The sequence below is a fragment of the Musa acuminata genome, chromosome BXJ3-3 (genome assembly GCF_036884655.1).
Source record: "Musa acuminata AAA Group cultivar baxijiao chromosome BXJ3-3, Cavendish_Baxijiao_AAA, whole genome shotgun sequence".
NCBI lineage: Eukaryota > Viridiplantae > Streptophyta > Magnoliopsida > Zingiberales > Musaceae > Musa > Musa acuminata.
Window position 1 is genome coordinate 2,861,288 of NC_088351.1, and position 58,290 is coordinate 2,919,577.

The window sequence follows — 58,290 nt, forward strand, 5'->3', positions numbered from 1 at the left end:
ATAATTTTCAAATGATATATTTATAAAAAAAATTTAAATTCATCAAATCAAGATATTATATATAAATCTCTTAATAGTCCTCTATCAACTAGCATCATAATTAAGATAGCTTAATTGACTTGAATCGAACTCAATTCAATTAGAACTTAATAAAACCAATATTAAATCATTATATAACTGATATGGAATCACATAAGACTAGTTGAATTTAGATTTGATTAATCTTAATTGGGCCAAATAGGCTTGAATCGGTTAAGTTGGTTTAGAATCATCCTATACCAACTCGAGTCAATCAAACCTTTTTAATTCAGTCAACTAACTAGTTCAAACTAATAAAGAGAAAGGAATTTGGACTATATTACATAGTGTTAATTTAAATTGAATCGATCCACTTGAGCCATGGATAGGTTACATGTACTGCATATGTCTATCCCAAGTAATAAGTTGAATTAAGATACAATATACTAGATAGAGGGGCGATAGTATATTTATCGTCAATCGTATAGTTGGGCGGGTATATAGCTTTGCGACCTGGGTTGAGCCTCATTCGTGAGTTATGTCGAGCCTTGTTACTGAACTAGGTCATACTTGGCTCATTGGTTCAGTTTTGTATAGTTACATGAGTTGAATCATACCTTATCATATAGAATCGATCGTGACTAACCATATGAGCTAAATTGTATTTGGTCACATGAGTTATGCTATACCTAATCACGTACTTAACAATATGGGTTAGTTTATACTTGACCAGCTGAACTATACCTAACCACATCGATTGAGTTATATATAACTATATGAGTTGGGTCATGCATAACCACATGAGTTAGATCATACCATGATGGTTATATGCTAGATTATACATAACTATATGAGCTGATTTGGTCATGTAACTTAACTAATGTCATATCTCAAATTGACCCATCTTATTAAATTAGATTTCAATATTTTTAATTTTTTTTAATAAATATTATAAAATAATAATTAATTTCGAGTCAAATTTTCATAAATTAACTAATTTCTTGAAATTATAAAAATTAATTTATTGAAAACATAAATATGTCTAACTAAATGAATTAGTATTATTATTTAATTAATTAATAATTTGATAAAATTTCTAACTTATCAATATGATCAAGAAAATTAATTTTAATATTTTTCAATCATCTTACATAAATAAAAATGGTTAATAATTTAAATAAAATAATATATCATCTATGATAATTTGATTTATATTAAGAAAAAAATCATTAAGTTAATGTATCATATTGATAATGAGATAATCGACTAGTAGCACAAAGCATAACTATTAATAAAATATGAAATTGGGTCGATTTATTTTCTCTCTAGCTTGTAAAACTTTTGTCATTCTACCGAGTAAATGAGTAATTTTGTTGTTGTTTAGGTGGTCTACTTTGGATTTATCGAGTTAATGAATCACTTGATTATTGTGTTTTACTATTTATTTGTACTCGAGTATTTTAGACAATCTAATAATTAACATCGTTTGAATTGGTTTACGACAATTAACTATATGATAAATATTTTTAAAAATAATAATTTAAAATTATCAAGTTAATGTGTTAGTTATCTCGCCAAATCGAATTATATGATAAATAGTATTAGAGATCATAGAGTATTTAACACATTAGGGGCTTATATAAAAAAGAAAAAATCACCACCAAGCTTTTATCTTATGTGTATCAAACTAAATTTTAATTTTAGATTATATTGGTTCTTGATGATGGCAACAAGTACATGAACCAAGAAAAGACAAAAGGTTTCTAATAGGACGAGAGATGGAGGATGATGTAAATATATATATATATATATATATATATATATATATATAATTTAATTATGAATCTGATTATTCACAATTAGTGTGACATCAAATCAAATCAAATCGATCGTCAATGCAAGGGTCAGTCCGAGACGACTTGGCCGTCGTTACATGTGATCATCTACCGAGCCGAGACGACTCGGTCGCATTCCGAGTCTACCACGGTCAAGTGTTGCAGTCCGAGACGGCTCGACTGACGTTACATGTGACATCCAAACAGATCCACTCGTGGATCGCCACCGTAAGGATCGAGCCGAGATGACTCGGTCGCATTCCGAGTCCACCACGGTCAAGTGTGGCAGTTCGAGACGACTCGGTCGTCGTAGCGGAGTTGCATGGAAGCAGAAACAAAACGACTCAAACCTATCAGAAACAAAAACGCTTTCCAGCTCGGCGGGTGGAGTGGCGTGCACGGCGGTGATGACAACGGCCTTTACACCACCGCGCAATAAGCAATGGTGATGGTGGTGGGGCGAATCCATTATACACGCCACAGCTCCCAAAGTGCTACTCTCATGCCTTCTTCTTCTTCTTGGTATAAAGATAGAAAGAAAAAAAAATTCTTGTGATTCAAGACATGATGGATGGCCTCATGGAGCAATCCCACATTTCATCCTCAAGCATGTTGATGTTATTTTACTGTACACGATGAAGGTTTTGTGGATTATTTGCTGTGTAAAAGTGGCCATTGAAACTGTGATCAAGGAGCCAAGGAACGCAGCTTGATACATAACCATGCATTTGTTAGCACTATCCTTTTTCTATATCATCTTTTTTATTTTTTTAAATATTATCTTTATTTTTTTAAAGATATATAAACTTACCCCTCAAAATTTTGTTGTCAAAAATTTTTGCTCATTTTTTAATCGATTTTAGTGTTTTTATTAAGGTACCAAAAAATACTATCAATATTATCGAAAAACACTTTTAAGTATCGTCATATTATATTTTTTTTATTATCATTGGTCGTTGATGGGGAAAAAGCTTATACTACTAGCTCCCCTCGTTACTTGGACCAGCAACGTCTTAGAGTCGTTACCAACTTCCTTCAATCATCGGCAATGATTTGTTCTACTTATCGTGGTTTCCCAAAGTGGGCATGCAAGACTCACTCCTTATTGATACCGTAGTTAAAGAAATCATACCTCACATTAATTGTTGGCAACATGCCCCAACTTCCTTAGTCGTCTCATAACTGATATTTCATATAGAAGTCATGTCTCTGCATTGATAACCGACAGCATCACTCGACCTCATTAGCCTTCCTTTTCGGACAACTGATGGAGGGAGGCCTTGTCTAATGCACATCTAGACCGCTTGGTGCTTAGATAGAAAAAGTCAAGCCCCAAATCAAGACAAGAAAATAGGCAAAAACCCTATATTCTCTCGTTTACACTGTTAATACCATTGCATTCCTCCATTTTCGTATTTCTCTAACTTAAATATCAGAAAGGTCGAGCTAGAATACCCTTCACGCATACCAATTGTATAGGATCATTGTCGCCGTTTGGAGACGGGGTCAATAGATGACTCAACAATTAAGAGAATCTAACTCTCTTACTCAGCTTCATCATATTATGGCCAGGCGACTCTCACCAAACCACCTTTTCTAATGGGCTCTCTACATCGTTGGCCACGTCAGTTTCTCCCGTTAATAAGGAGGAGTCATTTAGAACGACCTACACTTTCGACAGTGAACCAACTAAGTCGACTAACCCTGTGTACCAACACTCGTAAACCATTACGATATTATTTGTTTAGGTTTATAATTGATTTGATTAAAGTTAGAAGTTTATTTGGATCATTTAGAGTATTTTTGAACAGCTTTTATAATATTTTTATTGTAATGATTATAACATCGTAATAAGATATTATTATTATTATTATTTATTCTAATAATATTATTCATATATTATTGTAAATATATATTTGAATCATAGGATAATATATCACATGATTTTATTAGGCTTATTTATAGTAATTTCTTTTAATTTTTTATAATATTTTTAGGTAGATTCTACAGTATTTTTTATTATTGTGATGATCAAAACATTATATTAAATAAAAAATAATTTAAATATTTTTAAATTAGAAATACTATTTACAAAAATAAAAATAGAGATATTGATTGAGAAATATTCAAAGATACAAGTATTTTCTAAAAAAATGCCTACATTTTTATACAGTCCAACTGGCCATCGGGTTTACTCCGATGAGCAGAAATTATATTATTATAGATTTTTAACTTAATCTAAGTTTCGGACCTCGATGCCACTATATTTATGTATTTAACTGAATAATTTTTAAAATCTTTTTTCAAGATGAACACTAAACTTTACGATTTGTAGTGTTCAATCGAAATTCCCAGTCAACGCAAGTCATCAGCCCTATGTTTCACACTAATTTCCATCAAAATCGATGGACTAGTAAGTTGACATCTCTCTCTCTCCTTGCTTTCTCTTTTTGACCTTGACTTGGGAACAGAGACCGAGGCAGCTTCAGATTAGTCTAATCGATGAACGTGTTCCATCAACTCCCATAGTGGAAGTCCCTTTTGCCTACTCCGCAGGGAAGTTTGGAAGCTTCTCTCTCGTCCTGCAATTCCTGTCGTATCACCCTCACCTCACTCGTGTGTTTCCTCGTCATCTCTCCGAATGGAAGACAGCATAGCAAAACTCATCACCTGAGTTGCCACCAGCCATGGCAGGGCACCATTCTGTGCTTGATTAAGCTGTAACATAAGCTGTGGACCTGCAACACCTATTATTATTTCCAAAGCAGTACACACTTACTGGCCTTTTCTTGCTGCCAAAATTAATGGACTCATCACTGGGTGGTCTTCTGCCATTAGAACAGATCCACTCACAGACTGACAGAAGGACTTCGTTTACCCTTCCTCCTCCATCAGATCTGAACGAAACATGGCACTGCAACTTACTGACCGGTCTGTCTGCACTATCTCGATAATAAAAGATTTTGCTGTTCTGATGTTAATGCAATGTGTCTATACTTAAAGGACATTAATTGGATGATGATTTTTTTTCTTATTTATCCTTTTAATTATAAATTTAAATCTCTAGAAAAACTAAGGAGTTATTATATGTAATACGCAAACTTGTATATGAATTTTAATGGTGGTGGTGTGTGTCAAGGATTTTAATATATATTATTTTCATATAATTGGAGATAAGAAAAGGAGGAGGATGTATTGTTCGTCATGCTTTGAGATTCGTGTGAGGTTTTGATTGGTAGCTTTATGATGCGCGCAGAGACCATCGGATGCCGTTACCAGGCAGGGATGGAAGGAATGGAAAGAATGATCCACTCGCTCGCTCGTCGTATGCTTCCCAAAGATTCCACTCGCGGAGGGTTGCGATCGAAGGAAACAGGGGAGGCGAGGAGGCCCGACGACTCGGTCGCCGAGAGCACAGGGAGGCCAGGAGGGCTTCACTACGCGGCCGCCGAATGGGGGCTGACTTACTACATGCCCAGCCCGGCCGCCGCACTTCCCCACTCTTTTGATTTTTAATCCCTCGCCCGGATGAATACATTATTGCCGGGGAAGGAAAGAGGGGGACGGACAAGGACAGCAATACAAGGAGTCGTCGTCGTGCTTCCGAATCCGTCCGCGCTCTTGCAAGCTTTCCAGTTCCGAGATACCGCAGAATCCATCACCCGGCTCCCAAATCGCAAGTTCCTTCAAAATCTAATATTGTCTTCGTTTCCTCAGCCCTTTCGCATTCCATGTTTCCTCCCCTGCTCCTGAATTTTTGCGTTGTCCTTATGATCCTTCTGATTGTTTAACTTCTTTGATTTTTTTCCCCCGATTTGATCTGTTACTCCCCCGCGGCCGGCGTGGTTATCGGTGACGATTTTATCTTGCTGATCAAAATTTGATCTTTTTCAGTCTGTTCCCTCCCACCTGGGCATATGTGACGCTTTGATCCATGGCGAGTAGGAGAGGACGAATCCGGTTCAACGTGGGTGGGAAGATCTTCGAGACGACCGCCACCACCCTCGCCAACGCCGGTCGCCATTCGATGCTCGGTGCTCTCCTCGACGACTCCTGGAACCCCCGGCAGCCCGTTGAGGGGGAGGCCGCGGATGCCGAGTACTTCATCGACCGCAACCCGGCATGCTTCGCCGTGCTTCTCGACCTCCTCCGCACCGGCGAGCTCCACGTCCCGCCCAACATGCCGGAGAAGCTCCTCAACCGCGAGGCCCTCTTCTACGGCCTACTCGACCAAGTCCGCGCTGCCCGGTGGGGCCCGTTCGACGGTAACCGCCTCCAGCTGGTGGACTCCGTCTCTGGTCGCGCCCCCGGCGACGGCACGGCCATCCGCGCTGGCCCGGATGGCGGCTGCTGCGTCGCCCACGGCAGCATGGTCCACGTCTACGACTGGATGCTCGAGGAGCACCGTCCCATCAGCCTCGACTACCAGCAGGTCAACGACGTCGGCTACATCGACGCCGAGAGCATCGTGATCAGCGCCCGCGAGCGGCTGGGGAAGGGCGACGGCGGGATGGGCGTGTTCTCCTCTTCTACGGGGGAGCTGCGGCATCGGTTCAGGGTGTCCCACGACAACCAAGTCAAGAGCTTCACCGCTGGCGCTCTCAGCTTGGGTAGCTCGGACTACAAGATTTTTGCCAGTTGCAAGGGGAGGTGCAACGAGTACGGGATCGGAGTGTGGGATCAGATCACCGGGCAGCAGGTGGACTTCTTCTACGAGCCACCCGGTTGCTCTCTCGGCGACGCCGATAAACTCCAATGGCTCGACGGCGACAAGTGCTTGATGGTGGCCACATTGTTCCCAAGAACAGACAACTGTTTCATCGGCCTGTTGGACTTCAGAGACAAGAGCGTGAACTGGTCCTGGTCTGATGCAGGGACCTCTGTTTCCTTGTCGCTCGACGAGAAACGAGTCCTCCACGCAATCGCCATAGAAGATAGCCGATCTATCTGCGTGGTCAACCAGTACGACGACTTGGGGTTCATTGATCTGAGGAGCAATGCAGGGGGTGTGCGATGGAGCTCAAGAAGCAAACTCACGAACAGGAAGGCTCCTAACGAAGAGAGCTGTTACCCGAAGCTCGCGACGCACAACGGGCAGCTCTTCTCGTCAATGAACGACGGCATCTCGGTGTTCTGCGGCCCGGAGTGGGTGCTGACCTCGACACTGAGGAGGAGCTACGGTGGTTCTATCTGCGATTTCTCGATCGGAGGCGATCGATTGTTTGCACTACACAGCGAGGAGAATGTGTTCGACGTTTGGGAGACACCACCCTCTCTCACCATTTAACCGTTCTTCCAATTACTCATTAGTCAGTAAGAAAGAAGAAAAGAGTGGAGATGATGGTGCTTCCTTTCTTTTGTTTCCTCATCGATCTAAAGATATGATTTACGAATTTGTGGGTTCATAGCTTGCAGAGAATGGCTGCTTGACAGCAATCAAAATTCAGCATGATAGAAAAGATGTTTGAGTGTGTTTGTGAATGTTATAAGTCTGCGACTCATGCTTTTTCTTTAAGCCAAAGAAGATAGCTTCTGTTTGGGCTGTTCAAGAGTGAGGAAGGTCCCGTGTTCTGTTCCAATCATCCTATGCTTTAAGGTATCTTTCTACACCATTCTTTTGAGGCAAAAGAAGAGGTCTGCTGCCCTTTGTCTCTTTTCCTTTTGGTCAGCTCAGCTTTGGTTTGTCAGAGCAGCACGACCTAATCCACAAGAACCAACTCCTTGCTTTCCTTGGACAACCAACTTTAGTGACTGATTGATATCAGCCAATGCAGTGGTGCTTCAGATGGGCAGCAACAGCTGACTGCCTACTAACTCAAAACTGAAGGGTTGGTGGCTGTGCATTTTTGCTTTTTATTCTGTTCATTTTCCATCATTTGCAAATTTTAGGCAGTAGCTACATACTGCTTCTGATAAAGTTTGATTCCCCAACAACATTTGATATGCCACTACTCACCTTCACAGATGTATTCCATCTCCTATCCTATCTACTTGCAGACCAAACCCCACATAAATGCTCAGCTGTTGTGGGATTTCTTATGTTCTTGATCTTTGTAAGGTTGATGGAACTTGTGCAGACCTAGTTACTGTTCCTAGTAGAATTCATGCTTCAAATTAATATCTCATATGTGTAAGGCATCACAAAGATTGAAGTTATGCTTCAAAAGAAACATAAGGGCAACAGTCTCCTGATTGCACTCAATTACATACTACTTGATCCTGGCTCCTTGAATCAATGTTCATATGAAGGAGCTTCTTCATTGAATCTGATATCTTGGTCTTTTCACCATCATTTTCTTTGTTTCATCAAACCTATATTGACCCCTTGTCAGTCAGCAGAGAGAGTTTTCATGGAAATGGGGTGCCTGAATTGATGTCACATATACTTGACTTTTCTTTTCCTTTTTCTTTTTTTTGCATCACTTGTTGATATTTAAAGTCCATTACAGTATTAATCACTCAAGAAAGAACAACCTCTTTGTAGATTATTCTGCCCAATAATGATGGAGACAATCTACTAGTCAGTAGGCTGAAAAAAATAGCTGACCCAATAATGACTAGTCATTAAACTATATATTGTAAGATGGTTAGCTTGCAGATGTTTCAATGTTGATGCAGGCATCATCCCAGGCTTTGTTTCTATGAAAGCAAAACCAAAACAACACCAAAGCCTTTGAGGCCATCTTCTTCTCCATACCAAGAAAAGTAGGTGAAGGATGGTTCTGTTTCACTACATCTTACTTTCAGAAATCAAATCAGCCATGAGCACTACAAGCAACCCAATTTTAAAGGAACCTATGTCATTTTCCTTCAATAAACACAGTATGTGAGTCATCTGTCCTTTTCTGTCTGAAGAAATAATCTTTGTTTTTATTTTTGGGCTTAAAAGGATCTGAGGTTATCATGCCACCAAACAAATTTGTGTGGATTCTCTAAAGATCTAACCACAGATCACTTGAAATTTTGTTCCTAGACAGATTTCAAAGCTTAAATCTTCCTTATCTTGTACTTGAATACTTGATTGGATGCTGTATAAGCATCCTACATGTGCAAAGTCTTGTTTTAGAATGCAAGTTGTAGTTCTTATTGAAGTGTATTTAACTATTCATTAATTATTTATATTTGTTGAAACGAAATTAATTATTTTGGGAAGTATTTCATAAGTTAAAGGAGAACACTAACTGATATCACAATTATCCTAATGACGACATTCTGATTACCTATATCACAATATATATATACACACTAAGACACTTAATTTTTAACCGATATTAATTTAAGTAAATACTATAATTAAGATTTTTTATGACAAAGGGTAAGTGTTGGATACGAGATTTAATGTCAGAACCTTGTGGTAATCAAACAATACTTATTTTGATTCTTTTTAATAAAACTCATTTTAAATTTGTCTAACATTTAAATTCGATAGGAAGAAATATTAATTTGATGTCAGAGAAATATTGTTGGGCAATAGTTATGAAACATTTCAAATGAATATTAAATTGTTTGAATCATTATCAAGCACTAAAGAATTACATTTTCAAATAAGTCATCTTATAGGAGTCAATACTTCGTAGGCATGTATCTTTGTCAAGCTTTTATCATCGATTTTTAGATCTCACTCTAAAACATGATAAGATTAGAAAAAATGGGTTAAGTTAGATTAGGTTGATTTTGTCATTCTGAGTCAACAATCGAAATTAACAACAATATATTAATTTTAGAACGATGATTTTAAGAAAATGTGATGAGAAAATCAGAATCAAGAGAAAAAAATTAAGAAACTCCTCTTCCGACCTTCATCACTACCTTATATCAAGCTTATCTATTCAATAACATGAATTTAAGATGATCGAAGAACCATATATCATTTATGGTGAAAAGAAAACTCCTTCAGACTACTCACATTTTAGTAAGAATGTCAAGCATATCATAGTCAAATTAATTTAACAATTTTAGAGATTATAAACTAATTAGGTAAAGCATATATATCATGTCTCTACCCAAAATACAAGCATCAAAATTAATCGAAGAGGTGATACATCTTAACTAGGTACAACATATCTCTGAATATAAGATATTTACTCAAGACACTACCTAAGATATAAGTATGTTGATCAGATAAAATTTTGTTTTTGAGCATAATATGTCGATCTCATCAGTATGTTTGCATATTATGTCTATCATGATATACCTATGGTTATTAGAATGCATAATGTACCATAAATGAGTAAATCATTTTATTTTACTTACCTTACGTTAATCTAAAACAAAAAGTAAGAAAATCTCGATGCATCGGCTTTGATACCGTAAGTTTAAAATCAAAATTATTATTACTCATCAAATCATGACAATATAACATGGAACATAGTCCTTAACCTTATATCCCTAAGAGAGATAATTACTAGTATATGATAGTAGTCATCCAATATCAGAAGCATCCCATATCTCTCATTTTTGACATCATACATACCTAATATAAACTAAATATTGTATATTTTTGATATATGATACGGTGCCATATCCAATAAATATAATAAATAAATAAATAAATAAATAAAAAATATTTATTTATTTATTTATGTATGTATATGTATATTTTCCATCCACGGCAATTGTATGCAGTCTTCCTCATAATTTCGACAGCCACGGAATGCCTATGCGGTTATGAGACGTTGTCGGCCGGTTAACCAGTAATTACGAAACTGAATCACACAATTAACGATTAATTAATTACAACTTTATATTAACACGCATATTGTTCGCAAAGTCGAAGAAAATAAAATAACCCTTTGCCAGCCAGCTTTTAATGGATTACATTATCGCCTCCTTCCCCCACCCTTCTCTCTCTCTCTGAGCTCTCTCTCGCTCGCTCGCTCGGGTCGCCTGTCTCCTTTTTGTAGTTTGGACTGCGACTAATTTCGCGAGGATCATGGGGGAATTTTTTTGATCTCCAGATCTTCGATTCCTCTCTCTCGCCTCTCTTTGTTTAGCGATTCCTCGATCCGATCCATGTGCTGCGGGAGCCGATCGTCGAGCGTCGCTCCGAGAACGGATTAGGGTTTGGATCCGTCGAGTCGGTGGAGATCTTGATCTTTTAGGGCTGAGGTTGCCTCTGGCGGCGGTAAAATTGGTGCAGATCGAGGCGGATGGCTGTTGTTTTGGTGTGGCCTTCACTGAAGAGTGGTAGTACTTCTTTGGTTGGATTCTTTTGATTACTGGGAGATTCGGTGGCCCGGTGCTTGCGGCTTCCGATTCCGTGGAATGTAGGTGTCTAGGATCTGAAATGGTCGGGGGTTTTAGACGCTGATCGAGTGAATTCTATAGTTTTCTTCTGGCGGTGGGTGTAGATATCTAGCGGATTAGATTGTTTCGGTTCCGTTTAATCTGTAGGAGAGAATTGCAAGGCAGATCGCTGGTAAGGAAGGGTCTTTTTTGTGTAAGCCTAGAGATATACAGGATTTGCTATTGCTTGATTCTTGCGGTAGTAGTTTTTGTTGGATTACATTCATTGATGGGGCACGTTATTGGCGGAAAGTTTAAGCTGGGCAAAAAGATTGGATGCGGATCTTTTGGAGAGCTTTATCTTGGTCTGTGTTGTCCTTTGTGATTGATTTTGATAGTGTCCAACTTAGACCTCTATATGTCTTTGCTTCTGTTCCAATATGTTTGATGCTAAGCTTTTTTCCTCAATTGGTTATTTGATTCAGGTGTTAATATACAAAGCGGAGAGGAAGTAGCAATAAAGTTGGTACGTAGTTGTCACTGACCAAAATTAGGTCAAATATTTTTTATTCCAACCTACTTATATGGGGAGTCATGCTTCCTCTGAATGTGAATTGGTTTGTGACTGTATTTAATGAAGTGAAACTTTAAATCTTTTTTGCATGTGTAACCATTAACCTATCTAGGTGGCCGAAGATACATACAACAGGAACTAATTAAACGTACTTTATTGAGTAGTGCCATGTAACCAATGCTTGTATGGTTATCCAAACAACCTTATGCAAATGTTGAATTATTTGGTATTTTACATAGAATGTTGCATGTGATTTTGCTTTTTTATGTATGAAATGCCAGTCTTATGCCTGTATAGATCTATTCCTTTCTGAGATTTCACGTCTGTTAAATTCAAACGCTTCAGTATGTTTCTGCTTTTGATTTTTTTTTTCTGATAGTTGTTTTCTGAAGTTTATCAAACATTCTGTTGTTTTACCCGTTCCTTTTGTTTGAATATGATTCTAATGATTTTTTTTCCTTGTCTTGTGTTTTAGTGCCTTTATTAACATTCTTTTTGTAGTACTGCAACAGAAAACTCATTGAACCTTAGCAGTTAATATTTGACACTGATATTTCAGGATTTGATGGATTCCAAGCATTTTCAACTCTTTGTAGCATTCTTTTTGTAGAACTGCAACAGAAAACTCATTGAACCTTGACATTTACTACATAATTCTGATATTTCAGGAGTCTGTGAAATCCAAGCACCCCCAACTTCATTATGAGTCAAAGTTGTATATGCTTCTTCAGGGAGGAAGTAAGTTAATCTATAAATATGTTGTTTCAGTTTAGTTGGCCAATGTTGCTGATGATTTTGGATTTTCTGTTTCAATAAAGCTGGAATTCCACACCTAAAGTGGTTTTGTGTGGAAGGAGATTACAATGTCATGGTCATCGATCTTCTCGGGCCTAGCCTTGAAGACTTGTTCAACTACTGTACTCGGAGGTTCTCACTGAAAACAGTGCTAATGCTTGCTGATCAGATGGTAATAAAATTATTTTCTTGGTTCTTTTTATCTAAGCTGTAATGCTTATAGATACAAATTTTGATATATTTGAAATGAGACTGTATTGTCCTGTTTTCCAGAAGAATTGTCATAATACTTCTCCTTTGTGGTTTTTTTAGATAAACCGAGTCGAGTATATGCACTCAAGGGGTTTTCTTCACCGTGACGTAAAGCCAGATAACTTTCTTATGGGCCTTGGACGCAAGGCAAATCAGGTGGGTAGTCATATTATTTTCTGTCTTCAAAATTTTCACTACAGGCAAATGGAATTATCATTTCGTGCCAAGTGAAGTCGTATAATTATGATGAGCTTTCTGTCTGGACCTTGATTCATGCTATGATATTGTATTTTCCTTAGGGCACTGTTTTTGTTCATGCACCATTTTTGCATGCTTGATTGCAATGTTCTGCAGGCCTTGGCCCACCTTGCTAAATTGTAGGCTTTCACCATTTGACTTAACCCTATCTTTAGTGTCAAGGCCCTGACGAAGAGGATGCTTGCTATGCTTATCTAAACCAAGGATGATGTAGCCATGACGGAGCTGAAGTTGCTGTGCCTGGTGACAGATGACGATGGATTTGGCAAATCTGGCATAACTACTCTGCAGCATCGATCTTCTAATTGGATCGGCATTTTCTCTAGGATCAAAGTGGGATCTGATTGGATCAGTGTCTTTGGAATTGGATAGAAATTGCTAACAGCCCATTGAGATAATACAAGGAGATTTTAGAATGGGCTAGAAAACCATTTGTAACCAGTTAGAATTGGTGAAATCTGTCGGATGTAGACCTGTTTGAGTACAATTAATTACCAGATGAATCTTGTCTGATTCCTTGATACTTTGGGGGCATAATCTCTACCCATTAAATTCCTCTCTCTCCATTAGCTGATTGAACAAGGCTAGACATTGACATACACAGTACCTCTATCTGCATATAGGTTGGAAATGACCTTGCTGATTTACTAGTGTATCACAACAACCGAGCAGCAAGGATCACAGGATTGCTAGAAACAAGATTTCTATCATGGCCATCAAGGTAGGATTGTGTAATGGATGGTGATGGTGCAAACGTATTAGAGGAATCTCTTATTTGGAGGGAATTTGGTCTAGAGGGACATTCTGTAGAAAATAATTGAGAGCTAGAGGAGGTCAGGCGTGAGAGCTTGGTGTGGCTTCGTGGCAGGGTTCATTACCTTGACTGATGCTTGTTGCATTGCCAGGGCAGTGGATGGAGGGATCATTTCTTCTAGGCTTCTTGTTGGAATCCACCAAGCAAACTGATCAGTCATATAGAGATGGAGAAATTAGAAATGAGAAGCAGAAGGTACTTTTTGCAATTCTCATGGCCCTTCTATGATTAAAAGATGGACCTTTTGCTGATTCTGCACTTGACCTTGGACTTTAATCTATCCAGAACTTGTACTTCAATGTCCATATAATCTTAGAGGCCCATATCTCGTCTGAAGCTGGGAATATTAGTGACCTGGAGATTGGGCTGGATTTTACCTACTACAAGCCCCAGTTAACATATTTGATTCAGAATCGTTGTAATATATGGATGGTAAAGGCATCGCTATATGTGTCCCGAGATATTATAAAGGCATTGTTGTTATTTACTGTACTCACTTTTTTATATCCTTCTCCTCACTATAGGTTCTGATCTTTGTTTACGTTGATTGGATAATTAATTTGAGTAGCTACTTTTGGTATTTCTACTTCAAATCTCTTTGATTTGAGACATCGAACATACATGATCATATCTGAGGTCTGAGGCCATGGATGATAACTTTGCTGATGCCTTTTATAGACTTGACAATCAATGGTACGTTATGAATATATGCTGAAGCAACTTTATAGAATTTCTAACGAGTTACAAGGAGGCCGTAAGGCTCATGGATCACCTGATGGTAACTGCTTGCATTTGTTCATCATTCCTCTAACAAAAAAATTCCTAAACAAATTTTTGCTTAGATTGCCTTGAGTTTATTGTGCATGCTCTTTTTCTTTTCGTTTCTTGTTTCTTATCCTGACATTTAATCTTGATGTCAGGTTTACATCATTGACTATGGCCTTGCAAAGAAATATAGGGATCTTCAAACTCATACACACATACCATACAGGTACTGTATCTGCTTCTGAGATGCTAATCTTAAAATTTTCTTCTTTCTGCAAAAGTTTGAAATATTTTGTTCAGATGCGCTTGTAGTTTCATATACATAACCATTGCTCAAGGAGTATTATAGGATTGATCACTACTAGCATTATTAATAGGCTTAAAAATAGTTTGCCAACCTTTCGCCTTTGTTTAAGAGTGATGAATCCCAATAATTTTAGTTCAAACATCCACACCTGCAAAAAGAAAAGAGTTTTAAATTGTCTATCTGCTAGTTCTGTGGGTTAAAATAAAATAATGAGTAACTTTTAGTATGAACATTGTAATTTGATGACTCTAACAAGATTAAGTTATTGATCTGCCCGTTTTGGAATGTTTATGGAATTTAGTTTGAAGAAAGTAATGCTCACTTCATGGACATTAGAAAATGAATGTGCACATCACACCCTGAGGAAATTTCACTTTTATTGCCAGAGAGATAGCATGTTTATATTTAAGGCAGTGTCCATGTCTTTTAAGGTTCTTTCTGCAAGCGGGGTTGGTGGTTAATGGCTGTAACTGTTTTCAAGAATCCTGATGTTGGTTCTTGTTTTGCTGTTATGTTTCTGTATTTTCTGTTGATGAACATTTTGATAATCTCTGCATTACGTCTTTATTAGCATATCCAGTCCTTTTTGAGTCCTTGATCAGTTATGTAATATATTGTTGCTTATTTGCAGGGAGAATAAGAACCTGACTGGAACAGCACGTTATGCAAGTGTTAATACACATCTTGGTGTTGGTGAATATCTCTCACTCTAGTAATTGACAAGTTACAAAATTATATATTATTTGGCTTCATTTTTCTCTTATTATGGTTACATGTCTATTAACAGAGCAAAGCCGGAGAGATGATTTAGAATCTCTTGGTTATGTACTTATGTATTTTCTAAGAGGAAGGTCAGGATTGATTCTTTTTATCTTTTTTTATTGAACAGTCAGTTGATACGACTATAATTATTTTGCATCCTCCAACTTTTGGCCTTTCTATCTTCAGCCTTCCATGGCAAGGACTAAAAGCTGGCAATAAAAAGCAGAAGTATGATAAAATTAGTGAAAAGAAAATGCTTACTCCTGTAGAGGTAATTCAGAATCTTCTTTCAAAGAACTTGATCAATGGAATCATTTTCTATTGCAACTTACTGGCATTATGAGAAAGGTGAATGAGAACTACTGGTAAAATCTTTGTTATGAATCAGGCACTTTGCAGATCATATCCATCAGAATTTATATCTTACTTCCACTATTGTCGTTCCTTGCGGTTTGAGGACAAGCCAGATTATTCTTACTTGAAGCGGCTATTTCGTGATCTATTTATTCGAGAAGGTTGGTCCAGATATTATTTTATGATGCTTTCTCTTTTACTTGCCACTTTAGTTATTTTTCTTTCTAACAGCAGCAACTATTTTAATATTTGGTCCCCCTCAAGCTTCACATACAAATCTCTCTCATTATTGTGTAGGGTATCAGTTTGATTATGTTTTTGACTGGACTATTTTGAAGTATCCCCAGATTGGTGCTAATCCTCGAGTACGGGTATGGTCGGAATTCTAAATCACCATGACCTGTCATGTTTTTGTTAGTGTATTGCAATATTTTCTTTCTTTGCAGCAACCAAGTGGAAGAACAAGTGGAACTATTGGTCAGTCTTTGGAAAGGGCAGAAGGAACTTCAGGTTTGTTTTTTTGCCTTTTGTGAAGGCTTAGTTCTCTACAATATACTAATTGATCTGCTGATTCATGTGTTCTTTCTTTTATCAGCGGGGCAAGAGGTTCGGGATAGGTTCTCAGGTGCGGTTGAGGCATTTGCCAGAAGGAATGCCTCAAATTATGGTCATCATGGTGAACACTCCAAACACAAAATATCGGATGATGCTCATATAACACACAAGGAAGCTGTAACTCTCTCTCTCTCTGCGCTAATAAAAGCATATGCTTGCTTTTGCTCTGTGTGTGCATGCATGTGCATTATGGTTGAGTGTGGTAAATCTTCTAATTTTCTGATGATTGTAATCACCCTTGTTAGTTCATCCATTGCTTCTGCTTTTAATTCTAGACGGAACCAGATAAACTCCGTACAAAGTCTCGCAGTGGGAGCACATCCAAGAGGACTATTTTCTCAAGCAGCCGGCCGAGTTCCTCCGTCGAGCCTAATGAGACTCAACACGGCAGAACAAGCAGGATATTTTCTAGTGGCAGCCGCCCTTCCAGTGCCCAAAGGGTGCATCAGCCGGTTGCTGATTCCAGGTCTTCATCCATCTACAGATCCGCAGCTGTCCGAGGATCATCCCGGAATGAACCTCTTCTTCGAAGCTTGGAACACCTCTCTCTTGGTGCAGAAAAGAGAAAGTAAGACACGCCCAATATATTTTCCTCTTTCGAGGGCCAGTATCCTGATTAACCCCTGTATCAGTATGTCATACCTAATCATGCTACAATATGGCCTGATGGTCATAGGATGAGCTTCTAAGGCCTAACATTTCAACTTTTACATTCAATAACCGAAGTCAAAAAGCTGCCTAAGACTTGCCACATCACCAATCTCAAACCTTCAAGAACTGCCATCGCCCGGCAACGCTTTTCACGGTGGTAATAATAACGGTGTATACATCCATCTTTTTGGTGAAAACATTTCTTGGTGCTCTTCCTCTCGCCTGCCTGTCGTAGTCATTATTTTTCTGCTTTTTCTCTTGCTGTTTGTCGTGCATGTAAGTGGTGGTGGTGGGTACCTCGATTTGCTGGATACAAAGAATGAAGTTGTTATGCTCTTCAGCTCCTTTATTCGGAACTTTTTTTCTAAATATAATCTGATCAAACGGACTCGAGATCGAACTCATTGTTGCTATCATTGATTCATCACCCACCGTCCAAATCGTAACGAGCGGGAGGACCCACTTAAATGCGGTTCGGTGCACCTGATTACCACCCGCAAGGGGGGGGGGGGCGGGGGGCGAACCGGTTCAGCAGGTCCTCGAACAGACCGCTGTCGGTTGTAACGCCGTTGGTGCCGCGCGGCGGTGATGCGCCGTCCTACAATATGAAATGACGGGGGCGGCCCTCGGTCTGTGGCCCCCCTCCCCCCTTCGTGAGCCACACGACCACCCGCCCGAGATATAGAAGCCGGGAGAAAAGTGACAAAAAGAAGCCACGGAAACATCCTCTCGGCACGACTCCCTCGTCTCCACCGAACTCTCCAAATTGCGAGAAGACGAGGCGCTCCCTCCCCGCGGCGGTATCCGTGCTGTTTCTTTATGATCCCCTTCTTCTCTTCTCTTCCTCCGTCAATTAGATCTGTGCAGCGTGCTCTCAAATTCCGACTGCTTGCCCTTCGATCGCGACATGAATGTCAGAATTTTTGTGTCATCGGAAGCAACGATGGAGATTTTTCTCGGTTCTTGAGACGGCGTTCGAGTTGCTTTTCCGTTTTCTTCCTCTGGTTCCTGCTAATTGGGCTTTGGACACGAAGTGGAGCTGGGCTTCAGCTCTGCTTCTAGGGTTTCTGGTCTGGTTCTTGGAGGCTCGGTTTGATTCAATTGGTCTGGCGACATGGCGCTGTTCAAAAGGTTCTTCTACAGGAAGCCGCCCGATGGGCTTCTGGAAATCTCAGAGAGGGTCTACGGTACGTTGTGAATTCTACCTTTTCCGAGAGGACATCCTAGTTTTTTTATTTTTTTATTTTTCATGTGTGATTCGTGATGTTGGTGTTGCAAGAATTTTTTTTTCTGCTACTGTTTTCTAACCAAAGATTGGATCATTTTTGGCAAAAATATTCTTATTTGTCTCGATATCTTTGCGTTTATGTTCCGGGTGAATATTACTTGTTCTTTCGGGTTTTAACGATTTATAGATGAGCTGATTCAGCAAAGAGCTGCCATTTGGTTAGTACAGTAGCACGTTTCTCTTCTCACCGAGGAACAAAAAAAAAAAGAAAAAAAAGAAAAAAAAAAGAAAAATCAAAAGATGGTTACTCCAGGTGCACGACGAAACACTTACCTGGCCAAGTGCCTCATTTGCAATACCGGCACATGTTTTTAAGTTAGTTTTCTCAATATTTGGTGGCGTTTGAGTCAATAGTTTATACTGAATTAAACATGCATTGAGATATCTTTTTTCTATCTTCATGCAAAAAGGGAATTCAAATTTGGATGAGATGTATTTTTAATATTTTCTGATTCAAATATGAACAATGCTAATGGTCTGAAAAAGGTACCAGGAACTAGGACCAGTGGATAGTCCATCTCAAGTTTTGAGCAGTTATACCATACTTGGGGGCCAGCCTAGGGAAACTTCACTTTAGTTTAAGAAAAGGACAACTTTGTTCAATTACAAAGCCAACAAACAGATCAGAGTTAAAAATGTGAGCTAGCCTGGTGGAACTGACTAAACTAGTGCAACTGCAATTAAAATGAACATGTCAAGTATGGTCGGTCAGTCAGCAGTCTGATTGGCTTCTTGCAAAGCATGCGAAGCTTTATGATCAGGAATTCTGCCTAGTACATATTTACACAGAAATTCTATGCAACTTTTAGCATGCCATTGTGGAGAATCAGGTTTTATGATTTTCTATGCAGTTATGAAGCATAAGCCTGTGATCTTCTTTGATGATGTTCTCTAGTTGAAATATCTGTTGCTTATGTTCAGGAAAAGATCTTCTTTTGCTATCTTATGCTTCTAGTGTTACTTTTTCGCTCCTCTCAATGAGAGACTTTCTGTTTTCAGTGTTTGATCAATGCTTCTCGACTGACGCCTTGAGGGAAGATGACTATAAAGAATGTATGGGAGGCATTGTGATGCAAATGCGAAGTCATTTTCCTGATGCCTCATTCATGATCTTTAATTTCTGGGATGGAGAGACTGAAAGCCAATTAGCCAGCATTCTCTCTGAGTTTGATATGACTGTGATAGATTATCCCCGTCATTATGAAGGATGTCCTTTGCTTAAAATGGAGATGGTCCACCATATGTTGAGGTCATGCGAGAGTTGGCTTTGTTTAGGACAGCAGAACCTCGTACTGATGCACTGCGAGCGAGGTGGCTGGCCGGTTATGGCATTCATGTTAGCGGCACTTTTGATATACCTAAGACAGTATACAGGTGAGCAGAGAACGCTGGACATGATTTACAAGCAGGCCCCCCGTGAACTTTTAGAGTTCTTTTCACCCCTGAATCCTGTCCCTTCTCAATTGAGATACTTGCAGTATGTTTCAAGGAGTGTTGCCTCAGAGTGGCCTCCACTTGACAGAGCACTGACCTTGGATTGTGTCATTCTCAGAATGATACCAATATTTGATTCAGAAGGTGGATGCAGGCCAATATTTCGAATTTATGGACAAGATCCTTTTTTTGTCTCTGAGAATACTACAAAAGTTTTGTTTTCAACGCCAAAGAAAAGCAAATTGGTCCGACATTATAAACAGGTAACTACATGATTTGGATTGTCACATGTAATTTACTTCTAGAAATAGGGCAAATGGGCATGTATAATATCTGTTTCAGACTGCCACAGTATTTTTGCAGTGACCTAATCTGAGCTTCTTGGATCCATCAATCATAAAGTGAATTATCTTAGGACAAACTTTTGCATGCTAAATCCCCATTATTTCATCTGACCATATGCCAAATGGTGACCGGTAACTTTTTATCTCCACATAACTCATTATGACATTCTACAGTAGAACTCCCTTCATTATTTTGCATGTAGGTGGGATTTTGTATACTTCATAAAGGACAGAAATAGATCTGTTTCTTTGTCTCTTCTTAACCATAAATTTGCTTAAAGAGTTGTACTAATGTTCTTTAAATGAATGCAGGCAGATTGTGAATTAGTTAAAATTGACATAGGTTGCCACATTCAAGGAGATGTTGTAATTGAGTGCATTAGCTTGGATGAAGATCAAGAACGAGAAGAGATGATGTTTAGAGTTGTTTTCAATACAGCTTTCATCAGGTCAAATATTTTGATGCTGAGTCGTGATCAGATTGACATTCTGTGGGATGCTAAGGATCGATTCCCAAAGGATTTCAGAGCTGAGGTGTGTATCTTTTTTTCCCATTCGGGATTTTCTTTATTTTACATGTAATGCTCTTCTGATTCACAATCTTCTTGCTCGAAGGTTCTTCTTTCTGAGATGGATACAGCATCATCACTTATGACTTTGGAATTGGCCCATATGGAAGATAAAGATGGTCTTCCTATAGAAGCATTTGCTAAGGTGCATGAGATTTTTAGCCATTTGGATTGGCTAGAAGGGAAGGGCGATTCTACACTTTATATTCTTCAACAGATAACATCCTCTAATTCACTGGAAGATAAATTGTCTGAAGTTTCTCATCAAAAAATGCAATCCTGTAATATGTCACAGTCATCTAGCTCTCACATAGTCATGAAGAACCTGCAGGATGATCAAGGAACTGATCATGGTGCATCTGAGACTGCTGAAGTGAAGGTGATGCCATTATCTTTGTCACAACTGTCAAGTACTCCTGCTCCTAGATTACTTGAATCTTCTGAATGCATTAAGTTATCAGTGGATCCACCATCATCACTACCATCATCTTTGCCATTTTCAAGGATTGTTGGTCCTGGGTTACCTGAGCCTGATGAACACATTATACAATCAGCAGTGCTCCAACCACCGCCACCGCCACCGCCACCACCACCACCACCACCTCCACTTTTGTCATCACCTCTGCCATCAGAATCAATGCCATCTTCAAAGCTACCATCATCTTCTTCTCCTCCTCCTTCTATTGCTGTTGCTGCTACCACTAGCAGCATTTCACCACCGCCACCGCCACCGCCACTGCCACCACCACCACCAAAGTTGGCCTCACAGGGATCAATTCCAATATTGTCACCTCCACCACCGCCGCCACCTCCACAGCCATTTACAGTTCCAACATCATCAGTAATGTCAAAATCTCCTTTACTACCATCAATGCAACCTCCAGTTTCTGTGTTAGCAAGTTCTGTACCCTCTGATAAAAGTAATAAGATACCAACCGCAGCCTCTCAGTCTAGTCGCACTCAGTCTGTACCCCCACCACCTACTCCTACTATAAGCCCATTTAATAGTGTATCATCAGGTATCAAGGGAAGGAACTTGACACGTTCCAGAAGTCCCAGAAGTTTGTATACCTCCCAATCATCATCATCAAGAAGGATGTCTCTCAAGCCGCTGCACTGGTCTAAAGTAACAAGAGCGATGTCTGGAAGTTTATGGGCTGACACACAGATATCTGATGAACTCCCAAAGTAATCTATCCCTGTACTAGTGAACTTTATGTTTATTATAAATCTATCACCTTCTTTATATTTTCTATTTACCTATTGTAGGACTCCAGAGATTGACATGTCGGAACTTGAGAGTCTTTTCTCTGCACAATTGCCAAATTCAGATTCTTCCAGTGTAGCTGAAAAATCAAAACGCCGTTCCTCACTTAGTGGAAGATCTGATAAAGTTCATTTGGTATTCACCTCTATGCATATTTTGCTAGGCATTAGTAACTTTTCTCCTTGTTTGTGATATTGGTTTTTTTGACTTGTTCGTCTTAGCTTTTATTAGCTTTTGATGCTCTATTTCTCAGGGTCCATTAGTCAAAACTTGTTTGTCTCCATTTACAAAACTTGACAATTTAAATATCACAGGTTCTGTTATCGAATAAATCTTTATAAAAGTTACAACAATCAAGTGAGACGAGGTATCACTACACAATCTGACCACCATGGTTAAAAACTATTATACATGGGAGTTAAGACTCTTTAAGATTTATGATGCCTAGTTTATGGATTGAATGTTTCTTAAACTTTCAGAAAAAGGGCAGCCCAGTAAAGAGGTTCCTGCCAATGCAGGGTATGGTGAAGCTGTGAGGGGCAACATGTGTAGCTTTGCCTCTGTTATAATAGTCTTGGTGATTGAGTCACTGTATCCTTTTTATGCTTTTACATCACAAATCCAGTAAAAAAATAGACCATTGCTACATTTGATTTTCTCCAATCGTGGCATAAGTTTACATTTTTAAGTATTAGTTTACATTTAAGGTTGATGAATAAGAGGCAGAAGTTAACGATGACTTTTAATTTAAAATATCATGATGGTATTTTTTTATCTGTAATGAAATTATTCAAATTTGTAATTGTTATAGGATGTAATCTTAAAATATTTGACATTGTTCTTGTTATAATACATGATTCATAAGAAATTATAAAAACTTGTAATTGTCTTAGGATGTAATCTTAAAATATCTGACATTGTTCTTGTGATGATACATGATTCATAGTCTCGCTTCTTGCAGATTGCTCTTAGGAGAGCTAATAACTGTGAAATAATGCTCACAAAGGTTACAGTGCCAATACCTGATTTAATGGTAAGTTCATAAAATATTGTAATTTGTCCAATTTATTTTCGGGTTGTGGAATATCCTAACTAGGATTTGATCTAGTTTACTTATATAATCCTCAGACTCTACAGATCATCAAGAAAATACATTTTGTGTTAGATCATTTTTCCTAATATGTTGTCCCATAAAAACGTTTTTTCCTTCACAATTTTTGATTTCACTTCCTCATAACTGTTTCTTGGATCTGTTTCAGAGTTCAGTTCTTGCCCTTGATGAGTCTATTTTAGATGCAGATCAGGTTGATAATCTCATAAAGTTCTGTCCAACAAAAGAGGAAATAGAACTACTACAGGTAATCATATACTGTCAATACTTCTGTTATAACCACCTTTCCTATTGCTTTCTTGCCTGATGACACCTTTGTTTGATTTCTCTTTCTTTTTATGTTTAATATATCTCATATGAATTTTCAGGGTTATAAAGGTGATAAAGAAAGCCTAGGCAAATGTGAACAGGTCAGTCAATTCTTGCTTTTTATTTATGTTCTTGGTTCTGGGTAACTATGACAGTAAACCAGAGATAAGCATGTCAAGTTTTGTTTGTTTGATATCTTCATGTGTAAATATCGAAGATATAATGTATAATCAAAAGAAGAGGAAGAAGTTAAAAAATAAATTATAGTTATGGTATTGATTTCAGTAATATAGCAAACTTAGAAAAAACTAACAACTGTTGAAGTTTTGATGCTACCCTTTGTTTTCAGAATACAAGTCACTTTTTACAATTGATGACATCATCCCAATTGACAAGGTCACACACAGTAATTTTTTAAAAAAAAGTGTAAGATGATCTCTTCAAACTGATGATATAGTTTGTTTAGCACATACGGAAATTCCCCAATGTTTTTTTTTTGTAATTCTCTATGAACTACCCATTGTCTTTTATCCTCCGATTTTGTTCCATGACCAAGTAGAACTATCTTTGTAATCTCTCGTGCTATTGGTTCTCTTAGAATTTGGAAAACCAACTGTGGTTGGATTCCATATCTCAGATCCAATATGTGATTGGATTCTTGTATTCTGTTGATCATTTTCTTTTAGATTTTTAGATGGTGACCTTGATGTACTGATTTTGTTGCTCCATTTTATGTTGATTCCATAAAATTTTCGTTACCGTAGGGAGAAACAAAGAAGTTTTTCTATCAAGGTGCATCTTGGACTGCATTTTTTATAATCTGAGAATTTGAGGGAAAGATAATTGTTGTATATTTTCTTGAACTATATAAGATTTCATGATGCAAGTCCCTACAAATGATATTGGATACAAATGGTGAACATTGTATAATTTAATAATTTGTATATGGATCACCTGTTCTTATGGTCCCAATGGGTTCTTTTGTAATCTTTCTTAATAAAATATAGTTTTTCTGAGACCTGGCCGGTTTGTCCCAAACAAGGTCCACCTGTTGATGTTCGACACTTTTATAGATCAATGCTTTACTTTGCTATGCTATAATGCATGATGAACTGTGAAAAGACAACCGTATTAATATATTTTGGTTGTTTAGACTTTAGATGTATCATAATTGTTGCTCATATCTATTTGGTGGGTTTTGTTTGATCTATCAAATAACTAACTGCATGATGGATCCACTACCAGTTCTTTCTAGAGTTGATGAAAGTACCAAGAGTGGACTGCAAACTGAGAGTCTTCTCCTTCAAGCTACAATTTAGCTCTCAGGTATAATGATAAAGTATGTTCTGTTTTATGTGTGCAAATATTATGCAAAAGATATTACTTCCACTGGTGTAATGATCATTACAGGTTGCTGATTTAAGAAGCAATTTGAACACTGTAAACTCTGTATCTGAAGAGGTAAAAGTTTAGATGGAGACAATATCCATAAGTGATGTTTTATAAATTCAGATACTGAGTTCGCACTGCTTCATGATCAGATACGAAGTTCTGTGAAGCTGAAGAAAATCATGCAGACAATTCTTTCATTGGGAAATGCATTAAACCAGGGAACTGCCAGAGGTAAGTTGGACTGCTAAATATCATATTTGATATATTCATTTATCTGATGTATAAATGGACTACAAACAGAATTTACTTACTATGCTGATGAGGCATGTCTCACACTGAACACCTGCACACCCACACCCACACACATATAAAGGGAGATAAAAGATCAAACAAGGGGGCTTGCTTCCAGCTTGAGGATGCGAAACGTTTTGACACCAGAAACCCAAAACAATAAAATAAATGATTGACAAGGGATGCTTATTTGGGTCAGCTTGATAACCGAGGTGGTTAGTGGTGGGGCAATGATGCCATGTGTCAAATTCCATGTCTACCAGGAATTCAACCTTGTTAAAATATATGTAAAACCAACAATATTGCATTCTTCTTATCTTTAGATCAATTATTGCATGTGGTTCTTTAATGTAATGATATATTCTGCTGCTACTTTCTAAGGTAATAAAGGAACTGATCAGCACTAAATATCAGCTTCTCTCTAAGTTAATTAGAAGAACTGAATGTATCATTGGGCCTGTAGTCAAAGTTTAAAGCTTTTAGTATCGGCTTCTCTTTAATAACTTTTCTTTCTTTCTGTTGTTAATTTCCAACCATCAATGATTTTTGTTATGCAAGTCTCCAAGTTCATAGCTGCTGTCAGTGTGAAATATATCAAGGCCTCCAGAAAATTAAGAAACTTTACCAAGCATTTCATTGGTCTTATTAAACCTCCTTAAAGAAAACAAATATGAGAACGACCTTTGTTTAACATATCACAATTTCATCTGGTAAGATTTCTCGTGTATAAATTGGGACCCAAAAGTTATTTGTCTTGAAGATCTTTAAGAGGATTAAATTCACTTGCTTCTTTCTCATTCATTGAGAACATTATTTGTCTCAGTTATATTTTTGGTTTTGGACTTCTACGTCTGGACTATTGTAATAATTGATGTGCAAAATCGTTTCAGTTTTTTGAGTATTCATGCATGTGACTTCTTTTATTGGCTGAAATCCACTGATATCATCTATTGCACCATGTTTGGGAAAACTGACCTTGGAGAGTCTATGCTACCTTTTCAGGTTCTGCCATTGGATTTAGGTTGGACAGCCTCCTGAAACTTTCTGACATTCGTGCTCGCAACAATAAGATGACTCTTATGCATTACTTATGCAAGGTGTCTTATTCTCTTATTTCATGGCAATCTGCTTCTTTAGCCAATTCTTTTAATTAAAATAATTTTGTGATAACCTTACAAGGATTTCAAATCTTTGTATGCCTTCCTTCAAACATATGCATATATATGGTAATGGTTTATTTTAGTGTGTAATCAACTCGGGGAAGCTTTATTAGCATAAATTTCACAGTTAATTGTATTCACTAGCATACAAACAGCATGTGATTGAAATGGAATAGAGTTGGATATTGAGGAACACAACCTGATCTGGAACCACACCATGAATGAGGTGGGAGATATTATGTTAAAGAAATATATAATTTTCATTACAAAGCTGTTTCCAAACACAATCTTATCTACTTTTTATTATTAATATTTCTACATATTCCAAACCCAATATCTCTAGTCAAATCGATCATCCGATGCGACGGTGGCTCCATACTGTTGGACTTGATCAATACTTGTTGGGTTGATGAGTTTGCTGCACATGCTGTCAGAGTCTTCGGCAAACTCTAGTTATTGTATAGTGTATACAACTGAATTTGAATTCTTTGTGATACATTGGGCTGCAAGATAAAATGGTTGTTGTTGTTGCTATTTTTGCTATTCTTGTACTTCAGTCTCACGAGGAGTAATTATCTTGTTTCTCATGTGTTGATGATGCCAAACTTCATTTGGTATCAGTCTAATTGCTCCATGTTGTGTCGAGTTGTTTAGTAGCTTAGAGGTTTTGTCCTGTCATGTCATGTCATGTCATGTCTGCTGATAGTCACAAAGACATCATCTAATTTTGGTCACATGTTCCTTGATGCTTGCTTAGATCATGTCTTTAAGAAGCTCACAGGTTCCTATCAGAGCATACTATTCTTTCATACAAACTGGTTCTTGAGTCATTTTCAGAGGAGTATCACTGCTGCATATATATGCACTTCATTTATCATATTTAGTTAGGTTTCACAGCTTGTGGATGTAAACTTGGAAAAATAAAATCATAAATAGGTCAATATGTTGAAATCTTGAACTGTGAAGGTCTTTCTTAGTGTACTAGGTAGTTAATTGAACTCGTGTAAGGGGATAGGAAAAGATCCTGTAGTGGGTTGCTAGTGGCAGTGTAACTGATATAAGGTTGAAGAAGAACCGGTTAGAAGCAATTGGCAACAAGGATTTCTAATAGACCAAGGGACAGAATCTGGTTGCCCTCTTGTTAGCTCCAGAGACCATCATCAGTGACTATTAATTATGTAAAAGGTTACTTTTAACTTAAAATGCTACTTATTAAGCATTTCTACTTTGTCTAGTGCCACAACTTAATCTGAATGGATAATCTAGGGCACTTGCTTTTCAAGTTGCATTCTTATGAACTTAAATCTGAGAAGCTTTTGATAGTTGATTCTGTTCTATAACCTGCAGCAGACATTCTCTAATATTCATCTTATTTCATATCTAGGTTCTTGCAGATAAGCTTCCAGGAGTTCTTGATTTTCACAACGATCTTGTTAGATTAGAAGCTGCATCGAAGGTACTATAGCATGCATTTACTTATTACCTTCTGTTATACAATAAATTTGAACCTGGCAACAAACTGGTTGAATCTATACAGATACAGCTAAAGATTCTGGCAGAGGAAATGCAAGCTATAAGTAAAGGATTGGAGAAAGTCGAAAAAGAATTAACATCTTCTGACAGTGATGGTCCTGTATCTGAAACATTTTGTAAGGTATTCATTTGCATAATATAGTAAATTTTATTAATCTGTTAAGATTTAATATCCTGTCTCTTCATTTGCTGCTTTTCGGAATTTTGATTGTTGTTCAGCGCAAAAGATCTTGTACCGGTATAGAGAAACCAACATTTTACTCAAAAAGTTGCATGGAAATAATTCTCAGTAGATGCAATGTGTTCTTTAGATGGAAGCTTAAAGCAAAAGGCCACAATAAACAGCCTGGTAGAACTAAATTTCTGAAAGGATCAAATTTTATTTGCTTCATGTGTCTTCCATGCTAAATGCATTGATGTCATTTTAAGATATCTGACAGTTGGAATTCTACTTGGGCTAGTTTTTGCTTAACACTATGGAACCATCTAAATTTTGGATTCTTCAACTTTTCTTATATTAAACATCCTTAATGTTAATTTAGCATCACTTTCCTTTTCGGTTGAATGCCTCGGACACTAAATTTTGTTCTTTTCCTCTTTGGGAGTCACCAGCATTTGCACATCAATGGCTTCTGGTACTCAAGAACATTTTATCTTCTAGAATAAAGTGAGGCCCACTGTAAAATCAAATGGATTAAATCATTACATGATTAAGTTCATATCATCAACAGGAGTAGCTTTTGTTATGTTTAAACTTTTTACTCTTTCTTGAAAACTTTCCACTGACTAATTATAACATTACATTTTAGACTTTGAAGGAGTTTCTTGTTGTTGCTGAAGCTGATGTGAGATCCTTAACTTCACTTTATTCTGGAGTGGTATGTTCTCAAGGTGATATTATGCTTGTCTAATATGAAACATATATCTAATGTTTGATAAAGCGTTGATTGGTTTACAGGGTAGAAGTGCAGACATGTTGGCTCGATATTTTGGTGAAGATCCTGCACATTGTCCATTTGAGCAAGGTAACCTTCATTTCAGCTTCACAATGATGAATTCTTCAAAAGTTCTAGCTTATTATCTGTTTGGACTTTGTATGTTTAATTATTGCTTCTTTTTTTTTTTTCAGTTCATTTAGAATCTGTGGTTTCTAGTAAATTTGAAGACTATCTAATAAGAGTAATCTGTTTTCAATATTGCAGTTGTCTCTACACTTCTTGATTTTACTAGAATGTTTGAACGTGCGCATGAGGAGAACTGCAAACAGCTAGAGCTGGAGAGAAAGAAGGCCCAGAAAGAAGCAGAGCATGAAAAACTTAGGCATGCTATACATAAGAAAGGACCAGAACACTTAATGCAATCTCGCAATGTTAGTGGCCACACCAGGTGATAAAAATCCGGGTCCTTGCAGTCTAGTAACCAACAAAGACAGCATATCCTTCCGGGAGACGATAACTTCTGCTCCATAGGTGGCAGGCATCGTTGACCATACAAATGAAGGGATGTCTCGAGTGTGAGGTCCCATTGAGTATGAAAACTCATCACAGTAACATGTTTATTACTGTTTGGGTCAACAGTAGTCGTTAACTAGGTAATTATGACTTTACATTTTTTATATTTACTAGCATTTTTATACTACTTAACAATTGATTAAGACTTGCCTCCCACTTTTATCATGCAGCTTATTCTTTACAAGGCATGCAATAGCACAAGAGAATACCCTCAGGGGGGATCTTGTAGCATGTATACTCATGTCAAGAATCTTGTGATTTGCTGTAAAGCCGGGCAGATAATTTTGCATTCGTTTCAGGAGTTTTATTAATGTACATACAATGTGTATACAATTGTTTTTCCCCTTACCAGGGCAAGATGTTCCATAGTCTGATTGATGTAAACTATCAGGTTTTTTTTTTTTTGCCTTTTGTATTCTTATCAAACTTGTCTCCTTGTACTCAAAGCACCTCAAACTCATAATTTACTCTTTGCTTTAACTCATCTTACAAGCTAATCAAATGAGTGGATTAGATCTAACTGTGCAGCTCTTTCACTAGAATTTTGCAGATCATCGGCATTCTGTAGGAACCAAAGGTGCAAATCAACCTAGCAGGCTACAATCATGGAGGGGAACGAATCGGCTTCGACCATCAAGGTTTCAGGTAGCAACAATACCTCTCCACAGTTATTTCTCTGCTAATGGTAGTAGTGCTCATGATTTTGTACCCATATTTGTAGTCCAATCTGTTGACATGGTTCCAAAGTCTTGAGCTGAGACCCCATATGCTCTTTATATAATTTTTTGGAGAAACATTTGTGTGATTTTAATTTTCCAAAGGCTATGCTCTCTGCAGCTGATTGATTTGCCACAGATCATAAAATAAACATTCAATTCAATGAGCTGAATGTTTCTCAGTTGCAAGCTGGTGGGTACTTGCAGAAGCTGTAGTGATGGCCCATCATGCAATTTTCAATTTGCTAGAACATGTCATTTTATTTGTATGGATATCATAATACATTTTTAGCTTTCACTTGATGAAATTTTGTGGAATGAAATGTTTCTTTCAATCACCAATTGAGAATGACACATGTCACGTATCTTTCAAAGGCGAGACGATTGATTGCAAACTTAGCTATCTACTTTCTCATCTTTACATGTCAACATCGTGGCGCAATACGTAAATTGCACGGCTCCTCCTCCTCTTCTTCTTCTTCTTCTTCTTCTTCTTCTTCTTCGTGTGAGATCATAGGAGGAAGTAAGCAGTGTCAATCCGATCGGTTCCTCTGCATATTTATAATGGTACACTTACAAAGCTCGTTTCGGATCTTTATATCTAATTCCCATATGAAATTAAATTGAAGTTTCTCACTAGGAAGAGTCAAATTATAGAGAAAGAAAATAACATTATAATAAAAATTCAAATTATTAGAATTTCCATTCAAGAATGAATCCATCTCCCCTCCCATTCTCATTCACAAACACAGCCATTAAGGTTAAGGACTAATCCCCCTCAATACTAACAGGCTGCCACTAATAATCCTTCCTTGTCAAAGAACACCAAAAAGAGGCAATAAAAATACAAATAGAATACCACTAACAATCCTTCCTTGTCAAAGAACACCAAAAAGAGACAATAAAAATTAAAAATATAATAAAACTAAGACCACTAACAATCCTTCCTTGTCAAAGAACACCAAAAAGAGAATAATAAAAATAAAATATAATAAAAACTAAGACCACTAACAATCCTTCCTTGTCAAAGAACACCAAAAAGAGAATAATAAAAATAAAATAGAATAAAAACTAGGACCAGTGATCACAAGCGGAATAGAGGAAGCCTTTGATCGGCTCACCGTCCGGTGTCATGACGCGGTTCACCGCTGCCGACGGAGGTTGGGTCGTCGCCCTGCCATGTCCAAACTATGTCCTTCAGCCCCGGTCGGACGTCCTCCTCACAGAACTTGGTGTACTCCAAGGTGTCGCCGGTAGACTTGGAGAACTCCACCACCGCCACCCCCGCCGCCGCCTCGAACACCTCCGCCGTCACTGCCAGCCGCCCCTTCCTCCCCTCCGTCTTCCCCTCCATCCTCACTTTGTACGACTTGGCTCGCGCCACCCCGAACCCGAGAGCCCGCCCCACCCTCTCCAACCGCTCCACGATCTCCGCCGCCGGTGACCGCGACGTGAACACCGTCCCCGCCTTCCGCCGGTTCTCGAACAGGCTCGACAGGTCGGACCCCGAGGACATGGAGGTGATGAGCTCGAACGCGTTGTAGAACCTCGGCGTCGCTGGTTTCACCTCCTCTTCCTCTGGCTGCAGCGGCAGCGGAGGGATTTGGATGGGTGGTGGGCGGCAAGATCCCTTTTTGAACCAGGGGAGCTGCATTATGGCTGGCATGGAGATGCGCTTCTCGGGGTTGACGACGAGGAGGCGGGAGACGAGGCGGCGCGCTTCGCCAGAGAACCACGGCGGGATCTGGTACTCCGCCTTGAATACCTTGCGGTACATCCGCATCAAGCTCGCGTCTTGGAAGGGGAGGAATCCGGCGAGGAGGACGAAGAGAATGACGCCGCAGGACCAGAAGTCGGCCTTGGCGCCGTCGTAGCCGCGGCGGCTGAGGACCTCCGGCGCAACGTAGGCCGGGGTGCCGCACTGGGTGTGGAGGAGGCCGTCGTGGCGGAGCTGCTCCGGGAGCGCGGAGAGGCCGAAGTCGGAGACCTTGAGGTCGCCGTGCTCATCGAGGAGGAGGTTCTCGGGCTTGAGGTCCCGGTGGGAGACGCCGCGGCTGTGGCAGAAGTCGACGGCGGAGATGAGCTGGTGGAAGTAGCGGCGGGCCTGGTCCTCGGGCAGGCGGCCACGGACGACGCGGGCGAAGAGCTCACCGCCGCGGACATACTCCATGACGAAGAATATGCGGGACCTAGTGGCCATCACCTCGCGGAGCTCCACCACGTTGCGATGGCGGACGAGGCGCATCACGGCGATCTCCCGCTGGATCTGCTCCATCATGCCGGCCTGCCGGCGGATCTGCTCTTTGTCGATCACCTTGATGGCGACGCTTTCTCCGGACCTGAGCTCGCGGCCGTAATACACCTTGCCGAACGTTCCTTTCCCCAGGACGCGCCCCATCTCGTACTTTCCGAACACCAGTTTCCGCGCCTCTCTGCTCCCTTCTTCCGCCTCCTTCCCCATCCCCTTCTCTCTCGCTTCGCTTCGTCCTGCTGGTCCTCTGTTCTCGACTCAAAACAACGATCCTGCACTGGCCATCGAACAGAAGCCGCGCTCCTCCGATCTCGGTTAAAGGCGATGACTTGACACAACCATCTGATAAAAGGCGCGACCTTTACCATCGGTCTCCTCTGGTAAGCAGTCGAAACAAGAAACTGGTATCGCCATATCACGAAATGGTGGGATATGTCGGTCTTCTGTTGCTGCTGCTGTTCTTTCTCTGTCCGTCCTATCAGAACCGCGATTCGCTCAAGATAGATGGAATCTTTCTACCCGCTTCAGAATTCACCATCCCTTTCTGCGTTCGTCATACATGAATGGAACAGTGGGGAGAGGTCGGATCTGCGAGCTATGGGCTGAATTAGGCGACAGGATGAGGACAGAGAAAAAAGGACCGGAGAAAGCGGGAACACGTACGATGGAAAGGGGGATGGGATGGAAGCACCTGGTTTTCGGGTACAAGCGGAGACGGCTCATTGGCTGCTCCTCTCCTGCGGACGGCATCGCATCACGTCGCATCGGCATCAGAGAACAGAGAACAGAGAACAGAGAACAGAGACCGGAGAGCAGAAGCACACCGGAAATAAATAGTCGGATCAGGAAAATATCTACCGAGATGGGGGCCGCCAATGACGTGTGGTGACGGCATGGGGCCCAGGGCTGGGGTAGGAGTTGAGTAGGTGTGGAGGGGCCCCATCCATCGAGGTTGAGGTTGGCTTCAGAAAAGGAAGGCTTTTGCTTGGATTGTATTGGAATTATTGTGAAGGAGGTGTGTAAAGAGAGGTACGTTTCTCCCTCGCATCCTCTCTGCTTTCGTGCATCTCTCTGCAGTTTACAGTGCAGAGAATGTCTACTGGTTTATTATTTATTGTCTGTCTGTAGCGTGAGAAGCCATCTCATAGACAATTCTATCCTTGTGTTCTACGAGACCGAGGACATGGAATTATTTGTGTGCATATATATTGAAACGAAAGCTTAACTCGTAGAACCACAAAGTAGTCATTTTAGTAAAAGCTTGATAGACAAAATAAATTATAAATATAAACTTCATAAACTTTAAATAATTATACGATAAAGAAGGGTCTAAGATTAGTTCGTTGTTTTGTTAGACAATTATGTCACGTAAACGTCTGAAAACTTTTGATTGTGACTTTTACGAAATCTGAAATATCCTATTAATTATTGTATTCAAACGATATATATATTTTATTTTTGATTTACGACACTTCATTTCAATCGTGATATAAAATTTTTACACAATAATTTTATTTCTATTCTCTTCTTCTTATGCGCTAAGAGATGTATCTTTGTGCTCCCAACATAGTTGACCTTATCGATGCAATTAGTCATTCATACATACATACATCATTGTACATCGTACAAACCATAAAGACAATGGTGTTTCTGTCACCTCTTCCTAATTATTATTATATGCTGATGTGCTCACTTTTGGAAGAAACTGCTGTTGATGTTGATAGATTCAAAGCTTATCACTTAATCAACCAGGGAATATTAATTAAACTTGCCCCACTTGAGCATCTCTGGTTGAATACAAATAGCTAAATGAATTATAGTGGAGAATCATTGGCATTAAATACAAATCTTTTCAGGTGGATGTCTAATCACAACAGGTAGAAAGCCTGCAAGTAGATGAAATTTCCAATCAGAGCACAGTGTTAGCATATATTAGAATCAAGTGCAGTGTTGCTACTGCCTTTGTTATGAATGGATTGTATTACATTACACAATGAATGAATCCTATTAGAGGAGATTGAAGTAAGTAAATCATTGTAGAGGATTGCTGCAAACATAGCAAAATGATCTATCAACTGATCAATTAAATAATAGCCTCTTTCTTTTAGGAAATAGATAGATTATGTAAATTTGAGGTGTCATGATTAATGTGTTACCCAAACAATGAGAAAGAGGATCAAAGAGAAGAAGGATTAGGCTTGTCGAACCATCGACAATCAATTAATGAATGTATTTTTAATTGTATCCAACTTCATAAGCCGAGTTCTAGCATCTATCATTATAAACACGAAATGTCAAACTTAACTATGATCACTTTTAGTTTTTAGACATTCGGTAAATCAATCTCATTGTAACGATGATAGAGGACCGATTTATTCTACTTTCTATATTTTTTCGATTCCTCTATTACTTTTTACATCCCAATCGTATGTCCCCATCTATCGTGATGATTTACATATCTCATGCTAAAGGATGAATCCTAGACATGATTTGATTCACACAAAACGGAGAGGATATCAACTATCCTTCAATGAAAAATCGACACCTTATGTACTAAAATTATTACAAGGATAAAGTTTCCTATCCTACTAAATCTCCATCCATCTGTTTATACGACAACGATAATATTATTATTATTATTTTTAAAATCTCTCGATATTATTTTTTCTTTCGAGGAAGGAAGGACGGATGGATCGTATCACCACTGTTGAAGTAAGAAAAAATAATACAACCATTGCTAATTTGTGGAAGAGAACAAAATTATGTTTTCTACTAACAATCTTTTTGTCCTCATCAAAGTATTAACTTCCGGACTCCTCTAGATTGATTTCGTCATGAATGAAGACGATCATACCAATTAATTGTTCCCCATCTTGAAAAGCTTTGCCCATCCCAAGGAATTATATACGACGCAAACAATGAAGCTCATCCACTAATCGAATGATGTGGATCATCTATCTCACTTCCCACAAGAGTTGGTTTATGGTTGTTCTACTCTATGGATCAATCACGGTGGATCGATATGACAAGTGTAGGAGATGGAAAAGACCATTCCAAAGCGACAATACAACTCCACCCAATAAATTCATTATCGATTTTGGCTTTCTTTTACCATCGTAGGGTAAATTAATCTCCTCCTACAATGAGTCAAATGTTGCTTTCTTTACTACGCTTCAAAGCGAGGCAAATTGAACTTAATTACTTTATCCTTGGTGGTGATTTCGACTATTGATTTCTACTTAGCATGCCATCAAGAAATGACTCCTCCACCTTCAAGAAAGTTATATTGACAATATAAATATATATTTAATATCATTTATAAAATCCATGAAATCATTCTTAAGCTTGTAATATACTAAAAAGAATATTCATGTGTGGAGATATATTGAGAGAGGATCAAAGAATAGTTCTATATCACTAAAGATTGAAAGAACCGGATATATTTATAGTTTGATCGATAACTTAAACTTAGGCCTTTGGATCGATTGATCTTAAAATATCAAATATTATATCAGAACCAAAGTACATTAGAGTTCTAAAGAAATGTGAAAGTCTAAAACAAAAAAAAAAAGTAGAGGAGACAATATCTCCAAAACTAAAAGAAATCTTAGATATCAATAGTTTGACACTTCTTGTCTATATACAATGAGAAAACTTAATTTTTCATCATGCAAGATTAATCGTAAGCATATTTATTGGGGAGAGAGAGGAGAGTTCCAATAACAACAGAGAAAGTCGATACAAGATTAACGTAGTTCAGCAAATTTCTATCTACATACCATGGAGAAGATCATATTTTTCAATATATAAGATTAGTTATCCCACATAAATACAACTCCCTTTGTACACCTCTCACATAAACTTGAAAAACTTCTCTCTCAACCGTCTTTAGAAACCATAGAGATCGCCATCATGAGTATCCAAGATGTAATTATAAGAATAAACCCTAATTAACCAAATATTTTTAATTTAATTAGGACTCCTAAAAATACTCACCAACCATCACAATAAGTTGACCTAAGCTTAACATAAACATAAACTTGCTTATATACGAAGAATTTCTTACACCTTTTCTCTATATAAATATATTAAAGAGAAATCCAAAAGCATCCGAGAAAATTTTCTCTAGTCTCATATATGCTAATCCTAAATAATTGGGCTTAGATTGACTTATTATCATCAACTTTAAAATATCAACATGAACATAATTTGGATGCACAAACACACCACATATTTAGTTTGATACTAACCATTTGAGCTGTAGGACTCTTACTACTAGTAGTTTTGAGTACTCGAGTTATTGCGCTCGTAAATGTATCAGATTGGATTAGTACAGCACTTAGAAATGGAATTAACTGAAATCTTTATACTCTTCACACCCTTAAAGAGAGACAAAGGAAATGGTTGCTTCTTTCCCACATATGGCGCACGCTTCTGTCTTCTTCGATTTGCATGCTCTTATTATTGCACAAGGGACATGAATAGAGAGAGAGAGAGAGAGAGAGAGAGAGAGAGAGAGAGAGAGAGAGAGAGTGGTCTAAGTGGTCCAATGGAAGCAAATGAGAAAGATGAAACTGGATGTCCTCGGATTCAGGTGGGTGAAGAGTATTCAAACTCATTTACTCGATACATCAAACAACAAAAGCATGAGAAATTCCAATCTATCATGATTCGTTCATTCATCTTCCAAGGCTGCATCCCTTTGCGTCAAGGCAAGCTTCTAAAGAACCAAAGAGATGTCCATAAAAAGGAATACTTTGTTTCTCATCAATTGTTTGGAATTGGCACTCTACTTGCTTGTCACACAAACATTGATGTGTATGATCCAATTTCCTTCTCAAAGATTAAAAAAAATGATCTGAGATAGATACCTAAAGTTGGAAAACTTAAACAAGGAAGGAAAGGAAGCCAAAAGAATCGACACACAATGAGAACATCTTTTTTGCTTGAATTTGAAGTCATGTTTTTTCTGCTTTATCTCAGTGTATTTATGAATATAAATTTACATAAAACATTTGTATATATATATATATATACACACACATCTTTTCCACTATTTTTCTCAAGGGAGGAAAGGAAGACAAGTTTTAGGAAGCATTCTGTGGTTTCTAAGGTATAATAGACAAGCAAATAGAAATCATATGCACAGACTTACATCAGCACCACCTATTAATTACTTCTCCTCTTATTGAATATACTGTGTGTCTATATATATATATATATATATATATATATGACAAAAATTAAAATTTATTTAACATTTTGTTTTACCTCTTAAACAACATATAAATTTGAGTTGATCTAAAGAAAAAGAAAACCATAAACTTGATTCACTAAATGCAGTGCACACCCACACATGAAGGGATTCCTCCCTCTGCAAAGCGAAGGCTGCATGGAGTTACATGCGCATGCAGCTTCCATGTCCTGACGTCGAGGAACCATTGATGACCTTCTCTTACTCCAACACGAGGGATCCCTCTTCCGGTGATCTCTCAGTTGAAACTGGTTTCGATCTGCATCATATGGTCCCCTGAGCGGCCACACCTCGCACAGTCCCAAGCGACGGAGCAGTACAGTAATTAAAGGACAAGATTACCTTGTAATTAATATATATATATATATATATGTTTCAGACCTTGGATGCATCCCTCTTCATTGTTTTGCCTGTGAAAAGTTGCAGACACACCATTGTTTATTCTGCTATCCAATGCCGATAACTGCTATTGGTTTCAGAATCCCACGAAAGTGCCATGAAATCCCATCGCTGGTGATGATGCATCCAAGCAATGGTTCGAGGGCGTGCCAGCTCTTCTGCTTTGTCTTTAGGTTAACTCCGAGATGTTCCTCTAGCTCAGTAGAGGGAGGGGGACCATGGCATGGAAAGATGGGGGGGGAGGATGCAGGCAACCGTTCATTGTCTTTGTTTCGAGTTCAAAATGATCCGCCTTTGCCCAAAGCCGATGCAGCAGTTCTGATTTAGATCTCCCAGTGATAGGTTTTGATGCAGCTACGAGGTTTCTTCCTGGTCGAAGCTTGTTGTTAGGGTTTGGACTTCATCCTACGACAGCCAGTCAGTAAAAACCTAAAGGCAGATTTCTACTAAGGTATGATCAATGTTATGCCTCATTAATTCTGATCATAACTAACATTGTGGTCATTCCTCTCATTAGCATCTAATCATCTATCTAATCTCGGAAAGCAAAACACCCCTTTCCTCTATTTTAAGTAGGAATCGCCATGTCGGTCCAAGTGAATCGCCTACGTGTCACCACCTGATTCATCGAGGCCTCCCATCAACGTGACGCTACCTCAGCGCATCTCGCTCGTATATTAAATCGAACCGGCCCGGCCCAAATAATAATAACAATAATAATCAAAGGTTCGACCTCGATCGTACGTACGGCGTCTCTCCACGTTTCGCGCGCTCTTTTCATCACGTCCTTGGTGTCGGGGTTACTACGCGGGCGTACGCGTGATGGCACGCTCGGCTCAATCGGCCGTCGACAGCGTCCCGGACCCCACAACGGTACCCCTATCTCCTGTCGGGTGATCCGTCGTGCGGGCGACAGCGTCCGGCTTAATACGATGATGTATTCATGCGTTCGAAGAGGCGCCGAGTGGGGCGGAGGGCGACACGTGCGACGCAGCGATTAAAGGGATAGGGGAGGAGAGAGAGAGAGAGAGAGGAGGGAGGGCGAGGGCGAGGGCGAGGGCGAGGGCATAACCCTAGAATTGGATCGAAGGGATCGGGAGACGAAGATGAAGGCGGAGGAGGCAGGCGTTCCTCGTTCCTCTGCTTCCTATATCTCCGATTCGGTTGAGGATCTTCTTCTCCTTGTCTTCTTGATCGCTTTGTTTTCTGGTGGTTGTGGTTGATCCGAGGGTCTGTGGCGTCGTCCGGGTGATTGGGGTTGACAGAAGAGAGTGAGCACGCAGCGGCGATCGCATCGTCGGGGTGCCGTCGCTGTTGCGTGCTCACTGCTCTCTCTGTCATCCCGATCTCCCCGGATTGTTTTCTGCGTCTGATGATGGTGATTACGATCGCGGTGGTGGTTTGGTGTTGGAGCGGTAAGAAGAGTGGCGACAGGGTTTTCTTTTCCTCTGATCGGCTTCTGCACACGCTGTCTTTCTCTTCATTTTATGTCGGCCATCTGCTGCTGCTTCTATCCATTCGTCTCTGAGACGTCTCGTCTCGACTGGGTTTCCGAGGCAGACAAAAGACGAGTGGCGTACCGTCCATCATGTCACGGTAGTCGTGTGCTTCCTTCTCTATTTCTTTCTAATTTTGGCGTCTTTGTTTTGCTTGATACGGATGGGATGGAGTGAATAGGACGAAGAAATCAACAAAGAAAGAGATGGGTTTGAGAGCGGAAGCGTGGCTTTTGAGACGACGATTGTTTTCCCTCGGGGAATGGGATCAGATGCGGGCGAGGATACACGACTCCTCGCTAACTTCATCATCTGTGCGGATTCAACGGAAATCACTGTTGACTGGTCTCATTTTGTCTCCATTTCTAGTCCCATTTCTTCCTTCTTTTTCTTTCTCGTCAAGATCCATGTCCCAAACCATCAAACAACCATTGGGATGTTGATCTTGGGAGGCATTTCTTGGTTCGTCTTCTTGATCTTTCTTTTTATGAAGTCATTGTTTCTTCTGCCGTGTTTCTCGTATTCTATATTTGAATACGGATGAGGGATCGATCTTTGGAGCTCTCTTAAATCTCTTTCGCTGATAGATTTATCCTCTTTGTCTTGTTTCTTGATTCTATCTTTGCGGCCGTATGATGGACCGGTCTTTGGGGCTCTCAAAAACGCATCCATTTTATAGATCTTTCTCGACTTAGTTTTATCTAACTTTGCTTGTTGATATCATTTTTCTTGATTATTTCAAGTGTTTCATCTTCTCATTTATCGGTGGATCCAATGGTATTTCTCTCGCTCGTCGCTAGATCTGCCCCTCCTCTCTTTTTGATCCTTTATGTTCTTGCATACGTGTGGTCAAGTGTTATCACATCACGCACGCATCAAAGAGACCAGTGGGTTTGTCCTCCTTTATCTGTTGGAAGTCAAGTGTATGTATGGGTGCTTTATAAAGAGACCAGGGTAAGTCGACTTCGTTTAGTGGTTGATGTTCTATGTCATTTGTTTGTGGTAGATCAAAGTTGAGGAAGGAGATCTATCTGCTTTAGTCTCGTCAGATGCTTCAGTTACAACTACTTGGTGTCGAAAAAGTCTTGAATACATGAGGTAACGAGAGAGCTTCCAAAGGTTTTCTTCTCAGTCGTGTTTTCCACCCAAGTCTTTGATATATCTGACTCGATGTATGTTAGATTAGCAGCAGGCCTTGCTAGGGGAATGGACTTGAGGAAGAGTGGCAATTCATAAAGTTAGCATCTTTTCCCCCTTAATCTTAGCCCGAAAGCTTTTTGACATCTGAATTATTAGGAATCACAGGCAGATTGATATTAGTTCTCGTTAATTTGTGTTTGCTCCCCTAGTGGTAGTGGAGGTGGTGATGGTAGGGAAATAAAATGTCCTGTTTGACAACATTGTGTAATTTGCTAACATAAAACCTTGCAGAAGAAGAATTACTAGGTTTATGTCTTTTTAATCTATGAAACACTATCTAGCAATATAAAATTTAGTTGTTGTGATGTCCATAATTTTGTAAGAGGATCCTAGACACAAGTTAAATCATATGAATTTGAGTTTAAAAGGTATCACAGATTATTTTCTCTCTCTCTCTCTCTTTTTAAACCCTGATAATTCATATGACTATTAGCTTAACCAGACTTTTTCAGCATAGAAAATGCAGGAGGAGCGGAATCATAGAACTTACCATGGTGGATTTATGACAACAAATTGCTAAGGTAAATTTCAGTGCTTCTAAATAATTTTTTTGTCATGGGTAAGTGCTTTAACAGTAGAACACAGCATGATGCTTCTTATGATCAGGATGTAAAACATGATTGTTCTTGTAAGAATATTGCAACTTTTACCATACATAATCTGGCACCTGGACCCAAATGATTTATGTCATCCCTGTCCTATTTTCTTTGCAGCTATTTGATAATGGTCTCATGATTAGGGAAGATGCTATTAGTGTCCATCACTTTCAGAACCATTTAGTAGTACCTCATAATATACCTGTGCTTTAGTTTGCTTTATATTTATTGTCCATCTCGAAGATGCAATCCTATTTCTCAGATGCTTAGTTAATAAACTTGGTACAGTTTCAGGAGGGTAAGCAACTATTCCCTCGACTTAAGAATAATTAACTGATTCTATGGCGGAGAAAAATGATGTGTGTGTCCTGATGTCGCTTACTTTCCTGAGACCTAGCAGATGACTGATGGTTCCAATTTAGTCAATATGACTGAACAGATATCTTCCTGTCTTTAAATTATTTCATTTTTTGACTAAATATGCCGTCTTGACTAATCCTAGTCAAAAAGTGTACTCTGAACGACTTTAGTTGTTGTGAGTCTTCTGTCTTGATTCCTCTTTAGCCTATGGAATCAAATAATTTTCAGTAATGTGTCATTATTGTTTTTCTTGACGAAGCCTTGGTTATTTATAAATTAAAAGAGTTATGTAATCAGAAGTTTCATTTCTCTATGTGAGATTTATAGGCTAACAAGTAGTAAGAATTTTGATGACATGTTTGCCTAGATGGCCTTGTACTTTGTGATCTGAAAACATTTGAAAGTTAAAATAATCAGAAACTCTGTTAATGAATACAATGCATGAGCAAAGAAGAATTTGGCAAGTCACAATGCTCTCTTGGTTGTGGGGTTTATTCAGTTCTTGGATGGTGCTTAATTGGAAAAGATTTTAATGCCACCCATACATACCCTTTTGGATGGATAGATGGAATGGGCCTCGAGCAGTTTAAAATTTTTAGAGAAAACTAGAGATGAAACTCAATAGTACAAGTAAATGATGTGGCCTTAAATCGGTATCTTTTAAATGTTCATGAATTTGTGCTACTTTTTTGGCTATCAAATGGCAATTTTCTTTGTTCAATTTCTTATATTATTAGGTTGATCTTTTATTCTTTTACTACACACCCATGACCAGGGGCATAAACCAACCTATAGGAACTTGAATCATGGTATTTGATTTATCAAGTTCCTTCTTTTAATTCATTGCTCCATGTACTAATAATGGTTTCATCAATCTCTATTATTATTATCTTCCAAATGATTGCAATATATCCATCCCATAGAAGATTATTTATTATCTTCCAAATGGAGGGGAGGGAGAGGAGCAATGATGGGCCTTGTAGTATCCCTACAATACAAATGGAGATACGTGGGAAATAGAAGAGGATAGAACTTTAATTGACACTAGCAGAGCAGAAAACGTCATGCAAACAAAGCTTGGAAAATTTATGGGCTTGGTTCAAAATGTAGGGAAGCAGATTCCTCTAGCTTTTCGGTTATGACTCTCTAGGAACCAAAATTCTAGTTACGACTCGAAGCTGTTAGACACAGACATTTACAAATGTAACCCATGGCCGGAAAAGAAGATGTGACCCATCTTGCTCTTATGTTACTCCATCATAGACTCTGCTAGTTATATGACACTAACCCTGATCCCCCTTTTTTTTTTTAATAATTGTTTTCAGTCGTCAGTCACTAGTGAATATAGTGATTCTTCCTACAAAAATACCAGGACTTCAAAAAAAAGGAATACCAGGTCTTTTTTCTTCATGCTTTCTAACAGTCTCTATTGGTTGTTACTCATGTACCACGTTATAGAACTTCAATTCTGAATTGACTGACCTTAAAGGATCCAAGTTTGTTGCCATCACAATAGTTTTTTCATTGGTGCAAAAATAACAAGATGCTTCATGTTGTTTGTGCCTTTTTAAGTTTGTATATTTTGATGGTTTCATGATGCATGCAATCTGTGTATATTTGACAGTATGGACGTGAAATGCCTCCCATTTTGCGCTACTTTTGGCGTATTGGTGCTTTTTTTTTTGTATGAAAATAATCTTTACTCGTGGCGTGTTCAAGCTTTCGCTTTCGGTCTGTCATCTGTTTCAAGTGGACCAATAAATTCGAGAAAAAAACATGTAATGGGTTCGAGACTGATCTGTTTCAAATTATTTTGTGGTCTTCTGAACTAGTCTAGTAAATTAAAATATTTTTTTTTAAAAGTTGTCACCCCTGCCTTGCCGAGCTAGGCCCGTTGAGCCCGTGCAAGAGGAGCTGCAAAATCATCTTTTTCATGTGAACCTTCAAACGTTTTTATCCGAGAATGCTTTTAAAAAAAGTTTAAAAAATAAAATTTTAGAAGTGCAAAACCACAAAAAGAGCAGCCTACTTTGGATAGCAAGCGAAAATCACTTTGAAAGGCGCGCCATAAAAAGCGAGCACCACAAAAACGCTTATTACGAGAACGATTGCTGGAGCCACTAACGGTGTGTTACAACAAGGTTAAAACCACCACCAGGCCACACGCTATACAGTACAATCTTTTGGTCAGAAATTTCAACAAGTTGTGCATTCAAGACTACGTATGAATCATATCTCCGAGAAATACTGCAACAGTCCTGAAACTCTCGAGGAACTGAGCAAAAACTAACTTTTCACCGAGTGTTTCGCACCAATTGTACCAGCTCCTCATCATCATTAGAATACAAATCATAGGATACGAAAATGGCACCTGCAGAACACCTCAATCAAAACAATTACACAAAAAAAAGGAACAACAAGATGCAAACGATGAGACATTGATGTAAGAGCATGAATAATTTTTCCTATTAATATAAAGATAATATTTAGATTCCCATCCAATAAATCACCAATTTTTATTTTTTTGGGGCATGGCATGATTATGTAAGTCAAATTGCATGTACGCCTAACACTTGGATAACATATAACTATTGAAAAAGACAAAAAGAAATGGTCCTTCAACATATGGCGATAAAAAATATAAATCAACCAAAATAAATTTTCACAATGTAATCAGTTATCATTTATCATGAAAGCGTATATTCATCCATCAACACAATGATTTCCAGCCCGGTGAGATATGTGTCAACTGCAAGGAGCATAGTACAAACAAACTATAGCTCCCTAATATGCAGATCCATAATATAGTACAAACAAACAAATAGAAGAGAACATAAAAATTGTGTTGCAGGAACTAACTAATATGCAGATCCATAATTTCAGAACTTCGTATCACAATTACTAGAATTTTAAAATAAATAACAAAATGCATCACAGATGGCCGCCTAGTTATTAAATGGTAGTTAGCAAACTACTGGCCATTCCTTGATGCTTGATTCTACAATGAATCCAACTTACACTATTAAAACCAGAGTTCTAAACAGTCTGCTGTCAAAGTACTTCGGTGCTTGAAATGAATATATATGCAAACAAATGAAACATCAAATAACGGCATCTAGAGACTTTGATCATAAAAGACTGAATAAAGAAACAAGTCAATGAGCCAACTGAATCTTTAATTCAGCATCCATACATCATTTACCTTTTTCAGCTTAAGTAAATTTCCTGGAACGTGAATAGCTTGACTTATGCAATATGTTAATTAACAAATTATAAGAATTTTGTAAGGATTGATTGATGGTGATGCAAAAGATATTAAAGAATGCTACATTAGATATGTGTTGATTTCCTGGAGCATAAATAACTTATGGCTCATGCAATATGAAAATTAACAAACTTAGAAAAAAATAATCTTGTACAAATATCAATTAGATGATAAGAACATAATTCAAAACATTTCACGTGTAAAGTTGGAAAAATAGAGGAAAAGAAATACCCCAAAATTCCACGACCATGCCATGGTCTGGGTGTCACAGTTAGATTCATCACTGAACCCTGCCTGACTATTACCAAACGAACTGGATTGCCCTGGTTGGACTGTGCTTCTGCCATGAGTCTCGATTGCAAGTTATCACCCATCTCCACGTTCCCAAACTTTACAATCTCGTCGCTGAGTTGTAGTCCGTCTTCTGCAGCTGGTGAGTCATCAGCAATTTCATCAATAATAGCAAAGGGTATCCTCGTTATAGGTTCCTCTCTCATAGGTGAATCTTGAGATATAGTTTCAGAAACAGAAGCTGATATATCTGCAATAAAGCCAATAATACTCCTGGTCAGAAGATTCGGTCTTGATTTTTCTTATAGTCACTTGTTTTGCCAGTAACTGAGTTTATTGCTCTGACACAATGCCAAAACTAAAACGTTAGCATAATAACTTATGAGCCTAAACTTGAGTCTCTATTTCCAGCACAAGTTTTCAATGTTCATAATAGCCAATGCGTGATCAACAAGTTATGCAAAGGTTGCATACAAGGATTAAATACCAAAACGAGGTCAACCTAACGTGGCATTATTATGTATTGACTATGCTTGCCAAGATTGTCAAACTTGCTTTCCTAACTAGTATCAAACGAGGGTTATAATTCATATCATTCTTATAAAAATTAAATAAAATTATTGAAGTTCAGTAACTCTCATATGTTCTTTAGCTAATAATTATATTTTTGTTGAAGCAAATACAAAATTAAACAATACTATCTCTTATTTGAATCAATAATAATATTTTTGTTGGTGTTCAATTTTCATTGATTGGTCTCCTCGCAGCTACCCAAGCAACTCAACTCGAGAATGATCTTATGATCCTTTTATTGTAGTTCCTCGAGATCTTATGATCCTTTTATTGATGTACCTAGATCGTACTTATGATCGCCAGATTTTGTGCTTATTGAACTTGCGGATTACTAGCATATTGAATGCCTTTTATCAACATTGAAAAGTAATTAACACAATTATCTCTAACATCATAAAGAATCTATATTTTGTCACTCTACATATATGATTGTTAACCTATGGAATGATTAAAGCAGATATCAGTCAGTTCATGTTGTGGGATGTTAGTACAGTCTTTATTCATGACAGTTGATGACTACTGACTAGTTAATTCAAATAATTCTATAGCAAGCAAACTGTACCTTGTTACACACTGGCAGAAAAAGGAAGCATGCAACTCAAAAAAACAGAGACATTCATGCTTGAACCAATCTGAGACATACTTCCAGTTGGACTATTTGGAAATTGCAGTCCCATCCAAATATAGTCTTTTAACATATTATCCATGTTTCGATGATCTTCCACTTCTATCTAAATTGCTAATTTTGTTCACAGTTAGCCAAAGATGTGATCATGGATGGAAGCTGTAAATCATCTACCATATTGTTAACATATGAAATTATTGAATAAATCAACTAATCATATTGAAAGTGGGACATTATTAAGAGTTTGCTTTTAGAGTATATCCAAATACAATCCCATCCAAATACAGTCCCCTATCAAACCTTTAACAAGAGGTTTGCATAAGAATGAGGCACATTTAGATCATATCTGAGTTGCTCTCAACAAGAAAAAGAAATCTTGAAAAGAGGGAATGACAGTAACAGTTTGGGATGTCACTTGTATGTTGGCCATGGAGAGAGAGAGGGAAAACAGATAATGACAGGACAGAGGAGGAATTGTAAAAGGGTGATGGTAGTCATAGAGAAAGTGGACATGAGAAAGTATATGATAAGAGTGGCAAAAGCATACCGAACAGGTGACAGACTTTTAGTCTGTGGAAGGCAGCTAGATGGTGATGACCGACTTGTAAGAACTCAACAAAGACAGTGAAAGAAGCAGCAGTAACAGGAGACAGATGGGTGGCGAAATTGGCTTGGAGGAAGAGAAGATGGCAGTGAAAGGGTAGGGGAAAAAGATGGTGGCAACTATCCAGGAAAAGAAGATGGTGCTTATAGGTAAGGGCACATGCGCTTTCGGAAACAGAGAGTAAGTTTTTTTTGTTTGGTTCGTATACCAAGTCACTTGAGTTGATTTTAATCTCAGTAAAACCCAATCCACTTAACAAATTAATTTGTTTAGATTAATTTTAACCATAGAATTGTGCAATCCTACAGTCCAGACAATGATTTTGACAACCTTGATGCATGCAACAAATGCTAAGAGTATGTAGTATTATGTGAAATTTTGTTCAATTGTGTTCCAAATGAATGACCATTATCAACTACATGATGTCCAATATGAAGCATGCAAACCTGTTTGTTCTTCTGAATCTTAAAAACATGCCTAAGCAAACATCAGTTTTTTCTTTCATCGCCATACCTGAACCGTCCAACGGCAATGGATTAACTTTATCCAACCTCAATGAATGCAAAACCTGCAGATTCTTGTCAATTTTTTCTGTGATGACCTTGTGATCATTCCGCAGCTCTGCCAAAGAAAAAACATGATTTCACATCTCCTCTTCATATGTTGGAAGAATAGAAAGCAATAGCCAAGGAAGAATCATGTTAGGCCTCTTAAGCAGGTAAGTTTATCATAGTCATACTTCCTTGTGAAGCATCAAATGAGGAAAATGATGATGTACTTAGCCAATAAGCAACAGCTTTTCTTTTTCTTCATTTTCGGATTAATTAAATTTCGACATCAAGTGCTAGATATAATCAATATTAACATGTTGGAGATGACATGTAAAAAACAAATGCAAAAGAAAATCACTAAAATACAAGTGGTAAACTTTACAATGAATAAAATTACAATTTAGTTTTCCCCACAGTTCAAGAGATGACTGGAAACATGGTACAAAAAGGTTTTGAACGTGAACTGACTTCAAGGACTCATGAATGTAATCAGTTCCATGCCAGCATCTTCCAGAATAGATATAAGATTTGTTTTTAACTATTACTTACCTCTGTAGTCAAATTCTGTCCTGCCAGGTAAATGGACCAATAGAAAAGTAGCCAGGTACGAATAATAATAATACCAAAAGAACTATGATATCAGCTAACAGCAATCCTCAATTATATGTAAACCAAATAGAATAATACTACCAAAAGAATTATGATATCAGTAAACAGATATCCTCAATTATATATAAACCAAATAGACACAAAAATAGCATGTACTTAAACTAATGACCTATTTGTGACTATATTTGCCCTCCTTTTAACATGGATATGCAAACTTCCGAAACTTATTGCACTCTTTGGCTAGTAGATAAGACATAAGGCTCAAAATCCTGGTATTCAGCTTGGAGACAGCAAGCGTTAAGAACGACAAGATAAATCATGTGTATAGAGAATGAGAAAAAGTACTTCACTTTTGCAGTTCAAACGTCATGAACATGATTACGACTTTGTGCACAACAAAATATGATTCTTAGTCCCAAGCAGTAACATAAAGGATTTACAGTCACAGAAACAAGAGAACTGACAAAAGTCAATAGTTACATTCAAAAGAATCATGAAATGACCAGATCATATGCACCATAGAATTGCAACAAGTTTTTGAAACAACAGGAGTTTTTTAGGTAAGAGTAGGCCAAATGTTGAGCCAACATTCATTTCAGTCAACTATGACTACTTTCTTCACAAAATAAAAAACTATGTGAACCAGTTGAACCAGTGATAAAAGAATTGAATTAATGTGGGCAAGAAGGAAAACTTAGTATAAAGTTGAGAAAATCTTACAACTAATAGAGCCTTATCATGTGTACAAAGAGAATAAAGCCATGCACTGGCCAACAGAGTTAGAAATATATTTTAATTTATTACCTCTGGCACATGAAAAGAAATGGTTCAGAAAAATCCAACGACATCAAAAATTAGCGCAAGAGTTCAACATCCAAAAATGGAAAAAAAAAAGAGAGAATAGAAAACAAATATTAGTAAGATCTGGTTTTCCATACTATCTGTTACATCTCTGGAGAGCTAACTGACATTTTTTACCCAAACAAAAATTATTATGGTGCCAGATGCAATCGATCACAAAGCAATATACAGAACTCACAAAGAAATTGATATTACATAGATAAGACAGGTATTATAGGTCTAAACAAGTCAACTATAAATTCAACTGACTCTAGCAAAGTCCAAACTAATACTGGCAACACACAAGAGGTCTGAATTCATATCTAACTGCAACTAAAACAAATAATTGAATCTTAGTCCACTAGCTAACTCCATCAGACACTCTAATTCAGTAAAATCCCACAAGACTTGGGTTCGGTTTCTGAAGAGCAGAAATGTAATACTAACAAACTGAATCAATATAATCAACTACACTATCCATTATTTGGTAAGCATGCCATAGAAAGATAAAAACATTTGTCTAACGAAAAGCCCATTTCCTCCTTTTTCTTTGTTCATCCTAAAACCGTTATTGCAGATCTTGTTTCTTCCAAGAATCAAGACACCATGCTTCTAATTAACAGCCCATAACCTATATAAATCACAACCAAGACGTTTCGATTTATTGAATCCAAGATCGATCTTCACTACTATTATCATCCTGCAAAAGAAAAACAGAAGAAGAAGAACATCATCAGTGTACCAGAGAGCCGACGACGTTGCGATCGAACAGCCGGGATGTCGATGTCCACCCTAGGAAATCCCTACACCAACATGAAACGAATAGAGACATCAAGTTCAGAAAGAAACAAGGGTTTTCTTCAAAGATTCCAAGAACCGATCGATTAGGAACGCATAAACAAGACCACGATCAGGATCTTGGACAACGATTTGGGCTCAGGATTTGGAGAGAGAGAGAGTCTTTAAAGATTCCAAGAACCGATCGATTAGAACGAGTAAATAAGACCACGATCAGGAACTTGGACAGGGAATTTAACCCAGGGTTTGGAGAGAGAAAGAGAGAGAGGCGTCTTCACCTCGGAATCAACGAGGTTGCCGGAGATCCCGGGACCGCCGGGGCCGCAGAGGGACTCGATGATGGCGTTCATCTCCGCCTCCATGGACGCCCTCATGTCCATGAGCGAGATCGTCTCGGCCTTCAGGTTCGTCGCCACCATTCTTGCAGCGGAATCGAGGGTTTCGCTCACACGTAAGTGTCCAAGAAATGGAACCCTTTCTTGCGCCCAATTCCACCGGCAAGGGTCGCATATAAATAGCAACGTAAATTACATAGACATCCCTCCACAGACAGTAATTTCTCTCAATGGTCCTTTACATCATATGTATGTATATATGTACACACACATCCCCGCTAAATCAAATTTACATATGAGCCCCTAAAAGTAATCTCTGCAGCTAATCATCAATCTGTCAGAACACTAATATTGAAACTCTAATCATCATAAATATTTAACCTTACATAAAAAAAATTATAGATACCCAAATAGTCAATGCTTTAAGCATTAAAAGGAGAATAATACCATCTTAAATTTTCAAATGATTATATATAAAAGGAATAATACCATCTAAAGAAATGAATCCAGGTATTGTAGGATCCAACAATGCCAAGTATTTGATCTACCTGAGAATCTACTCTGTACATCATAAATTCTCAGCAAAGTAATTGATCTTATGTAAAATCTAAGGATATTTCACTGATTATCATCAACTGGCAACAAGTGGAAGCAATCTGATCTTATGATCCTTCAATCGCATGCAGTTATTTCACATACACAATCATCCTTGTCAGGACTTTAAAGATCAGATGTCAGATAAATTAAATCAAAAGATGATGATGATGATGATGATGATGATGATATAGAGCAGATTTGTATCTGCTTTCTGACCTCCCTTAATTGTGAGGAAGAGAACAGTTTGAACACCAGCAGAAAACATGTATTAAGATCGGCAGCTGAAACACCTTCTTCTATACAGTGTGCCCATGAGACATTCTACATGAGAATCTTTCTCATGAAATAGAGTTTCTCATGTGCCTTGAAGAGCCAGAAGATTTGGCTTCTCCAGGTTTCACAGAGATAGGAGGGCTTTGTGAACTCCCAGATGTTTCAGAGCTTTTAATTGTCTCGCCCTGTCCCTTCCCAACCCACAGCTTGTCAAAAATCCTCCTTGATCTAGATGGCAGGAGTAGTAAGCTACTACCTTTGTCCTTGACACTCTTCTTGTCGTCACTGTCCTGGCACTCATCAGCCTTTATCTTCGAGCTCCCTAGTTGCTGCTTTAGACTGTCATCATTCTCTGAGACTCTCCCCTCCCAATCTTCTTCCAAGATGGCTCGATTCATTGAACTGTCATGTGAAGTGTCATTGGTCACCGCTGATGCACCCCCTGCCGCCTTTAACTGCTCGAAGAAAAGGACTTGGACGACCACACGGAGTGGCAGACGCTCATTCTGTGCTGCATGAATGCTAGCTTCTGTTGAGAGCTTCTTGACATCCATCAGGCCACAGATCCTCTTTTTGTCTGCTTTTGTCATGTTTCGATGTTCCTGATATGTTCACAAGATCAGTACTTAATCGTTGGTAGCAAAAGCAGATGATAAGTAGATATAGTCGGAAGAAAGAAAGAAAGAAATGCTGTAATTCTACAAGAGTTATTAACAATTGAAGCTGATAGAATCAAATTTTACCCGATAATCATTTCAGGAACAAAGTGGTGGGAATATAAATGCAAAATTCAACATGAATCACTGTGAGAGGAAAAAGATTCTAAAAGTTCATTGTCATTACAATGTGATACGGTGCAAATACCGGAACAGGTAACATACAGGTAAATGCTTTTTAGAAGAATCCAATAATAATGACAAGTTTTATGTGCAAAGCTCCTGTCAGGAACTCGAGTGTACATAAACGAGTCATGAATTCAAGTAGGCAAAAGCTCTTAACATATAGTTAGAAGGCTCTCATAAGTGTACCGTTAAATAGATGTCGATGGCTGTGTATAATCCATCATGATCAGGTCTTGCTGCATCAGGAATGGACTCAGCAAGATCGACAAAGCTAGAAATCGACAAGTTTGAATCGCAGGCAATTTCAGCAAGATAACCATCGATCAATCTTCCTAAAGCCAGCAAAGATATGTTTTCACTCTCATCAGCAATGTTCATGTCATGAGTGCTACCAACTTGCATCATGAATTTGCCAACAAGGATTTGCACCAGATGTACATCATATATTGTATCACCACTTGATTTTGCTGGAATCAGTAGGTCCTTAACAGATGCTTTGTGCAGCTGCATACTAATCCGATCTATAAGTTCTTCCTTTGATGGATCTCTAGCTCCGACCAAGATAACAACTTTCAACAATTTCAGGAGAAACCTGCATGAACACCCTGAGTACTTATCCGAAGGCAGTAGATAGATAATGGTTTCTACCAGAATCCTGTTCCTTTTCATGTAATCATCAGCAACCAGTGCATCATAAGAATCTGGCAACCATCTAACCGTATAGGCCTTGAGGGCCTCTCCGATCATGTCTGAAGACATCCTCCCTTTCGATTTCAGGGCGACCATCACTCGCTTGTAAAGATCAACATCCAGCTCACATATATCTTCGATCCACCAATCATTAGGAACTTGATGCATTCTTTTTTGGGTTTCAGTTATATCATCTGAGGCTGTCAATTTCCTGTCATAGGTATATGACCAAGTGACAGCAGCCGGTTCTACAGATGTTTTGGAAGTGATGCAGTCTATGCATCTTCCAACCACCTTAAGTTCCTCGGACCACGGTAGCATAGACATTGTGGTCTGTAGAACAATAATAGAATCTTTCCAACTTCGTAACACGCTTGAGTTCAGAAAAACCTCAATTTTGTATATCAGATTCCCCTTCTCAACATCCTCAGTCATCTCGAGGTATTCTGCGGCACACCTAGACGCGACAACATTGTAGGCATTGAGCGTCACGGTCATGCCATAGCAAAATTTAGAACAAATCTCAAAGGTTTTTGGTCCACCAGGAAAATCATGCAAGTAGATTTCATCTGTGCCTCCTTCACCAGCCTTGAGTACCAACCCTTGTAATCGGTTGCTCTTGGATAAAAGAGGAAACTGCATTCAGAAATTGCAGTACAAAATTTTCAGAACAGATGAGTAACTCGATCACCAGATACAGCATAAGTTGCTTCGGGATGTGTAAAGAAAAAAGATTAAAACATCTACAACAATCGACAATAACTATGTAGAAGGCATGAAAGTACTAAAATTAGGATAAAAGCAAATATATATTGTTTAGCATGTTATAAAAATAGTTCATGCTGATACACTCATTCTCCTCCTTTCATTTTTCTTCTTCATGAAGGATTGAGTCTTACTTATATAATATATTAAAATACAGGAAGTCACCTAAGCTAGTGAAAAATACCTGTGGGACAAGACTTAATGTTAATTACGTGACAGGTTTCTAGATTGCTTGACAGGGAAGAATCAAATATACTAAAAAGCAGCTAGATCGCTTGATGTGCCGATAGAAGAGCAGTAAATATAGCAATATAAGATTGTTCTTTCATGGACAAGAACCATAAGAAATGCTTAATGCATATTTTGAACAACACAATTACTAAAAAAGAGTTATTAATTTAATTTAATTGATATAAGGACAAGAATTGACCTTGTGCAAGAAAAATCTCACTTCGCCAACACGTACAATTACATCTGTTGGTAGCTCAGACACCACAAACCTGCATGAATCAATCATCAATCTAAAATTTTATACAAATATCGTGTCAAAAAAGAAATATAATTGTTGCGATCAAATCAAGTGAATTGGAAGTGATAGTAGGTCCGTGAAAGCAACAGACTTCCGTGAGGTTTTTCTAATAGAAATCATTTAATTCAAGTAGAGGTGTCTACGAAGTAAGTTAGGTTTGTTTTCCTCGGTCCTCCTCTCAACGATTGACCAACTGCTTCAGCAACTCTTTAAGCCCATAATATTCCGTTTTTGGGATGCATAAACATGAACAAGAATTCGATTCAATCGCACTGCATAAAGAAGCGGAACCTCAAACATTTAACAAAATCATTGGACATACACAAAATGTCAAATATGGGCAGCTTCGTCCACTAATCTTAATCAGCTCACCTCATATCATCTCCAATTAAAGTCTGGAGTGGAACCTAAAAAGCACCCAAGAATCATCTAAAATGATAAATAAGAGGGCAAATGTAACTTAACAGAGTCGTTAAGACGATTAACGCAAAGATATATTTCATCGGACCTCCACTCGACAACCCAAGAAACATCAATACAAAGTCAAATTGAAGTTTCCTAATAGACTATATATATATAACTTACTATTCCAATACACTTGATAAGCCAAAGACAGGAGGATCCTTCTCTGGCTTGCTCTATACTACACATAGATTCAATTTGACCTTATACCATAGATTACCGAAACTCCACGCTAGATTATTGGTATGAAGGAGAGACAACCACAAGCTAAGATCAATACACCAACATATCACGAAAGAACACTCACTTTACTAGTTCTCACTATTGTTAGTCCCGCAAAGGCTGACAACTTGATGATGTTACTGTTTTATGGAGTAAGATCTATGAGCAAAGGCTCATGTAATCGCACTTAAGGAGCCAATCAAAGCAAACACAGCTGCTCCCCGGTACAGCTTAGTCATCGACCAGCTGATCTTCCTTACCGAAATCGAAGAGCACACAGATATCATTATTGGTAGAAATGAAAGGAGGGTGGAAGAAAGAACAGCAATTGCTGTTAGTGAAAAATTTCCTACACCAAAATGCTGGACCAGCAAACCAAGTGGGATGTGGTCCAACGCCGACAAGGAGCCCCATTCTGAATGGGACTTGGAGACCTGTTTCGCATGGTTCTCCTCCACCTCTATTAGTAGTGCGATCACCATCACATCGGCCTCTCTTTCAGATCGCCCCGGTCCATCCATCACGTGGGAGTTGAAGCAAAATGTGGAGGGTATGTGTTCCTGCATCGTCGTCATGGGGTATGGGCAGTGCCGGGTCGGAGCACTGCCTGTCGCCTCTGACCGAGCGTGGATTTGTTGTTCTTGATGAAGCTGTCGCGATCCTTCTCCATTCCAATTCCCTCCGTCAACTGTGACAGCGGAACACCACCGCTTACGGCCACAAATCTATTTCAAGATTCAATAAGCAGGACGGATATCAGTTCACGTGAGATGGCACCAAGCGGCTGAGTCTTGAAGCAATTTAGGCAGCAGAAACAAGAGCAGACCTGCATTTCCCAAAAGCTTTGATCTTTGGTGGAAGAGTTTCTCCTCTTCACCACCTTCATCCTCTTTGGTGGAGAAATTATTAGCCCCTACACGAACTATATTGTACAATCTGCCTAAAAAGAGAGAGAATGAGGAACGAGAGGGAACCAGATACGACTAAAGATCTCTCAGGGCACCGCCCAGTTTGCGCTCTACTTTCTCATTTTCTTCTTCACTGACTGCCGATCGCCTGACGTCTATAGGATGTTTCGAGGTGCTGCGATTGCAAAGTCACCCCAGCTTCTCATCCAGAACTACTCGGCAGTGATTCAGATCCACTGAATCCGAAAAAGCCATCGCCATAGGTGAACGATATGGAAGACGAACACACAACTACGTCTAAAAAGCAACTCCTTAGCTGATCCAAACCGACAAAGGAAAGACCACGACAACGAAAAGAAAAAAAGATCGTAAAAATCCGAAAAAAAGAAGCGACTTTGAGCAGACCCTCGATCACGAAGAAAGGGAAAGGCCAAACCTGATGTTGCCGCCGTCCGACTGGAAAGCATCCGGCTTGGAACCCAGCTTCATAAACTTCATCTTTACCACCAGCAGAAGCAACTCTCTCCCTCTCCTCGCCTCTCTCTCTCTCTCTCAACCTATAACGTATATGCTCTGCCAGTCTCCCCGAGCCTCCCGCTCTTGAATACCTATAGGACTACTCCTCCTACCTCCTCTCGATCTTCCCGCCTAGTTGTCACTCCAAAGTCTCTCTCTTTCTTCTCTCAAAACAGAGGAAGGTGAAGGAATTAATCCTACTTGGAATCACCGCTCCGCTGCCGCTGTGCTCCCTCGATGGTGTGGGCTTCACGAAAGAAGGCAAAGAAGAAGAAGAAGAGGGAGGAGAGTATATCAGGAGGAGGTAAAAAATGGGTGTCGTCTACTGATGACGACGACGATGATGATGATGATGAGTGCTAGCTGCGTATCTCGCTGCTTCTTTTCTCTTCGTCTCCTTTTTATTACCTCCCCCTCTTCGCCTTTGCTTTCCTTTCGGCTCTCTTTACTGTCGCTCGTACATATATATATGCGTATCTCTTCTCCTTCGCTTCCTTTTGGCTCCTTTACTGGTGTTGATATCATCCAGTATCCGTGGCTCTGCTTATTACTTGGAACTTCCGAAAGGCGAGCTGGCTCTGCGGCCACCTCCAAGCTGCTATTAAGCGAGCTGGCGTCGCTTTCGGCGGTGCGACGCTCTTCAGACCCCCAAACAAAGCAATCACAAATCCTGCTACCGCTCCCCCCGCCCCCCTCTCTCTCTCTCTTTATACATACGAAGGAGAGGACTCGAAGCAAAAAGGTGGCGAGGGCGTGGTGGTGGTGACGGTGGTGGAGGGGTGAGGGACTGGGTGGGGGAAGTAGGACTACTGCTTACATGCTACATCTACAAGCTAAACAAAACAGAGGCAACCGCATAGCGTTGGACGATTCTTTGGGGGGGTGTCAACAGAGGCATTCATGGCAACGACATGCGAGTTCTTCTCACGGGAACACTAACCATTGGATGCTTCAAATGGTCAAAGCCTTAACTGCGGTTGGCTTATTTGTGGCATTTGAGGAAATATTTACACCATGCCAAAGTCAAACCACTGTTCTGGTGCTTGGATAAATGAAGAACCCTCCGTCACCCAAAGATTCTCAGTGTCAAGTTTGGCAAGAAGATTTTTCTTGGGATCATTTTCCAAATTTATAAATCAAATTGACTAAACATCAAATCAATCTAAAATCTTAACTTTATTAAATTATGAATCAAACTCAATATATATATATATATATATATATATATATATATATATATATAATCAAACATTTTCAATCTTGGTATAAATATTCTCTAAACAATTAGGGACAATGGTAGAACAAATAATGAGTAATACAAAGCTGTCATCAATCATCCATACAACATATGACACAGGACTGCATCATCATCATAGTCCCCAATGGTCAGCACAAGAATGAGAAAGGGAAAGGAAGTGGTGCTCACACAAAAGTCAGGAGGAGAATAAGTGGCTCCTCCTATGACCAATCTTGATTCCTCCCAAGAGAATTATTCCAACAAAAACTCTACAAGTCCTCACAAATCTTCTCCATCATGGAGAGATCCTCCCACAGAAGCAAGTGTAGATATCCTCTTTGCCAAGTCACTTTCAGAAAGCTATGGTGACATGTGAGGCTAAGGAGGGCTTCTCAGTCACCACTGCATGCATCATCCTACCCTTCCCCTCCCTCTCCACAGTCTTTTACTATCATTACTATCATGTGGTGGTGAAGGCACGCCACCCATCTCCCATGTGTCGCAAAGCCTTCTGAGTCAGTGGTAAAATGAGATTTGGACCATCACATGTGGCCTTCGACATAACCAAAGTTAAGCTCCAATCATGGCTGGCTGCAGCTGATTGCCATGGTTTCTCACCATCATTCTACGGAAAGGTGGAAGGGAAGAAAGGAAAACAAGGTGAGAATCTTGGAAAAGTAGGTCACAAGTGGCTCTCATAAAGCATGGTGAAGATGGTCTCGCAGTAGTTCATAGCAGAAACCACAGGTGAGAGCAGTGAGAGACACTGAAAAGCATATCTCCCCAACTCTCCGACAATGTATCCGCTCAGCTGCAAGCTGGTTGGATCTTGTTGTTTACTTTGTCCGAGATCGAAAGATAAGTCTGGTGGTACAGCTTCAGTGGTGATCGATTCCCCAAAAGCGATGGCCTCGTACTGTGACTCCATATGTGAGCAATTGACTGTGGAAGAAGCCACTGTCAATGGTTGCTTGCAGCCGATGGAGAGAGAGAGAGAGAGAGGTGACGCTGAACACACACAGGCAAAGGTGAAAAGCACTTGACAATCATCA

General features: G+C 38.8%; 6 protein-coding genes across 10 annotated transcripts; 3 read left to right on the forward strand and 3 right to left on the reverse strand.

The window, feature by feature from the left end:
- Positions 1 to 5,140: 5,140 nt before the first annotated feature.
- On the forward strand, positions 5,141 to 7,330 carry LOC135632328 (BTB/POZ domain-containing protein At2g24240-like). The gene is made up of 2 exons (XM_065140805.1): positions 5,141 to 5,529; positions 5,748 to 7,330. Exon 2 carries the CDS (start codon positions 5,788 to 5,790, stop codon positions 7,138 to 7,140), a length of 1,353 nt encoding a protein of 450 aa, XP_064996877.1. The 5' UTR covers positions 5,141 to 5,529; positions 5,748 to 5,787; the 3' UTR covers positions 7,141 to 7,330.
- Positions 7,331 to 10,698: 3,368 nt separating this feature from the next.
- Positions 10,699 to 17,446, forward strand: LOC103976921 (casein kinase 1). The gene is made up of 14 exons (XM_009392283.3): positions 10,699 to 11,443; positions 11,564 to 11,604; positions 12,321 to 12,390; positions 12,471 to 12,619; positions 12,760 to 12,855; positions 14,692 to 14,762; positions 15,475 to 15,536; positions 15,631 to 15,694; positions 15,792 to 15,876; positions 15,994 to 16,120; positions 16,257 to 16,330; positions 16,406 to 16,469; positions 16,555 to 16,691; positions 16,850 to 17,446. Exons 1-14 carry the CDS (start codon positions 11,368 to 11,370, stop codon positions 17,144 to 17,146), a joined length of 1,413 nt encoding a protein of 470 aa, XP_009390558.2. The 5' UTR covers positions 10,699 to 11,367; the 3' UTR covers positions 17,147 to 17,446.
- Positions 17,447 to 17,855: 409 nt separating this feature from the next.
- On the forward strand, positions 17,856 to 29,918 carry LOC103976920 (formin-like protein 18). The gene is made up of 18 exons (XM_009392282.3): positions 17,856 to 18,412; positions 19,513 to 20,210; positions 20,604 to 20,825; positions 20,907 to 22,048; positions 22,130 to 22,262; positions 23,089 to 23,160; positions 23,387 to 23,485; positions 23,607 to 23,648; positions 24,793 to 24,873; positions 24,958 to 25,008; positions 25,089 to 25,170; positions 26,233 to 26,327; positions 27,775 to 27,846; positions 27,928 to 28,044; positions 28,733 to 28,801; positions 28,882 to 28,948; positions 29,126 to 29,514; positions 29,605 to 29,918. The coding sequence occupies exons 1-17, from the start codon at positions 18,340 to 18,342 to the stop codon at positions 29,311 to 29,313; spliced, it is 3,303 nt and encodes a 1,100-aa protein (XP_009390557.2). The 5' UTR covers positions 17,856 to 18,339; the 3' UTR covers positions 29,314 to 29,514; positions 29,605 to 29,918.
- Positions 29,919 to 30,995: 1,077 nt separating this feature from the next.
- LOC135633238 (CBL-interacting serine/threonine-protein kinase 5-like) lies at positions 30,996 to 33,187 on the reverse strand. 4 transcript variants are annotated; one of them, XM_065142465.1, is made up of 2 exons: positions 33,093 to 33,187; positions 30,996 to 32,989 (listed from the first exon to the last, which is right to left on the reverse strand). In XM_065142465.1, the coding sequence occupies exon 2, from the start codon at positions 32,609 to 32,611 to the stop codon at positions 31,268 to 31,270; it is 1,344 nt and encodes a 447-aa protein (XP_064998537.1). In that variant the 5' UTR covers positions 32,612 to 32,989; positions 33,093 to 33,187; the 3' UTR covers positions 30,996 to 31,267. The 4 variants fall into 4 exon arrangements, with proteins under 4 accessions (XP_064998537.1, XP_064998539.1, XP_064998540.1 ...); XM_065142467.1 differs by having other exon boundaries at positions 33,065 to 33,180; XM_065142468.1 differs by having other exon boundaries at positions 30,996 to 32,996; positions 33,093 to 33,168.
- A 10,567-nt stretch (positions 33,188 to 43,754) lies between these two features.
- LOC135634186 (uncharacterized) lies at positions 43,755 to 50,354 on the reverse strand. Its single transcript, XM_065144476.1, has 5 exons — positions 50,141 to 50,354; positions 49,807 to 49,867; positions 47,578 to 47,685; positions 45,203 to 45,512; positions 43,755 to 44,077 (listed from the first exon to the last, which is right to left on the reverse strand). The coding sequence occupies exons 1-5, from the start codon at positions 50,279 to 50,281 to the stop codon at positions 44,056 to 44,058; spliced, it is 642 nt and encodes a 213-aa protein (XP_065000548.1). The 5' UTR covers positions 50,282 to 50,354; the 3' UTR covers positions 43,755 to 44,055.
- A 439-nt stretch (positions 50,355 to 50,793) lies between these two features.
- LOC135586927 (BTB/POZ domain-containing protein NPY1-like) lies at positions 50,794 to 56,928 on the reverse strand. 2 transcript variants are annotated; one of them, XM_065141645.1, is made up of 6 exons: positions 55,922 to 56,927; positions 55,404 to 55,513; positions 54,663 to 55,302; positions 53,795 to 53,864; positions 52,096 to 53,235; positions 50,794 to 51,669 (listed from the first exon to the last, which is right to left on the reverse strand). In XM_065141645.1, the coding sequence occupies exons 5-6, from the start codon at positions 53,095 to 53,097 to the stop codon at positions 51,133 to 51,135; spliced, it is 1,539 nt and encodes a 512-aa protein (XP_064997717.1). In that variant the 5' UTR covers positions 53,098 to 53,235; positions 53,795 to 53,864; positions 54,663 to 55,302; positions 55,404 to 55,513; positions 55,922 to 56,927; the 3' UTR covers positions 50,794 to 51,132. The 2 variants fall into 2 exon arrangements, with proteins under 2 accessions (XP_064997717.1, XP_064997715.1); XM_065141643.1 differs by lacking the exons at positions 54,663 to 55,302; positions 55,404 to 55,513 and having other exon boundaries at positions 55,922 to 56,928.
- Between the last annotated feature and the right edge of the window lie 1,362 nt (positions 56,929 to 58,290).

What these genes read in the sequence shown, in the direction of transcription:
- LOC135632328 (XM_065140805.1), top strand. Translation starts at nt 5,788, where the DNA reads ATGGCGAGTAGGAGAGGACGAATCCGGTTCAACGTGGGTGGGAAGATC.
- LOC103976921 (XM_009392283.3), top strand. Translation starts at nt 11,368, where the DNA reads ATGGGGCACGTTATTGGCGGAAAGTTTAAGCTGGGCAAAAAGATTGGA. An exon ending in ATGTATTTTCTAAGAGGAAG is followed by an intron (nt 15,695 to 15,791) that starts GTCAGGATTGAT and finishes TTCTATCTTCAG; the next exon opens with CCTTCCATGGCAAGGACTAA. An exon ending in AAGGGCAGAAGGAACTTCAG is followed by an intron (nt 16,470 to 16,554) that starts GTTTGTTTTTTT and finishes TTCTTTTATCAG; the next exon opens with CGGGGCAAGAGGTTCGGGAT.
- LOC103976920 (XM_009392282.3), top strand. Translation starts at nt 18,340, where the DNA reads ATGGCGCTGTTCAAAAGGTTCTTCTACAGGAAGCCGCCCGATGGGCTT. An exon ending in TGGTCCGACATTATAAACAG is followed by an intron (nt 20,211 to 20,603) that starts GTAACTACATGA and finishes AAATGAATGCAG; the next exon opens with GCAGATTGTGAATTAGTTAA. An exon ending in CAAAGGATTTCAGAGCTGAG is followed by an intron (nt 20,826 to 20,906) that starts GTGTGTATCTTT and finishes TCTTGCTCGAAG; the next exon opens with GTTCTTCTTTCTGAGATGGA.
- LOC135633238 (XM_065142465.1), bottom strand. Translation starts at nt 32,611, where the DNA reads ATGGGGAAGGAGGCGGAAGAAGGGAGCAGAGAGGCGCGGAAACTGGTG.
- LOC135634186 (XM_065144476.1), bottom strand. Translation starts at nt 50,281, where the DNA reads ATGGTGGCGACGAACCTGAAGGCCGAGACGATCTCGCTCATGGACATG. An exon ending in GCAACCTCGTTGATTCCGAG is followed by an intron (nt 49,868 to 50,140) that starts GTGAAGACGCCT and finishes ATGTTGGTGTAG; the next exon opens with GGATTTCCTAGGGTGGACAT. An exon ending in ATTGCCGTTGGACGGTTCAG is followed by an intron (nt 45,513 to 47,577) that starts GTATGGCGATGA and finishes GCTTTATTGCAG; the next exon opens with ATATATCAGCTTCTGTTTCT.
- LOC135586927 (XM_065141643.1), bottom strand. Translation starts at nt 55,983, where the DNA reads ATGAAGTTTATGAAGCTGGGTTCCAAGCCGGATGCTTTCCAGTCGGAC. An exon ending in TGAGATTTTTCTTGCACAAG is followed by an intron (nt 53,236 to 53,794) that starts GTCAATTCTTGT and finishes TTCTGAATGCAG; the next exon opens with TTTCCTCTTTTATCCAAGAG. An exon ending in CCATCGACATCTATTTAACG is followed by an intron (nt 51,670 to 52,095) that starts GTACACTTATGA and finishes TGAACATATCAG; the next exon opens with GAACATCGAAACATGACAAA.